Here is a 71942-nt window from a genome sequence, read left to right as displayed (position 1 = left end):
AACTGTGCCCCCACACCTTGACACAGTATCGGTACCCCCCTGTATATAGTCTCGCTATTGTTATTTTACTGCTGCTCTTTAATTACTTGTTACTTTTATCTCTTCTTATCCATATTTTTTTTAAACTGCGTTGTCGGTTAGGGGCTTGTAAGCAAGCATTTCACTGTAAGGTCTAAACCTGTTTTATTCGGCGCATGTGACTAATACAATTTGATTTGATTTAGTGCCTTGTTGCAAACATGATGCATATTTTGGAATCTTTTTTATTCTGTACAGGCTTCATTTTCACTCTGTTAATTAGATTAGTATTGTGGAGTAATTACAATGTTGATCCATCCACAGTTTTCTCCTATCACAGGCTTTAAACTCTGTAACCGGTTTAAAATCACTGTTGGCCTCATGGTGAAATCCCTGAGAGGTTTCCCTCCTCTCTGGCAACTGAGTTAGGAAGAGCACCTGTATCTTTGTATTGACTGGATGTATCCAAAGTGTAATTAATAACTTCACTATGCTCAAAGGGATATTCAATGTCTGCAAATGTTTACTCCTGAAATGATTGTCTCGCCATAACAAAGGGGGTGAATTCTTATTGACTGAAGACATTTCAGCTTTTCATTTTGAATTAATTTGTTTAAAATAATCTAAAAACACAATTCCACTTTGCCATTATAGGGTATTGTGTGTAGGCCAGTGTCACAAAATCAAATTTTAAATTCAGGCTGTAGCACAACAAAACGTGGGAAAAGTCAAGGGGTGTGAATGCTTTATGAAGGCATTGTACACAATAGTCAACCTCTCATACAGATGAAAGTTGTCTCCCACCCATAAGCAAGCCCCCTCTAAAATAGGCATTATTTTATGCCTGGCTTCTACTGTAAAGGCTTCTCAAAATAGGACTATGGATGCAGGATTTAATGGCTTCTAAGCAAGTTGTGGTCCAGGCAGTACTGAAACTGGAGACAATGTTCAAGCTGCTCTTCACCTGTTGTCTGTTTGACTGACAGTATGAGAAGGGCAGTGGTTCCGGTCTGGAGGGTGAAGGCCCAACCACGCTCACGTCATCAGCCCAGACCTCACACAGCCAACCAGCACCGCTGTTCTTCACCACTGAACCCGGCCTGAGGACCAATGAATTGCAGGCCCAGCTGAGCCACAACACTCCCCTAAATGGTGTGCTGCCCATTATTGTACCAGGTGAGTTAGTGTTGTTATTTGTCTGTTTGGGTGAGAGTTGTAGATAATATGCTATATCAATGAATTTAGCATAACATGTATTATATCATAACTATACAGAACAAAAATATAAACATAACATGTAAAGTGTTGGTCCCATGTTTCATGAGATGAAATAAAAGACCCCAGTATTTTTCCATATGCACAAAAATGTTTTTATATCCCTGTTAGTGAGCATTTCTACTTTGCCAAGGTATGCCACACCTGTCAGGTTGATGGATTATCAAGAAGCTGATTAAACAGCATGATCATTACACAGGTGTATCTTGTGCTGAGGAAAGTAAAAGACCACTCTAAAAAGTGCAGTTTTGTCACACAACACTATGCCACCGATGTCTCCTTTTTGAGGGAGCGTGCAATTGGCATGCTGACTGCAGGAATGTCCACCAGGCCTCCCGAGTGGCGCAGTGGTCTACGGCACTGCATCGCAGTGCTAGCTGTGCCACTAGAGGTCCTGGTTTGAGTCCAAGCTCTGTCGCAGCCCCATGGGGCGGCGCACAATTGGCCCAGCGTCGTCCGGGTTAGGGGAGGGTTTGGCCGGCAGGGATGTCCTTGTCCCATCGCGCTCTAGAGACTCCTGTGGTGGGCCTGGGTGCATGCACGCTGACACTGTCGCCTGGTGTACGGTGTTTCCTCTGACACATTGGTGTGGCTGGCTTCCGGGTTAAGCTGGCATTGTGTGAAGAAGCAGTGCGGCTTGGTTGGGTCGTGTTTTGGCGGACGCATGGCTCTCGACCTTTGCCTCTCCCGAGTCCGTACAGGAGTTGCAGCGATGAGACAAGACTGTAACTACCAAATTTGGATACCACGAAGAGAAAAAAAGAGCAATTAAGGAATATCCACCAGAGCTGATTCCAGATAATTGAATGTTAATTTCCCTACCATAAGCTGCCTCTATCATTTTTCAGAATTTGGCAGTATGTCCAACTGCAGACCACGTATATAGTGGTGTGTGGGCAAGCGGTTTGCTGATGTCACCGTTGTGAACCATTGTGCCCCATGGTGACGGTGGGGTTATATGATATGGGCAGGCATAGACTACGGATAACAAACACAATTGCATTTAATCGATGGCAATTGTAATGCACAGAGATACCGTGACGAGGTCCTGAGGTTCATTGTCGTGCCATTCAATTCATCTTCCGCCATCACCATGTTTCAGCATGATAATGCACGGCCCTATGTCGCAAGGATCTATACACAATTCCTGGAAGCTGAAAATGTTCCTGCATACTCACCAGACATGTTACTAATTGAGCATGTTTGGGATGCTCTGTATTTACGTGTACTGCAGTCTGTTCCAGTTCTTACCAATTTTAGCAACTTCGCACAGCCATTGAAGCGGAGTGGGACATCAAATCAAAGTTTATTTGTCACATGCACTGAATACAACCGTGAAATGCTTACTTACAGGCCTTAACTAACAGTGCAGTTTTTAACTAAAAAATAGGTATTAGGGGAACAATGGATAAGTAAAGAAATAAAAAAACAACAGTAAAATAACAGTAGTGAGGCTATATACAGTATTCCACAGACCACAATCAACAGCCTGATCAACTCTATGCGAAGCAAATGGTAGTCACACCAGATACTGCCTCGTTTTCTGATCCACACCTCTACCTTAAAAAAAAAAGTTTTCTGTGACCAACAGATGCATATCTGTATTCCCAGTCATGTGAAATCCATAGATTAAGGCTTTATTTATTTATTTCAATTGAATGATTTACTTATGAACTATAAATATTTGAAATTGGTGTTTGTTGTGTTCCTATTTTTGTTCAGTATTGTAAAATATGAAATTATGTATGCACAGCATTACATGTACAGTGTGTGGTAGTGAGTTGTCGAAACTAATGAAAAATACCCTGTCAGTGTCTTTGGCAGTGGCATCCTCGCTATCCGAGAGAATAGTGGAGGCTGTTGGAACAGAGGGTGGAGGGGCTCCCCTCACATCTCTGCAGATACAGTTCATCCGCAACATGATCCATGAGACCCTGGAAGACTTCCGGTGGGTGCACCTTCTCACAGCATATCACTTACAGTTGCCGAACAATCTTGTGTACCGTTTCTCTGTTCAATAGTGTCATTGGAATTTCAATTTCAATTCCTATAATTAAATTCACTCGGTCTATTTCATAAGAATTTGTAAGATTCCTATTTGCATAAAATAGACAGAGACCAGTTTTATCAAAATTAGATAATAGTATTTATTCTCAGAGCTCGCTGCCATGTAACCATGAACAACAGTTTATATACAAAATATGACGTCATAGGTTATAAACTGTCCTTCCTGCTATCGACCAGGACAAAGCAGGTTCAGAAGTTTATTCCAAACCCCTAGCTCGCTCACTCCAGACACACACTTATCAAGATTAACTTCTGGAATCTTCACCTTCATCCATCACTATTTAGACAGTTCCAGATAATGGAAAACCCAGGAAAACACTCGCTGCCTTATCTAAACATCCCAGAGCTAAGTTGAGTTGGTTCAACCATAGGTTAATAACCCTTTTTGCTTACTTAAAAACCCACAATCCATTCCTCCCCAACCTAGCTGAAATTGTATTTATTATGTTTAATTACCCCCTGTTTCATGCTACATAATCCCTTCCTTATGAATTAACATTATTAATCAGATATAATAAAACAGAGAAGAGTTTAATTAGTTATAGTTCTATTTAAAATGTAGATATTGTTTAGTCATTACTCATAAAATTCCTAACACATAGTTTTGTAGATTTTTGGCTAACCCCGTTTCCTCCACAGGGACGCCTGTCACCGAGACATAGTGAACCTCCAGGTGGAGATGGTCAAACAGTTCTACATTCAGCTGGTATGTGACATGTCCCTCTGGTCTAACTCCACATGGGTCCACTGTGACACATAGGCCACTACACACCACACTTGAGTCCCCGATAAAAGCACACGCTAAACCAGTCTGCATTGTGGTTCCATTTCCCAAACCGACCTCTTGCAGGGTTCGTACTGTCATGAAAATCCTGGAAAAGTCATTGCATTTTAAAATGGGGTTTTTCAGGCCTGGAAACGTCATAGAAAATGATTGTATCATTTCTGTTAATGTAATTTTTAAGGTTATCAATCAAATAAAAATCAACATATCAACCAGGATCCGAATGACACTTTAGGGCATCTGTGTTTGCGTGAATCACCTGCATATGTGCGAGGCAGCAATTTCAAAACATACAGTTGAAGTCGGAAGTTTGCATACACTTGAATGGCGCTCACCCACTCTGTAAATGTTAATATTATCAATAAAAGTATCCCTTACAATTATACACATCAGTTATGTAAGCTAACAACCAGCATACAGTTTAAGTTGTAAGTTTACATACACTTAGGTTGGAGTCATTAAAACTCGTTTTTCAACCACTCCACAAATTTCTTGTTAACAAACTATAGTTTTGGCAAGTCTTTTAGGACATTTACTTTGTGCATGACACAAGCAATTTTTCATACAATTGTTTAGACAGATTATTTCACTTATTCACTGTATCACAATTCCAGTGGGTCAGAAGTTTACATACACTAAGTTGACTGCCTTTAAACAGCTTTAAAAATTCCATAAAATGATGTCATGGCATTAGAAGCTTCCAAATGGACAATGACCTCAAGCATTCTTCCACAGTTGTGGCAAAATGTCAACAAAGTCACGGTATTGGAGTGGCCATCACAAAGCCCTGACCTCAATCCTATAGAAAATGTGTGGGCAGAACTGAAAAACTGTGTGTGAGCAAGGAGGCCTACAAACCTGACTAAGTTGCACCTGCTCTGTCAGGAGGAATGGGCCAAAATTCATCCAACTTATTGTGGGAAGCTTGTGGAAGGCTACCCAAAACGTTTGACCCAAGTTAAACAATTTTAAAGGCAATGCTACCAAATACTAATTGAGTGTATGTAAGCTTCTGACCCACTGGGAATATGATGAGAGATAAGAGCTGAAATATATGATTCTCTCTACTATTATTCTGACATTTCACATTCTTAAAATAGTGCTGATCTTAACTGACCTAAGACAGGGAGTTTTTACTCTGATTAAATGTCAGGAATAGTGAAACTGAGTTTAAATGTATTTGGCTAAGGTGTATGTAAACTTCTGACTTCAACTGTATATTGTACCCTATAGTTATCTGTTTAGCCATTATTAGCATGTATTAATGTTTTCGTCAAGTCACACACAAATCATCACAACACTGGCGAATAAGGCCATAAAGTTAATTAAATTTTAAACAATATTTCGTTTTATTCCTTCTGTCAAAATGTGTATAAACCCTGCTCTTGGTTCCTTGCTGCCTTTCAGAACGAGATCCATGGTCTGATCGAGAAGTACTCTGTCAATGACTCGCTGGTGGAGGAGATCGAGAAGCTGAGGGAGGAGAACAAGCGACTCCGAGACAGTTACTGAGAGGTTGACTTGATGGAGTTAATCACCCCTGGATACAGTTGTTGTCCCTTCTCAACTCGGACAAAAGTCTTCCGCAGAGCTCAAGGTCTATGTGGAATAATCGTGCCAGGGACAGAACTCTGAAGGCCAAATGTGCCTTTTTTTTGTATCCTGGTTTAATTCCCTCCGTCTCTTTACATGGCATGCAGGGACCCTTTTTGTATTCTCACGAGTTTATTTTGTACATGTCAAACTTGCCAAGGGCCTTGGAATGGATTAATTAAGAAGTGCCTTACTAGTTGTAACCCAAGGGCTGGACCAGTATGTTATCAGTCACAAGGTATGCTGGACTGGCCCGTGATGGCATGGCACTATTTTATCCCAATTCAAAACCGGTCTCTCCTTTTGCAGGTCCTTGTTGACTCCACCAGTGGATCTAATATAATGGACAAGTGTAAGTAATCATGCAAACTCTGTTACAATATTGCTGATACCTTTTAGATCTGTAAAGGAGAGATCAGCAAGGACCAAGGGATTGGAAGATGCATTAGCTTGGGATTGCCCTTAAATACTTCAGTATGGTTGAAGTTGATAGTATCTTTTGGCTTTTACTGGAATACTGAAGATAAATTTGGGCATGCCTTTGTTGGAAGACATAATCATGATAGTGTTTAGTTGTGGACTAAGTAAGAAAAGGCCATATCGGTCATCGATTTCTCTTATTGTAAGCAAAGTGGTGCCAAGCTCCCCTCTATGAAGGGTGCTTGCATCGCCAAGTTTCTGTTCCTCATAGTTGAGTTTCTCTTGTTATAGATTTTTTTTAGAAGAGGAAAATAAATACTCTATGCATACAATCTCTTAATGTAATTCATTCTGATTTCAGAGTGACGCAGGAGACCGTTGAACGTTTTCAGTTACAATGCACCATGAATGGTTCCATAAAGAGACAGCATGTTAATTATTTAATTTAACAATGAAATACAGGTGCAACAACACTTACAAAATAATACTTAAACATATGTAATAGTATTGATTAAAACAAATCTGATGCTTAGAGCCCAAATACTTCCTAATGGAGGAATTGAAAAACTAGATCAGACTGCATGGCCACATCATCAAAATGGAATAAAAGCAATCTTAGGATCAGTGCTATCTGGAATCCTTGGGACGTCCTTAACCATTACCCATTTAAAATGTCAACTTCCATAGGGTAGGGACGTCCCAAAGATCTAGCACGGACCATAGGACGAAAACTGATAGAGGAGCTCTATGCCAGCAGCTCGGAGGATGGAACACTCCGCCTGTGGCAGACCGCAGTGGAAGGGCATGCTGCCAGGTGAGCACTGGCAGACAACTAACCTGTCCCTGTGGTCCATTTCAAATGGATGCTATTCTAGAAATTTGAAGTAGCTAAGTTGAGACTTTTTTTCTCTAAAAAAAATGAACAGTTCAAAAATACTGATTTGAATGATGGACTGGCCCAAAGTGGCACTTGTATGACTACACAAAAGAAAGATGGAAGATTCTATTGAGGTTTTACGCATCATTGATTAATATGATAATTTCAGCTAGACACCAATATGGGGATATATATAAATATGTATACACTAAAAAAAACATGGGAAAATAGATTGAAGGAATCTTAGAAAACCTTGTAGGTCTTTGGGGTTGGTTTTACTGAGTTCCCCAGTGCTGTAGTCATATTTGTAGATCTTATAATCATCTCCACCTGCAACAAAGTCCTTGTCAAATCAAAGTTTATTTGTCACGTGCGCCGAATACCACCTTATTGAACTGCTTACTTACAGGCTCTAACCAATAGTGCAAGAAAGATATTGGGTGAACAATAGGCAGGTAAAAAAAAGTGAAAAATAACAGTAGTGAGGCTATTAAAATAGATACGCTACATAGACATCGGTTAGTCAGGCTGATTGAGGTAGCATGTAGATATGGTTAAAGTGACTGCATATCTAATGAACAGAGAGTAGCAGTAGCATGAAAGAGGGGTTGGTGGATGGCGGGACACAATTCAGATAGCCCGGTTAGCCAATGTGCGGGAGCACTGGTTGGTTGGGCCAATTGAGGTAGTATTTACATGAATGTATAGTTAAAGTGACTATGCATATATGATAAACAGAGTAGCAGCAGAGTAAAAGAGGGGTTGGGGGGGCAAATAGTCCGGGTAGCCATTTGATTACCTGTTCAGTAGTCTTATGGCTTGGAGGTAAAAAACTGTTGAGAAGCCTTTTTGTCCTAGACTTGGCACCGCTTGCCATTCGGTAGTAGAGAGAACAGTCTATGCGGTGGCTGGGGTCTTTGACCATTTTTAGGGCCTTCCTCTGACCCCGCCTGGTGTAGAGGTCCTGGATGGCAGGCAGCTTATCCCCAGTGATGTACTGGGCCATACACACTACCCTCTGTAGTGCCTTGCGGTCGGAGGCCGAACAATTGCCGTACCAGGCAGTGATGCAACCAGTCAGGTTGCTCTCGATGTTGCAGCTGTAGAACCTTTTGCGGATCTCAGGACCCATGCCAAATCTTTTTAGTTTCCTGAGGGGGAATAGGCTTTGTTGCGCCCTCGTCACGACTGTCTTGGTGTGTTTGGACCATTCTAGTTTGTTGGTGATGTGGACACCAAAGTTCTCAACCTGCCCCACGACAGCCCCGTCGATGAGAATGGGGGCGTGCTCGGTCCTCTTCCTGTAGTCCACAATCCTCTCCTTAGTCTTGGTTATGTTGAGGGATAGGTTGTTATTCTGGCACCACCCGGCCAGGGCTCTGACCTCCTCCCTCGTCGTTATCGGTGATAATGATGGTGTTGGAGTCGTGCCTGGCCATGCAGTCGTGGGTGAACAGGGAGTACAGGAGGGGACTGAGCATGCACCCCTGGGGGGCTCCATTGTTGAGGATCAGAGTGGCAGATGTGTTGCTACTTACCCTCACCACCTTGGGACGGCCCATCAGGAAATCCAGGATCCAGTTGCAGAGGGAGGTGTTTAGTCCCAGGATCCTTAGCTTAGTGATGAGCATTGAGGGTACTATGGTGTTGAACGCTGAGCTGTAGTCAATGAATAGCATTCTCACATAGGTGTTCCTTTTGTCCAGGTGGGAAAGGGCAGTGTGGAGTGCAATAGAGATTGCATCATCTGTTTGGGCGGTATGCAAATTGGAGTCAGTCTAGGGTTTCTGGGATAATGGTGTTGATGTGAGCCGTTACCAGCCTTTCAAAGCACTTCATGGCTACGGACATGAGTGCTACGGGTCAGTAGTCATTTAGGCAAGTTGCCCTTGTGTTCTTGGGCACAGGGACTATGGTTGTCTGCTTGAAACATGTTGGTATTACAGACTCAATCAGGGACATGTTGAGAATACAGTGAAGACACTTACTAGTTGATCAGCACATGCCCGGAGCACACGTCCTGGTAATCCGTCTGGCCCCGCAGCCTTGTGAATGTTGACCTGTTTAAAGGTCTTACGTCGGCTACGGAGATCGTGATCACACAGTCGTCCGGAACAGCTGATGCTCTCATGCATGCCTCAGTGTTGCTTGCCTCAAAGCGAGCATAGAAGTGATTTAGCTCGTCTGGTAGGCTCGTGTCACTGGGCAGCTCGCGGCTGTGTTTCCCTTTGTAGTCTGTAATGGTTTGCAAGCCCTGCCACATAAGACGAGCGTCGGAGCCGGTGTAGTATGATTCAATCTTAGCCCTGTATGCTTTGTCTGTTTGATGGTTAGTCGCAGGGCATAGCAGGATTTCTTATAACGTTCCGGGTTAGTGTCCCGTACCTTGAATGTGACAGCTCTACCCTTTTAGTTCAGTGTGAATGTTGCCTATAATCCATGGCTTCTGGTTGGGGTATGTACGTACAGTCATTGTGGGGACGACGTCCTCGATGCACTTATTGATAAAGCCAAAGACTGATGTGGTGTAATCCTCAATGACATCGGAAGAATCCCGGAACATGTTCCAGTCTGTGACAGCAAATCAGTCCTGTAGTTTAGCATCTGCTTCCTCTGACCACCCTGTCTGGATGAATTGGTAGAGGAGTGTCAATGGTTTTAATCAGGTCATGGCTGGTGATAAACGTAGAATTTTAGTCGTGAGCTCGGACAAGTTGTAGACAGTCTGACTCTCCATCTGCTGTACATTTTTAACACAGCAGACTTATACTTTAATATGACAGCTCACAAAACTGTTTTACTGTCTGTCCCTTAGCCCTTCATAATAGCCCATTGAACAATACTGAACAAAAATAAACATGCAACAATCTTTCAAAGATTTGACCGTTAGATGTATACTGGTCAGCCCTCCAACGTGCCAGTGGCCATCGAAAGGTGAGCATTTGCCCACTGAATTCGGTGAGGAATAGGCTTTGGGGTGACCAGTGAACTATACCTGCTAGAGCACTGCCAAGGGAGGGTGCTGCTATGGTAACCAGTGAGCTGAGAGAAGGCGGTGCTTTACCTAGCAAAGACTTATAGATGGCCTGCAGCCAGTGGGTTTGGCGACGAATATGTAGTGAGGGCCAGCCGACGAGAGCATACAGGTCACAGTGGTGGGTAGTATATGGGGCTTTGGTGACGAAACAGATGGCACTGTGATAGACTGCATCCAATTATCTGAGTAGAGTGTTGGAGGCTATTTTGTAAATGACGTCGCCAAAGTCAAGGATCGGTAGGATAGTCAGTTTTACGAGGGTATGTTTGGCAGCATAAAGAGCTGAACATTAGAGAAATTAAAATTAAATTTTCTGGCAACAGCTCTATTGGACATTCCTACATGCCATTTGCACGCTCCTGCAACTTGAGACATTGTGTTGTTACAAAACTGCACATTTTAAATCATCAAATTTTATTGGTCACATACACATTTACCAGATGTTATTGCAGGTGTAGCGAAATGCTTGTGTTCCTAGCTCCAATAGTGCGGTCATATCCAACAATTCACCACAATACACACATCTAAAAGTAAAATAATGGAATTAAGAAATCTATAAATATTAGGACGAGCAATGTCGGAGTGGCATTGACTAAAATACAGTACATATGAAATCAAATCAAATTTTGTCACATACACATGGTTAGCAGATGTTAATGCGAGTGTAGCGAAATGCTTGTGCTTCTAGTTCCGACAATGCAGTAATAACCAACAAGTAATCTAACTAACAATTCCAAAACTAATTTCTTATACACAGTGTAAGGGGATAAATAATATGTACATAAAGATATGAATGAGTGATGGTGCAGAGCAGCATAGGCAAGATACAGTAGATGGTATCGAGTACAGTATATACATATGAGATGAGTATGAAAACAATGTGGCATAGTTAAAGTGGCTAGTGATACATGTATTACATAAGGATGCAGTAGATGATAGAGTACAGTATATACGTATACATATGAGATGAATAATGTAGGGTATGTAAACATTATATTAGGTAGCATTGTTTAAAGTGGCTGGTGATATATTTTACATTTCCTATCAATTCCCATTATTAAAGTGGCTGGAGTTGAGTCAGTGTGTTGGCAGCAGCCACTCAATGTTAGTGGTTGCTGTTTAACAGTCTGATGGCCTTGAGATAGAAGCTGTTTTTCAGTCTCTCGGACCCAGCTTTGATGCACCTGTACTGACCTCGCCTTCTGGATGATAGCGGGGTGAACATGCAGTGGTTCGGGTGGGTGTTGTCCTTGATGATCTTTATGGCCTTCCTGTAACATCGGGTGGTGTAGGTGTCCTGGAGGGCATGTAGTTTGCCCCCGGTGATGCGTTGTTCAGACCTCACTACCCTCTGGAGATCCTTACGGTTGTGGGCGGAGCAGTTGCCGTACCAGGCGGTGATACAGCCCGCCAGGATGCTCTCGATTGTGCATCTGTAGAAGTTTGTGAGTGCTTTTGGTGACAAGCCGAATTTCTTCAGCCTCCTAAGGTTGAAGAGGCGCTGCTGCGCCTTCTTCACGATGCTGTCTGTGTGAGTGGACCAATTCAGTTTGTATGTGATGTGTATGCCGAGGAACTTAAAACTTCTTGTCCAGGTGGGTTAGGGCAGTGTGGTTGAGATTGCGTCGTCTGTGGACCTATTTGGGCGGTAAGCAAATTGGAGTGGGTCTAGGGTGTCAGGTAGGGTGGAGGTGATATGGTCCTTGACTCGTCTCTCAAAGCACTTCATGATGACGGAAGTGAGTGCTACGGGGCGGTAGTCGTTTAGCTCAGTTACCTTAGCTTTCTTGGGAACAGGAACAATGGTGGCCCTCTTGAAGCATGTGGGAACAGCAGACTGGTATAGGGATTGATTGAATATGTCCGTAAAAACACCAGCCAGCTGGTCTGCGCATGCTCTGAGGGCGCGGCTGGGGATGCCGTCTGGGCCTGCAGCCTTGCGAGGGTTAACACGTTTAAATGTTTTACTCACCTCAGCTGCAGTGAAGGAGAGACCGCATGTTTTCGTTGCAGGCCGTGTCAGTGGCACTATATTGTCCTCAAAGCGGGCAAAAAAGTTATTTAGTCTGCCTGGGAGCAAGACATCCTGGTCCGTGACTGGGCTGGTTTTCTTCTTGTAGTCCGTGATTGACTGTAGACCCTGCCACATACCTCGTGTCAGAGCCGTTGAATTGAGATTCTACTTTGTCTCTCTCTGTACTGACGCTTAGCTTGTTTGATAGCCTTGGAGGGAATAGCTGCACTGTTTGTATTCAGTCATGTTACCAGTCACCTTGCCCTGATTAAAAGCAGTGGTTCACGCTTTCAGTTTCACGCGAATGCTGCCATCAATCCACGGTTTCTGGTTAGGGAGTGTTTTAATCGTTGCTATGGGAACGACATCTTCAACACACGTTCTTATGAACTCGCACACCGAATCAGCGTATTTGTCAATGTAGTTGTCTGACGCAATACGAAACATGTCCCAGTCCACGTGATGGAAGCAGTCTTGGAGTGTGGAATCAGCTTGGTCGGACCAGCGTTGGACAGACCTCAGCGTGGGAGCTTCTTGTTTTAGTTTCTGTCTGTAGGCAGGGATCAGCAAAATGGAGTCGTGGTCAGCTTTTCCGAAAGGAGGGCGGGGCAGGGCCTTATATGCGTTGCGGAAGTTAGAATAACAATGATCCAAGGTTTTGCCAGCCCTGGTAGCGCAATCGATCTGCTGATACAATTTAGGGAGTCTTGTTTTCAGATTAGCCTTGTTAAAATCCCCAGCAACAATGAATGCAGCCTCAGGATGTATGGATTCCAGTTTGCAAAGAGTCAAATAAAGTTCGTTCAGAGCCTTCGATGTGTCTGCTTGGGGGGGAATATATACGGCTGTGATTATAATCAAAAAGAATTCTCTTGGTAGATAATGCGGTCTACATTTGATTGTGAGGAATTCTAAATCAGGTGAACAGAAGGATTTGAGTTCCTGTATGTTTCTGTGATCACACCATGTCTCCTTAGCCATAAGGCATTTCCCCCCCCGCCCCTTTTCTTACCAGAAAGGTGTTTGTTTCTGTCGGCGCGATGTGTGGAGAAACCCGCTGGCTGCACCGCCTCCGATAGCGTCTCTCCAGTGAGCCATGTTTCCATGAAGCAAAGAACGTTACAGTCTCTGATGTCCCTCTGGAATGCTACCCTTGCTCGGATTTCATCAACCTTGTTGTCAAGAGACTGGACATTGGCGAGAAGAATGCTAGGGAGTGGTGCACGATGTGCCCGTCTCTGGAGTCTGACCAGAAGACCGCCTCGTTTCCCTCTTTTACGAAGTCGTTTTTTTGGGTCGCCGGCTGGGATCCATTCCGTTGTCCTGGTTGAAAGGCAGAACACAGGATCCGCTTCGCGAAAGTCATATTCTTGGTCGTACTGATGGTGAGTTGACGCTGATCTTATATTCAGTAGTTCTTCTCGACTGTATGTAATGAAACCTAAGACGACCTGGGGTACTAATGTAAGAATTAACACGTAAAAAAACAAACTGCATAGTTTCCTAGGAACGCGAAGCGAGGCGGCCATCTCTGTCGGCGCCGGAAGTAAAGCTGTATGTAAACATCATTAAAATGACTAGTGTTCCATTATTTAAAGTGGCCAGTGATTCCATGTCTTTGTATATAGGACATCAGCCTCTAAAGTTTGAGTAACCGGGTGGTACCCGGCTAGTGATGGCTATTTAACTGTCTGATGGTCTTGAGATAGAAGCTGTTTTTCAGTCTCTCAGTCCCAGCTTTGATGCACCTGTACTGACATATGGTATAGAGTACAGTATATACATATGAGATGAGTAATGTAGGGTATGTAAACATTATATAAAGTGGCATTGTTTAAAGTGACTAGTGACACATTTATTACATCCAATTTGTAATTCTTAAAGTGGCTAGAGATTTGAGTCAGTATGTTGGCAGCAGCCACTCAATGTTAGTGATGGCTGTTTAAGTCTGATAGCCTTGAGATAGAAGCTGTTTTTCAGTCTCTCGGTCCCACCTTTGATGCACCTGTACTGACTTCGCCTTCTGGATGATAGCGGGGTGAACAGGCCATGGCTCGGGTGGTTAATGTCCTTGATGATCTTTTTGGTCTTCCTGTGACATCGGGTGCTGTAGGTGTCCTGGAGGGCAGGCAGTGTGCCCCTGGTTATGCGTTGGGCAGACCGCCCCACCCTCTGGAGATCCCTGCGGTTGCGGGCTATGCAGTTGCCGTATCAGGCTGTGATACAGCCCGACAGGATGCTCTCAACTGTGCATCTGTAAAAGTTTGAGGGTCTTAGGGGCCAAGCTAAATTTCTTCAGCCTCTTGAGGTTGAAGAGGCGCTGTTGCGCGTTCTTCACCACACTGCGTGGGTGGACCATTTCAAATCAAATCTTATGTCACATGCGCCGCATACAACTGGTGGTAGACCTTACAGTGAAATGCTTACTTACAAGCCTTTATCCAACAATGCTTTAAGATGTTAAGGAAAAAAAGTGTTAAGTAAAAAATAGAAAATAAAAGTAACAAATAGTTAAACAGCAGCAGTAGTATTTCAGATCGTTGGTGATGTGTATGCCGAGGAACTTTCCACCTTCTCCACTGCGTTCCCGTAAATGTGGATAGGGGCAACGAGCACATTTGGATTTTATCAATGGCAGCTTGAATGCACAGATATACCGTGATGAGATCTTGAGGCCCATTGTCATGCCATTCCTCTGCCTCCATCACCTCATGTTTCAGCATGATACACAATCTCATGTCGCTAGGATCTGTACACAATTCCTGGAACTCGATAATGTCAGTTCTTCCATGGCCTGCATACTTACCAGACATGTCACCCATTGAGCATGTTTGGGATGCTCTGGATCGATGTGTATGGCACTGTGTTCCAGGCAAATGGTCACACCAGATACTGAATGGTTTTCTGATCCACGCCACTACCTTTTAAGGTATATGTATTCCCAGTCATGAAATCCATAGATTAGGGCCGAATGAATTTATTTCAATTGACTGATTTCCTTATATCTAATCAAAGTTCATTTGTCACGTGCGCCGAATACAACCTTAGAGTGCAATGCTTACTTACAGGCTCTAACCAATAGTCCAAAAAAGGTATTAGGTGAACAATAGGTAGGTAAAGAAATAAAAAGACAGGCTATATACAGTAGCGAGGCTATAAAAGTAGCAAGGCTACATATAGACACCGGTAAGTCAGGCTGATTTGAGGTAGTGTATACATGTAGATATGGTTAAAGTGACTGCATATATGATGAGCAGAGAGGAGCAGAACAGTAAAAGAGGGGTTGGCGGCGGTGGGTATGAATGGTAACTCAGTCAAATCTTTTCAATTGTTTCATGTTTATTTTTGTTCAATTGGCTATTAAGGACTAAGCCAACAGACCGTAAAACAGTATTGTGAGCTGTCATATTATATGTCTACAGCAAATCAAAACTATTGTTAAAATTTTACAGCGGTTGGAGAGTATGAGACTATCTACAACTTGTCTGAGCTAAAATTCAATGTGTATCACCAGCCCTGACCTGATCAAAACCGTTGACGCTCCTGCCTCCATTTACTCTGCCTCAATTCACCCAGACAAAAACTTCTTTGTTGCAGATGGAGAGGATTATAATATCTTCAAATATAACTACAGCCCTGAAGAACTAGGTAAATCCAACTCCAAAGACTTTGAAATTGTTGCATTTCATATTTTTGTTCAGTTATATACAGTTGAAGTCGAAAGTTTACATACACTTTAGCCAAATACATTAACTCAAGTTTTTCACAATTCTTGACATTTAATCCTGGTAAAAATTCCCTGTCTTAGGTCAGATAGGATCACCACTTTATTTTAATGTGAATGGTCAAAATAATATTATTTATAGTATTTATTTCAGCTTTTATTTCTTTCATCACATTCCCAGTGGGTCAGAAGTTTACATACACTCAATTAGTATTTGATAGCATTGCCTTTAAATTGTTTACCTTGGGTCAAACATTGCAAGTGGCCATCCACAAGCTTACCACAATAAGTTGGGTGAATTTTGGCCCATTCCTCCTGACAGAGCTGTTGTAACTGAGTCATGTTGGTAGGCCTCCTTGCTCGCACACGCTTTTTCAGTTCTGCACACAAATGTTCTATAGGATTGAGGTCAGGGCTTTGTGATGGCCACTCCAATACCTTGACTTTGTTGTCCTTAAGCCATTTTACAACAACTTTGGAAGTATGCTTGGGGTCATTGTCCATGTGGAAGACCCATTTGCGACTAAGCTTTAACTTCCTGACTGATGTCTTGAAATGTTGCTTCAATATATCCACATAATTGTCCCTCCTCATGATGCTATCTATTTTTGTAGTGCAGCCGTCCCTAATGCAGCAAAGCACCCCCACAACATGATGCTGCCACCCCGGTGCTTCACGGTTAGGATGGTGTTTTTCGGCTTGCAAGCCTCCCCCTTTCTCCTCCAAACATAACGATGGTCCTTATGGCCAAACAGTTCTATTTTTGTTTCATCAGACCGGAGGACATTTCTACAAAAAGTACGATCTTTGTCCCCCTGTGCAGTTACAAATTGCAATCTGGCTTTTTTTATGGCAGTTTCAGAGCAGTGGCTTCTTCCTTGCTGAGCAGCCTTTCAGGTTCTGCTGATATAGATACTTTTGTACCCGTTTCCTCCAGCACCTTCACAAGGTCCTTTGCTGTTGTTCTGGGATTGATTTGCACTTTTCGCACAAAGGTACGTTCATCTCTAGGAGACAGAACGCGTCTCCTTCCTGAGCGGTATGACTGCTGCTTGATCCCATGGTGTTTATACTTGCGTACTATTGTTTGTACCGATGAACGTGGTACCTTCAGGCATTTGGAAATTGCTCCCAAGGATAAACCAGACTTGTGGAGGTCTACAATTTTTTTTTCTGAGGTCTTGGCTGATTTCTTTTGATTTTCCCATGATGTCAAAAAAAGAGGCACTGAGTTTGAAGGTAGGTCTTGAAATACATCCACAGGTACACCTCCAATTGACTCAAATTATGTCAATTAGCTATTCAGAAGCTTCTGAAGCCATAACATAATTTTCTGGAATTTTCCAAGCTGTTTAAAGGCACAGTCAACTTAGTGTATGTAAACTTCTGACCCATTAGAATTGTGATATAGTGACATCTGTCTAAACAATTGCTGGAAAAATTACTCGTGTCATGTACAAAGTAGATGTCCTAACCGACTTGCCAAAACTATAGTTTGTTAACAAGAAATCTGTGGAGTGGTAGAAAAACAAGTTAATGACTCCAACATAAGTCTATGTAAACTTCCAACTTCAAGTATATGTGTATATATAGATATACACACACAGCAAAAAAAAAGAAAGAAACATCCTCTCACTGTCAACTGCGTTGATTTTCAGCAAACTTAACATGTGGAAATATTTGTATGAACATAAGATTCAACAACTGAGACAAACCGAACAAGTTCCACAGACATGTGACCAACCGAAATGGAATAATGTGTCCCTGAACAAAGGGGAGGTCAAAATCAAAAGTAACAGTCCGTATCTGGTGTGGCCACCAACTGCATTAAGTACTGCGATGCATCTCCTTCATGGACTGCACCAGATTTGCTGTGAGATGTTACCCCACCCCACCAAGGCCATTGCAATTGCAATTTCCCGGACATTTCTGGGGGGAATGGCCCGAGCGCTCACCCTCCGATCCAACAGGTCCCAGACGTGCTCAATGGGATTGAGATCCGAGCTTTTCATTCAACAAGCACAGCACTTACACAAATTGATGATTGTTTTGTTAGACTTCAGTGCAGATTTTTACATTATCGATCATAGTCTGGTGCTGGCAAACTTGTGTGTTATGGCTTTACACCCCCTGCTATATTGTGGATAAAGAGTTCCCTATCTAACAGAAGGTAGAGGGTGTTCTTTAATGGAAGCCTCTCCAACAAAATCCTGGTAGAATCAGGAATTCCCCAAGGCAGCTGTCTAGGCCCATTACTTTATTCAATCTTTACTAATGAATTGCCACTGGCTTTGAGTAAAGCCAGAGTGTCTATGTATGCGGATGACTCAACACTACATGTCAGCTACTACAGCGACTGAAATGATTGCAACACTTAGAGTTGCAGTTAGTTTGAGTGGGTGGCAAGGAATAAGTTAGTCCTAAATATTACTAAATGTATTGTATTTGGAACAAATCCTTCGATAAATAATGTGGAAATTGAGCAAGTTGAGGTGACTAAACTGCTTGGAGTTACCCTGGATTGTGAACTGTCATGGTCAAAACATATTGATACAACAGTAGCTAAGATGGGGAGAAGTATGTCCATAGTAAGGCGCTGCTCCACCTTCTTGATAGCACTTTCAACAAAGCAGGTCCTAGTTTTGTCGCACCTGTACTACTGTTCAGTCAGATGCCACAAAGGACTCAGGAAAATTGCAATTGGTTCAAAACAGGGCAGCACGGCTGGCCCTTGGATGTACACAGGCTGTCAAGATACTTAACAATACTTGTTCCACCACATTTTCATCACTTCAAACTTTCCAAATGCCAGTTGTTTTTCGGTTACAGCTTATGAAGTATGCTTCACCTTCTCACTCCTGTCTCCATGGTCATGCTTCTCACCTACCTCTTATCATTCAGGGAACGCACTGTTGTAACTGGCAAACTGCATTTCCACTCTGTCTTTCCAGAGTGCGCACTGATGCTGTAACTAGCCAATTGGTTGTCTCTTCTCCAGTTATGTGCTGCATTCTGTTATGTGAATGATTGGCTGAGCCTTGGATACAGCCAGTATTGCTCCAAATGAGCATCACTCGTTCGCTTACAGCAGTGGGGGAGAGCAGACCATTGTCTGCACACAGGCTGGATGACAGAGGAGACACGCAACGATGCAGACCTCCAAATGGTCAAGGGCTACATCCGAAAAGGTTGGTTTCAGAGAATGGCGCAGCAACCCTACTTACTACAGGGTTACCACACAGCGAGAGCATATCTATCGGAGCTGGTTGGACTTGTGCTATATCAAGACAGGATTGTCGTTCTAGCTTCACAGAGAGAAGTTCTACTAGACACACAAGGTCACATGGGGCTGACAAAGTGCAGAGCTGTGGTGGCCGGGCATCAGCACCCACAGAATTAAAGGGAGCATACTTAAAGTAACGTAAAAGACAACAGATAAACAGACTGACCCTAGCCCCCCCCCTGGCATAGATACTGGAGGCTGAGACAAGGGGGGGGGCCTCCGACGATACACCCAGGCAGGGCCAACCAGGCCAGATATAACCCCACCCACTTTGCCAAAGCACAGCCCCCACACCACTGAGGTATATCCACAGACCACCAACTTACTACCCTGAGACAAGGCTGAGAGTAGCCCACGAAGATCTCCACCGCACGAGCCGGAGGTAGCGCAAAACCAGACAGGAAGATCATCTGACTCAACCCACTCAAGTGACATACCCCTCCTAGGGATGGCATGGAAGAGCACAAGTAAGGTCAGAGCCAGAGAATCCCAGTGGAGAGAGGGGAGCTGGCCAGGCAGAGAGAGAAAGGGCGGTTTGTCACTCCAGTGCCTTGCATTTCACCTTTGCACCCATGGGCCAGACTACACTCAATCATAAGACCTTCTGAAGAGATGAGTCTTCAATAAAGACAAAGGTTGAGACCGAGTCTGCATCTCTCATATGGATAGGCAAACCATTCCATAAAAATTGAGCTCTATAGGAGAAAGCCCTGCCTCCAGCTGTTTGCTTAGAAATTCTAGGGACAATAAGGGGGCCTGCGTCTTGTGACCGTAGCGTACGTGTAGGTATGTACAGCAGGACCAAATTGGAGAGATAGGTAGGAGCAAGCCCATGTAATGCTTTGTAGGTTGGCAGTAAAACATTGAAATCAGCCCTAGACTTAACAGAATGCCAGTGGAGAGAGGCTAGCACTGGAGTAATATGACACTTATCACACTTTTTGGTTTTAGTCAAGATTCTAGCAGCCGCGTTTAGCACTAACTGAAGTTTATTTAGTGCTTTAGCTGGAGACTAGTGGAATGCAGTAGTCTAATCTAGAAGTGACAAAAGCATGGATTAGCTTTTCTGCATAATTTAACAGAAAGTTTCTGATTTCTGAAATGTTACTTAGATGGAAAAAAGCTGTCCATTTTTTTTTTTGTTCGTCTTGATATGTTCGTCGAGAGATCAGGGTCCAGAGTAACGCAGAGGTCATTGTTTTTTTGATGACTACAACCATCAAGATTGTCAGATCCAACAGCAGATCTGTTTCTTGGGATCTAGAACTAGCATCTCTGTTTTGTCCGAGTTTAAAAGTAAAACATTTGCTGCCATCCACTTTGTCTGAAACAGGCTTCTAGGGTAGGCAATTTTAGGGCTTCACCATGTTTCATTGAAATGTACAGCTGTGTCGTCCGCATAGCAGTGAAAGTTTACATTGTGTTTTTGAATGACATCACCAAGAGGTAGAATATATTGTGAAAACTAGCCAGCAGGTCATCACCCGCCTCAAAGGTATGTTTGTATGATGCGGGATACCTACCGAGACCGTTTGCGACAACTCTACTCAGTTTGTCTGCACTGAATTCGAGTTCAGAAGGAAGTATAGTTTCTCTCATACCACCTCTCGTCCCCATTACCCCGCGCTACAGGAGCAAGCCCAGCACAACTCATGACAGGACATCTGATCAGAAAAGGGGAGATGTCTCCATCATGACATGCTCATCCTTGAAAAATGCCATAAGGACTGAAATAGACATACTGTACAGACAATTACCTGGGCTAAGTAAAATAAAATAAAAATTGATCTACTGCTCTGCTGACCAGCTAGCTAAAGTGTAGTCAGTGGCTAAGACAGAAAGGGGAAGGAAGAAGTTCAACACTTCAAGTCATTTCAATACAGCACATGGGTTCATCATGGATTGGGCACAGAAGGTCTCTGATCGCGCTGGTGAACGGTAGCGAAGTGTCACGAGAGATGACATGCAGGAGCTTCCTGCAAGAATTTGTAGTCATGCTGATGTCTTCTCTTGCTAATTAGCATTTCATTTTTGTAAATTGAGGCTACTATATTGATAATTACATGGTTATCAAAACCTCACGCCAAGGTAAGCCTACTAATGTACACAGTGAATTTTACCAGCACTTCAAATTAAGTATGTGAAAAATGTATGGTGGAAAAACGAATGGAACCATTTCCGTGTTTGACCGCTAGGTTTTATAGGTATTAGGAAGCATCCACTGTGGCAGACAAAATGGCACAGATATAAAGATGAGTCCTCCATCTCTTTGCTGCTCATTGGTAAGGTTGAGAAAATCGGACGTTGAGTGATGAGGAGCAACAGGACACTGGTCAGGTTTCCACTAGATAGCACAGCCACAAAGTCAAAATGGGCTATATCGTAAATATTAATGGGAACAAAAATGTGCTTTTTGGTCTTAATTTAAAACTGCAATATGTAACTTTTTGGGCTACCTGACCAAATTCACATATAAATGTGAGTTATTGAGCTGTCATTCTCATTGAAAGCAACAACTTACATTTATATGTGAATTTGGTCAGGTAGCCCAGAAAGTTACCTACTGTCCATGTGCATTATTTCTGCTTCCCGCTAAACAAAACTTATCTTTTACTTTTCGTTATGTACAATCTCTTTGCAGGTGCATGGCAACAGTTGAACAAGATGAAGGAAACCGCACACTGCTCTTGGTAGTATCACTGATATTTAATAAGCTTACGTAAACAACACTAACCACACGCCTAAACTTAAATTAAGACCGAACACCAAATATTTGTTTCCATTCATTTGTACTATATATCCCATTTAGGCTGTGGTAACTAGCGGAAACCCTGACCCGGGTACAAATTAACGTAAAGGCTGCGTAAACGTTGTATTGCGCGTACGTTTACAACAGTCAGGCGATGCAACGATGATCCAATGACACCGTTTGTAAGGTAACTGTAATATTCATGTGCTAAACATACTGAATTGTAATTGGATACATTTTACCGCCGTATCATACTGCGCTATGATTGGGTAAAACCACCCAGGTGTTGAGGTCATCTTCGGTTGATCATGGTATGAGACATGCCAGTTATAGCTAGCTAATAAAGAGCTATGTTTAAAAATATCCGGTCGTACTGCATTTCATTATTTTGTACAAAGCGTGCAAGACAGTAACTATACTCTGCTAATGTATGTTAAAAGCTAATTTATGTATTGCAGTTTGTTTGAACTTTATTGTAGGTCATTGTTTAGTTGTCTGTTGTGATCTACATAATATATTAAGAGTAGAGAGAAACGCATTGGCTAACTGTTGGCCACAACACCAACAGCTGTGTCTGGCCAAAAAAGTAAACTAAAAGCTAAGTTAGCCAACTAGCTAGCGTTTTATAAGTATGTGCACGTAAGGACAACCACAGCATAGGATGGCAACCGTGTGACTAGGCTAATTAATGCAGTGATAAAGCACCTTCTGTTTACACTTTGTTTTGAGTTCACCTTCTAGGCAACTATGTTAACGTAGTTGTGTTTCAGCACTGGACCATGGCTTATCCATTAAGGAGTGAAGTGGTCAGGCTGTATAAAAATGTAAGCATAACTTTGTCCCTTTCAATTTCTTCTTCGCGTGACCTTTTGTCTAAAGTATAACAGGACCTCCAGAAATCAAATGACCACTACTTTAAGATTAAGATAACTTTATTGGTAAATTGCTCACAAGGTCCAATCATAATTTAACATCACCTTTTAACTGAACCCCTCCGAAAGACAAGCACACATACAGACTGGGCGCCAGCAGTGTTGTGGGAGGTGGGGGGCAAGTGCCTTGCTCAAGGGTACATTGTCAGTCATTTTTGGTTGCTAGCTCACTTCCTGACAGATCTTCAGTCGGACCTCGGATTTGAACTGGCAACCTTCCGGTCGCTGGCTCACCTCTCACCGCTAGGCTACCTGCCCTAACGCACATTTTTTTTATTTTTAAATATACGTTTCTACCCCCTTCAATGGGTCACTGTTCTACTCCTCCAACAGCTCCTATACCTTGGATGGGAGTATCCCAAAGGTGCTGGCTACTTTAGGGATAGACTGAAGTCTGCATTTTTGAATAACAAAGATGTGAAAGACCCAGAGATGATCAAACAAATGATAGCCTGAGGGTAGTTTGTCATCAAGGAGTTGGAAGCACTTTACTACCTGAGGAAGTACAGAGCCATGAAAAAGCAGTACAATGAACCTGAGGAATGACTGGCCACACTTGACACCACTGCCTTGAAATGTGACAATAACCAAGTTATTGTGCCCTCTATGAAGATGTTTTATTAAGAAAGGTCTAAGAAGCCACCTGACGAGTCCATCAAACACCAGAACGATTGAAAGCCATATTAAAGTTCAATAGAAGCCATGACAGTGCATTCAGTGTACAACAGTATATGCGGTTTAATATGCTTTCCTAGTTCCAAGCATACTTGAAACAGTATACTGGCTTTTGTATTTTCCTTTTTATACAATATTTTACACAGCTCAACTTTGCCAAAACCACTATAAAACCACCTCAAATATTTATTTGAAACTGCTGGGAAAATATTTTGGGGATCTGAAAAAAACATTCAATGTGGAATGAGAATACTAAAACATAGCAGCGATCCTGAATTGCTTCATTCAAGTAGAGTAACTTAATGTTGGTGGAAAATTGAGGTTTTAATAAAAAATAAAAACATTTAAACTCTTATATGGTGATTGAACGTTATTGTAGGATGTCGATCTTCAGAGTATAAAATTAAACTTAAGTCTTAAAGTCTTGTAAACACCTTAACACATGAGAGGTTGTCGCGTTGTACGTCCGGTGAGGTCCAGGTCATGTTCCGTGGTCACTCGGGCTCAGTCACCACTGCACTCGGATATGTCAATTCGGCAGATAGGGCACGTGGAGTTTTCCTGCCAACAGCAAACAACCAGGTATTTTTTTCTAATAGATTTCATGTTGTTATCTTATAGTTTACCATTTACCTTGTACAAACTCAAGGTTCAATAGTTAATTTAATGACATTTTAAATGGCGAGAACACAAACTGTTGAGTAACTGCATTGTAACACAGTGCTGTCTAAATAGGTTGTGTTGGGGCCTGCTTATATTGCACCACAGAAAAAGTGTGTACCTTTAACCAGCGGTCGATGCATTGCATATGGTAGTTATGGAGGCATGGGAGCATCCTCAGCAGTTCCCCCTCTGTATAGTCCGAGAAACAGATCTGACACCTGTACACAGAGAAACATTATCACTGGAGAACACTAAGAGAATACACTCGTAGTAGTGTTGTCACTAAACCAGAATTTTGACTTCGATACTGTCTCATAAAACCCATGAATGACATTTATGACAGCACAAGCTCACAGTCAGTTGAGTTAGGTGAGGAAGAGATGTGACAGACGAAGGGGGACAGTATCTATAGACGTGACGGAGAGACGATTAAAGGTGCACTATGCATATATCGTTCTGCCATTTCCTAATTGCTAAAATTCAAATCATTCACCAAATTACAGTTTACCGTAATTGCTGGACTATTAAGCGCACCTGAATATAAACCGCACCCACTGAATTATAAAAAAAAATTATGTATTTTGTACATAAGCCGCACATGTCTATAAGCCACAGGTGCCTACCGGTACATTGAAACAAATGAACTTGGTCACTATCTTCCTCCTCCTGTGCACTGAAGTCATCTCCTTCGGTGTGTGAGTTGAATAGCTTCAGAATTGCTTCATCCAATGTTGGATCGTTTTCATCGTCGCTCTCGTCACTTTCATCCGGAGGCAAATACCCCGCTGAGCTCATGCTGCCCCTTCAACACGCAGCAGTCCAGCCTTTCGAAACCCGTTGATGATGGTGGATTTTTTGACAATGCTCCATGCTGTCAGGACCCACTGGCAGACTTGACCATAAGTTGCTCTTCGCATGCAGCCCGTTTTAGTGAAGGATTTCTCCCCACTTGTCATCCAAGCCTCCCACTGAACAAGGAGCACCACCTTAAAATGCACGATTTACACTGATGTCGAGTGGCTGCAAATACTTTGGGCCATCTGCTTTTCTTCCCTCTAAAAGCTTTTGTTGTCTTTTTGCACTGAGTCAGTTCCTCACGCTGCTGTTTCCAACGTTTTATCATCGACTCATTAAGGCCAAGCTCCCGTGCAGCAGCTCTATTTCCTTTTCCAACAGCCAGATCGATCGCCTTCAACTTGAAATCTGCATCATATGCATTTCTCTGTGTCTTTGCCATGATGAGGGTGACAAAATTACTACCGTAATCAGAATGATGGGAAGTTTGAGCGTGCTCGATTTACGTCACATGTGACGGTGCTCAGTTTGGCGGCATGAATCTTGTGAAAGCGGGAAAAATCCATAAATTAGCCGTGTCATTGTATAAACCGCGAGGTTCAAAGCGTGGGAATAAAGTAGCGGCATATAGTCCGGAAATTACGGTATATGACAAAGCAAGCATAGTGTAGACAGTACCATCTAAACCGCTGTGAAATATACTGTATGTAATATATAGTGCCTTCGGAAAATATTCAGACCCCTTCACTTTTTGTTACGTTACAGCTTTATTCTAAAATGTATTAAATTGTTTTATTTCCTCATCAATCTACACACAAGGCCACAGGAAGGACAAAAAGATCAAGGACATCAACCACCCGAGCCACATCCTGTTCACCCCGCTATCATACAGAAGGTGAGGTCAGTGCATCAAAGCTGGGACTGAGAGACTGAAACAGCTTCTATCTCAAGGCCATCAGACTGTTAAATGGCCATCACTAGCCGGCTACCACCCGCGTTACTCAATCCTGCACCATATATAAAACATTGAATCGCTGGCCACTTTAAAAATGGAACACGAGTCACTTTAATAAATGTTTACACACTGCTTTACTCATCTTATACTTATACTGTATTTTATTCCACTGTATTTTAGTCAATGCCACACCAACATCATCCTAATATTATATCTGCACAGCTATTTTCAGGTCTCTACAGAGATGTTCAAACAGGTTCAAGTCCAGCTCTGGCTAGGCCACTCAAGGACATTCAGAGACTTGTCCCGAAGCCACTCCTGCGTTGTCTTGGCTGTGTGCTTGGGATCGTTGTCCTGTTGGAAGGTGAACCATTTTACCCCAGGCTGAGGTCCTGAGCAGGTTTTCATCAAGGATCTCTGTACTTTGCTCGGTTCATCTTTCCCTCAATCCTGACTAGTCTTCTAGTCCATGCCGCTGAAATACATCCCCACAGCATGATGCTGCCACCATGCTTCACCGTAGTGATGCCAGGTTTCTTCCAGATGTGATGCTTGGCATTCAGGCGTTCCAAGTGGGATGACGCTCCAAGCAGGCTGTCATGTACCTTTTACTGAGGAGTGGCTTCTTTCTGGGAACTCTACCATAAAGGCCTGATTGGTGGAGTGCTGCAGAGATGGTTTTCCTTTTGAAAGGTTCTCCCATCTTCACAGAGGAACTCTGGAGCTCTGTCAGAGTGACCATCGGGTTCTTGGTCACCTCCTTGACCAAGGCCTTTCTCCCCTGATTGGCCAGGCAGCCAGCTCTTGGAAGAGTCTTGATGGTTCCAGACTTCTTCCATTTAAGAATGATGGAGGCCACTGTGTTCTTGGACCTTCAACACTGCAGAAATGTTTTGGTACCCTTCCCCAGATCTGTGCCTCGACACAATCCTGCCTCTGAGCTCAACGGATAATTCCTTCGACCTCATGGCTTGGTTTTTGCTCTGACATACCCTGTCAACTGTGGGACCTTATATAGACAGGTGTGCGTCTTTCCAAATCATGTCCAATCAATTGTTTTTCGCACAGGTGGACTCCAAGTTGTAGAAAAATCAAGGATGATCAATGGAAACAAGATGCACCTGAGCTCAATTTCAAGTCTCATGGCAAAGGGTCTGAATACCTAGGTAAATAAGGTATGTTTATTTTTAATACATTTGCAAACATTTCTAAAAATAAATATGTTTTTGCTTTGTCATTATGGGGTATTGTGTGTAGATGAGGATTTATTTAATACATTTTAGAATTAGGCTGTAAAGTAACAGTGGAAAAAGTATAGGGGTCTGAATACTTTCCAAATGCACTGTATACACACACATTTTGCATGTGTTATTGCAGTGGCAGAGAAATGCTTGTTTCTAGCGCCACGCGACCAATAAAATGTCATTTGTATTCCTATTAACTTCCAGGTTAGTGAGAGTGGCTTTATCGCAATGCTAAGTCATACCGGCCAACTTACTGCCTGCTTGAACGGCAATAACTCAGATAAACATGAAATTACCCTGGGAATCGATGGAGAGCTCAGATGCACAAAAGAAATATAACATTCAAAATGGGTGAATCTTTCATTTCTGTGCAGCATGAGTGGGGAGCTAACATGTTGCAGCCCAGACTTCCAGTGCTCTAGCAAAAAGTGGAGGGGGCAAAAGGCATGAACTTTGCACTCGTTGTTTATGTAGTAATGAAAAAGTTCCGAAGTATATAGTACTACACTAATCTGAAGCGTGCTGATATTCTGAGCAAGTAAATTGATGTATTTTAATTAGAACTGGTGAACTGCACTGCATCATCTTTATTGGAAACTATGATGAGTTTAATCAATGTGTCACTACTTTGGCTGGAACAATATCCTGTGCTCAGACAGCCCCATCTTACATTATGGAAAAGGTACTCGTTTGTGACTTACTGTGTCTTTCCTGCACTATGTGCTGGGTCGTAGGTTTTCGTAGGCAGCCTCTCAATCTCTCTTTCACTCAGGGTTTTCTTGGCCACAACAGCACCCTGGCCCTCCTCAAAGGCCAGTAGAGCCTGAGAGATCAAAACAGAGCATTTTTTTACCTTTATTTAACTAGGCAAGTCAGTTAAGAACAAATTCTTATTTTCAATGACGGCCTAGGAACAGTGGGTTAACTGCCTGTTCAGGGGCAGAACGATAGATTTGTACCTTGTCAGCTCGGGGTTTGAACTTGTAACCTTCCGGTTACTAGCCCAACGCTCTAACCACTAGGCTACCCTGCCGCCCCATACACACATGAACCGAAACTCACATTATTAAGACAATGGGGTTACTAGGGATGCAAGACATAAATCAATGCAAGAAAAATGCTGGAAAACCTATGTAAGAGTTTGACTGCAAAACAGAAGGTGTGATGCCTACATGGAGAGGACAGAAGCTTAGTTTGTTTCACAAATGGACCCAGGCAAGTTGTACCTCATAGTTGTCTCCCTGACTGTCATCAAAGAGGGACGAGACCACATGACGGGGGTTTCTGCGACGAGGAGTGCGAGATCGGCCTCTTCCTCTGCGCCTTCCCATCAACTCTGAATGATTCAACACACACTTAACACACACACACCACAGCAACAAAACCATTTTCTAACTAAGTAGTGCATCAAGCATACCAGTAAATTTCACACTACTGTGGTTGTTGTTCAGTAACATACCTTCCTCTAATCCCGCGACGAGAGGCGAAAACGCTGCATAGTTCACTGCTGAGGGCCAGGGCGACATCCAGTTCATCCCTAAATGAGGATCATACTGGAGGGGGACAGAACAATAATCCGACCAGTTCACACAGCAGAGCAATTCAAAATAATAACAGTGGAATCCCCATTCAGTGCCACATTGAGTGTGGACATAATACTCACCGGGTAGTTGTGGTGGGGTCTGTTGGGCGCCATGGCTTCCTGCTGTCTCCTTTGTTCCTGCTGCAGTTGCTCCTCTCGGTCAAACTGTTCCTACAGAGAGAGAAAAAAATCCATCACACATGCTAATCAGGAGACTGACAGTTTTATGTGAAAGTCATTCATTCAGTTTCAATCCTGAATGTACTGATTAAGATTGAATTAGCCTGAAGTAGAGAACCCAACAGTGTGTTGTCGACCAGTGTTGACTTAAAGCAAGCTTGTTTTAAAAAGATAAGTGGTACCCTTTGAGTTATCCCTACCTGAAGACTGCGCGCAAATGCCTCATCTTCCTTCAACTGCACTGCGCGAACCACAGCCTCTACAATGACATCATCATCGTTGTCACTGATGACCACCTCGTCATATTTGGGCGACATTGCTTCGGCTGTTGAGATAAGAGTAGTCAGAGGGTCCAGAGACACACCAAGGATAAGCTTATGGTTCTGCTGTTGTCTGTGAATTCTGTTCGAGTCAGGTTGGTCAATGTGTAGTGAGTCACTTAAAAGTGACCGAGAATCTACTCTGCAGTTAACTTTTAGGTAGGTCTACATAGTGTATATCGGGCCCGTAACATTTCGAAGTAGCGTTCTGTCAAAGAGCTAAACTTCTTTTCGCCTTAGTATGTGTGTCATCTTCTTACCCGTAGAGAAAGGAACCTCCCAGACAGCAACATGACTCTCTTTCTCTGTGCCTGGCAGGAATGACACGGAGTCTGTGGTGAGGTTTGTTGGGGCTCGGGCAAATGTGGAGGCGGACTTGGTAGAGGCTGCTCTTTTACAGGTTCTCTTCCTGCCTCTGTTGTAACTAAGGAGCCCAGGTTCCACTGTGGATTCTGCCACAGGAGTCTGAGACGATGTGTTTCTGCAAAATCCTTCCCCGGCTGTCACTTCCTGCGAGGCAGGGGGCGCACCAAGGGAGGATGAGGGTGGTGATGATGAATAAGAACATGGCATAGAGGAAGGGAGAGGAGGTTCCAGCCAGGTCACCAGAGAAGAGTCTGTTGTCATGAGAGATGAAGCAGCAACAAAACCACTGGTTGCCCACGAGGTGCCCGGTTTGGCTTCACCTCTCATGCTGGTGGCTGGCATGGACAGCTTTTTGCGTTTTGACATCTGATGAGAGGTGGGGGTCATGATGAGCGATTTGTCCTCTCGACTGGGAGGTGGGCTGAGAGAAACCTACAAAAAAAAGGGCAAGGTCAGGCTGTGGCGACATTCAGCGACTCAACTTTACATTTCTGTTGCAAGACTTGAGATGTCACACTTGGATTTTATAGTAAATTGTTGCCTTCAGAATGTATTCAACTTACCGATCCAAAGTTTTCAAACCTATTGTACCGCCGCCTCCGTCTGAGGTACTGAGGGCTGCACAAGCAGAATGAGAACATTTTGAGGAATATAGCTCTACACATTAGTCTTGCTTCATAAGGTACACTGACAGAAACAGGATCTTTATTGCACCGATGGTAGTAAGTGTTCCTAGTAAATACAGGACCATAATATGCAAAGCAGCAGTGTACCTGGGCGTCTCAAGGATGATGACAGGGGGCTCGTTGAGGGTGCCAAATTCACTGAGATCACCAAAGAGCAGGTCTTGCTCATCCCGTAGGCATGCCTGATTCAGGGGTCCCGTGGTGTCTAGTTCCTCCAAGTCCTGAAGTGGACTGCTGGGCTCCAAGTTCTCCAGTGTTCTGTCCATGTCTACGAAGATGGAGCTACTAGCTTGTGTATGGTCCATACACTGTCAAAGCTGCAATGTGCAAACCAACACACATTCACACCATTTTATGTGGTGAATGACAAAGTTAGTGCAGTCTACGTTTTCATAATCAAGCAGTCTTAATGAGGTTTGCTACTGTATATTATTAATCCTAAATTACATAAGGTGTCCCTGGAGAAGTTACTAGCTGGGTAGTCCAGTTAATCACTTAATTGGTATATACAGCCTGAAACTAATGGCTGCAAAATTGTGTAATTGTTCCTTACAAGCCAGAATATTGAAGATTTTTTTAAACATTTAAACGTACTCTACCGATTGTCTGTGCAGTTTGTACTTCAGCTGCTCAGATTTGAGACAAAATATTCACAGGAAAGTATTGTTAGGTATATGGTTTGGTTCTGCACCTAGGTTAAAAAAAATGTATACTGGATATTTGGTTCCATCATCAATCGCTATTGAACCAAGTATGCCATGACAATTGAATATTCTGAATTAGGGGAAGGAGGAGAACAATCCACACCTTTTTGTTAGAATTGTTTTGGGAAGACAGAAAATTAAATTAAAATGAAATAAAATTCACACAAAAAGGTGTTGATTGTTCTCCATCCGCCTGGTTTAGAATATACCATTTTCATGACCATTGCATGCTTGGTTCAATAGCTATCGAAGAGAAAAAAAAATACTGCCAAATGACTTAAATGTAAATGTATAATGGTTCTCTAAAAAGTTGGGTAAACAATATTTTCCTTTGGATATCTTGTCTCAAATTTTAAGCAGCTGAAGGACAAACCACATAGACAACAGGTATAGTACATTTAAATGTAATTTGAGTCAACATTCTGGCTTGTAAGGAACATTTACACAATTTTGCAGGCATTAGTTTCAAGCTACATTTCCTTTAGAAAGTATTTACACCCTCTACTTTTTCCACATTTAATTTTTTTAGATTTTATTTTTTAGATTTTATAAACAATACAAAACACACACACGATTACATCCTAGAAAACATCACACCTGCCCAGACCCACTAGCCCCCATCCCTATCACTTTCTACCACATGGCCTGAAACCGCACAGTTGTTTGTCTCCATCGCCAAGATAATAAAGCTTTTGATCTTTCCATTGCGTGAACGACGGAGGGTTGGCTGATTTCCAGTTTGAGAATACTTTTAAGTTTTATAATTGATGAGAAGAGTATAGTTCAACCCGTCGGGTAACTCACTGCAACCTTATGTCATGCCTTAAAATATACAAACAGACACATTAAAAACAAACTTATATTGTAATACCCCCCCCCCCTTTTGTTTTACATTCCCAGAAGGCATGAATTACTAAATCAATAGTAGTTATACACTTCAGACGACTGCCATTGTGCTGTAGAACTTGCGAATTGTCTCTTGTATAATAAATTCTATACAAACTAATCTTTTTAGTTTTGTTCCAAAGTTCCCTCTATTTGGTGCCAATACCAGTTATTTTTTTAATCTCGATTCCAATAGTTTATTTTATTTTTAAGAGATTATCAGTATTATAGGATCTCTGCAAGGTTTTATAGCTTACCTTTAATATGAATATCCTTTTCTGACTCAAATAGGATTCCCTCAAGATTGCTCGGATGTCAAAAAGATTTCAAATAAACATTTTGAGTTAAAACTTAACTTACTTAAAGGCTGAATTTTAAGTAGATTAAATTGAGATTATGTCACTGGCCTAGACACACAATAACCCATAATGTCAAAGTGGAATTATGTTTTTAGAAACTGTACTAAAATTATTTTTTAAATGAAAAGCTGAAATGTCTTGAGTCAAAGTATTCAACACCTTTGTTATGGCAAGCCTAAATAAGTTTGAGTAAACATTTGCTTAACAAGTCACATAATAAGATGCAATGATAGTGTTTAAAACCTCTACAGGATTGGTGTCCTCCCCCGCGGGACGGTTGAGCTAACGTGCACTAATGTGATTAGCATGACTTAAGTGACAAGAACATTTCCCAGGACATAGACATGTCTTATATGGGCAGAAAGCTTAAATTCTTGTTAATCTAACTGCACTGTACAATTTAGAGTAGCTATTGCAGTGAAATATTAGAATGCTATTGTTTGAGGAGAGTGCACAGTTATGTCCTTATATGTATCTATAAAACAATTAGGCACATTTGGGCAGACTTGATAAAACATTTTGAACAGTAATGCAATGGTTCATTGGAGCAGTGTAAAAACGTTGCACATACACTGCTGCCAAAATCTAAATTGTGCCAAGATTCCAAAGTCATACCATGGCCTTTCTCTTGCATTTCAAAGATGAAAAAAATAAAACGCATGTTTTTTCTTTGTATTATCTTTTACCAGATATGTGTTATTCTCCTACATTAATTTCACAGTTCCAAACACTTCAAAGTGTTTCCTTTCAAATGGTATCAAGAATATGCATATCCTTGCTAGCTTTGGGTATTTCATTTTAGGCGAAAATTGAAAAAGGGTCCGGTCCTTAAGAGGTTTTTAACATGATAGAGAGAGATAGAGAGATATATATACACACAGTTGAAGTCGTAAGTTTACATACACTTAGGTTGGAGTCATTAAAACTCTCAACCACTTCACACATTTTTTGTTGACAAACTATAGTTTTGGCAAGTCGGTTGTTTACAGACAGATTATTTAAATTATTATTCACGGTATCACAATTCCAGTGGGTCAGAAGTTTGCATACACCAAGTTGACTGTGCCTTTAAACAGCTTGGAAAATTCCAGAAAATGGTGTCATGGATTTAGAAGCTTCTGATAGGCTAATTGACATTTGAGTCAATTGGAGGTGTACCTGTGGATGTATTTCAAGGCATACCTTCAAACTTAGTGCCTCTTTGCTTGACATCATGGGAAAAGCAAAATAAATCAGCCAAGACCTGAGAAAAACATTGTAGACCTCCACAAGTCTGGTTCATCCCTGGGAGAAATTTCCAAACACCTGAAGGTACCACGTTCACCTGTACAAATAATAGTATGCAAGTACAAACACCATGGGACCACGCAGTTGTCAGACCGCTCAGGAAAAATGTGTTCTGTCTCCTAGAGATGAACGTACTTTGGTGCGAAAAGTGCAAATCAATCCCAGAACAGCAACAAAGGACCTTGTGAAGATGCTGGAGGAAACAGGTACAAAAGTATCTATATCCACAGTAAAACAAGTCCAATATCGACATAACCTGAAAGGCCGCTCAGCAAGGAAGAAGCCACTGCTCCAAAACCACCATAAAAAAGCCAGACTACGGTTTGCAACTGCATGGGGACAAAGATCGTACTTTTTGGAGAAATGTCCTCTGGTCTGATGAAACAAAAATAGAACTGTTTGGCCATAATGACCATCGTTATGTTTGGAGGAATAAGGGGGAGGCTTGCAAGCCGAAGAACACAAACCCAACCGTGAAGCACAGGGGTGGCAGAATCATGTTGTGGGGGTGCTTTGCTGCAGGAGGGACTGGTGCACTTCACAAAATAGATTACATCATGAGGTCGGAAAAGTATATGGATATATTGAAGCAACATCTCAAGACATTAGTCAGGAAGTTAAAGCTTGGTCGCAAATGGGTCTTCCAAATGGACAATGACACCAAGCATTCTTCCAAAGTTGTGGCAAAATGGCTTAAGGACAACAAAGTCAAGGTATTGGAGTGGCCATCACAAAGCCCTGACCTCAATCCTATAGAACATTTGTGGGCAGAACTCAAAAAGCGTGTACGAGCAAGGAGGCCTACAAACCTTACTCGGTTACACTAGCTCTGTAAGGAGGCATGGGCCAAAATTCACCCAACTTATTGGGGGAAGCTTGTGGAAGGCTACCCGAAACAATTGACCCAAGTTAAAACATTTAAAGACAATGCTACCAAATACTAATTGAGTGTATGTCATCTTCTGACCTGGGAATGTGATGAAAGAAATAAAAGCTGAAATAAATACCTCTAATATTATACTGCCATTTCACATTCTTAAAATAAAGTGGTGATCGTAACGACCTAAGACAGGGAATTTTTACTAGGATTAAATGTCAGGAATTGTGAAAAACTGAGTTAATATGTATTTGGCTAAGGTGTATGTAAATTTCCGATTTCAACTGTGTGTGTGGTGTATGTATACACATATATAGTATGGGAAAACTTTGATTCCTCATGAAACCCAGACAACAACAAAAAATACCATGATTTTTGGAGGAAGGATTGTTGACATTTGAATCTTTAATTGAGAAATAATTTATCTAAGTTGACATACTTATGACATTTTGGCCTTCCCACAGCCACCTTTAAGACTCCATAATGTTTCATCTGCAGATGCTTTACCATTTGCTCTTTTTATTTCAATAAAAATTTCAATAAATTAATATTGAAAAATAAACAATTTTTTTGGATTTGTCTATTTTTGTTTTATACATTTTTGAATATGATATACTCTACAAGCATATTCAAGTTCTAGAGTGGATCTATGCTAGATTTAAAGTCATGGCACAATTTGTGGAGAGAAAATGGAATCTAGGCAATGTAACCAATCACAGCCTTCCTTTTACTTGTATCACTGCACATCCTGCAAATGGGTTACCACATTCATTGTTGGTAATGCTGACAAATTGGATCATAACTCTAAAAGTAGCAGACAGCCAACTCTGGAACATTGATATGTCCATTTAATATATTATGTTCAACAATACATTGAAACATTTGCCAAATCAAAGTGTGTGTTTTCAATATTCATGTTTTATATTCTTCAATATTCATAAATTAACGTAAAAAAGTTACTGAAATCTAAATACTACGCATTACAGAGCAAGTGGTAAAGCTTCATATGACACCAATGTTTGCTGTGTAGCACCTACAGATTAAACAATATGATGTCTTAAAGGAGGCCTGGGTAAGGCCAAAATTTAATAAATATGCCAACTTTGAGAAATTATGCTTTCAAATAAAAAATTTAAATATACAGTTCCTTCAGAAAGTATTCACACCCCTTGACTTTTTCCACATTGTTGTTGTTTACAGCCCAAATTTAAAAAAAATATTAAATCAAGATTTTTGGTTGTCACTGGCCTACTCCAGAATGTCAAAGTGGATTATGATTTTCTCTCAGTTTTTTACAAATTAATTAAAAATTAAAAGCTGAAATGTCTTCAGTCAATAAGTATTTAACCCCTTTCTTAGGGCAAGCCTAAATAAGTTAATGAGTAAAAATGTGCTTAACAAATGACATAAGTTGCATGGACACACTGCACAGATCATTGTATGTGTGGGGTAAAGAGATGAGGAAGTCATTCAAAAATCATATTAATTTAATGACTACCTCATCTCTGTACCCCACACATGTAATTATCTGTAAGATCCCTCAATCGAGCAGTGAATTTCAAACACAAAGACCAGGGATGGTTTTGAAATGCCTCGCAAAGGGCACCTATTGGTAGATGGGTAAAAAAAAAGCACACATTGAATATCCCTTTGAGCATGGTGAAGTTAATTATAGATCAATATTGTAGTTATTCCACAATACTAACCTAAATGACAATGTTAAAAGGAAGCCTGTATAGAAAAACATGTATCCTGTTTGCAATAAGGCACTAAAGTAAAACTGAAAAAAATGTGGCAAAGAAATTAACTTTATGTCCTGAATACAAAGCGTTAAGTTTTGGGCAAATCCACCACAACACATCACTGAGTACCACCCTTCATATTTTCCAGCATGGTGGTGGCTTCATCATGTTATGTGTGTGCTTGTCATCGGCAAGGACTAGGGAGTTTTTTTAGAATAAAAAAATAAACAGAATAGAACAAAGCACAGGCAAAATCCTAGAGGAAAACCGGGTTCAGTCTGCGTTCCAACAGACACTGGGAGACAAATCCACCTTTCAGCAGGACAATAACCTAAAAACACAAGGCCAAATATACACTGGAGTTGCTTAGAAAAGGTGTGCAAAGCTCTTAGACTTACCCAGAAAAACTCACAGCTGTAAACACTGCCAAACACTGCCAAAGGTGTTGACTAAGGGGGTCGAATACTTAAAGAATTAAGCTATATTAGTGTTATTTTTTTATTTCTTTTTTAATACAAATGTTAGAATTTTTCTTCCTCTTTGACATTGCAGAGTACTTCGTGTTGAACATTGGACAAAAACATGACAATTAAATATATTTTAATCCCACCTTGTAACACATTGAGAAACTCTAGGGGTGTGAATACTCTGTACTGTATATACCAATTAATTGTGTATTACAGCCTGATTAAATAAGACTACTAGCTAGGCAGCTTACTTAAAAGATAACTAGGTTAGATAACTACCTGTATTTGACCAAGGAATTAGAATAGTTCTATAGGATACCCATTTATTTGACTCTGAAATGACTAGTTTGACGGCATAAGGATATGACTCATTCGCTTCATGATTGAAATATTGTGGGAACGTAACGTCTTAACGTTACATAAACATATCAATGAGTGTACCTAGCTAAATATTCCCTATGAGGTGTGAACCTGTAAACATTAGCTAATTTACTGGCAAGTATGTACTGCACTCTGTTGGTATGCGTTGGCTAGCTAACTGTGCCTGTGGCTACCCGGTTGTATGCTAGCTAACGACTGTTGACTGATCTAATATAAATACAACAAAACTAATACTTTCACATAGATCACACCTTACTTCGTGATTACGATTCAATTGGTCCTTGTTCTCGAGAGCCCTCTTGTTAATCCATCTCACAAAATACAACGACTAAACATTCCAGCTAGCTAACCAGCTGCTAGTTTCCTTTCTCTTCCAGCGCCAAAACCACAACATTCTGTTTTATTTCCGTTTGTGACGTGTAATGACCTGTGTTCACTTCCGACATCACTTCATAAAAAAATAACTATCAGAAGTGGTTTTGAAGAGACCATAATATCAAAGATAATGACAACTCTGTGGTAATATGAAAACTGTGGTTAAATTCTCCCGTACTTAATATGTCAATTCAAATACCAGTAACCGCCATCACTTGCAAATACGATGTTGATTTATTTAATTAATAATTTTGTATATACATTATCACTAACGCCATTATCAAGGTACATACATAAATATTAAAATTCAATTAACCCAACTTATCAGGACCAATAATGAGTATTGGAATAATGAGCACACAAGAAAAAAAGAGACAACCACATATCCATAACTTCAAAAAAATAATATATATATATATCAATACACACACACAATACACTCAAAAACGAGTCCACCTAGCTAGATATACTAGGAATAGAAAAGGGAAATTGATAGGAACTAAATGGAAGCTAATGTAAAACATCAGACTCAGGGACAGCAATAAAAAAGTCCATCTTTAGGATGTCCCCTGCAACAAGGCAAACCACTCAGTTTAGGGCCCGGTTTCCTGATAGCCATGGAACTTGGTTTAGGAGTGTTTTAATGATGCCTCATTCTTACAACGGCCAAAGATGTAACGTCCGTTTCTCAAAACAACATGCAGAATGAACGTTCACTAAAAGCGTTGTTAGACCATGTGTTGACACTGATAGGATCGAAACAAAAGCAGCGCTGCTCTCAAATCAACTTTCTCCTTTCAAATCATATTCCAAAATCCTGATGATGCATCAGCTCCTAGAAAGATATTACCACCTATGGTTGGCTGCAAATATTGAGGCAACTTATAATGCTTACCCAATAATGCACAAAATCACATTGAGCACATCATTGTGCACATGTTGTTACACATCTAAATATATTGAGGCAAAAATTACAGATACAGACAATAATTGGCAAAATAGAATTCAATTGATTGAACATGACATTGATTTCAATTAGGTTGAAATATAGACCCATGTAGCCTATTTATCTTTTAATGCAGTTATCTCGGTTTTAATTTGAAGCATATTTTTATCCTTCACTTACTTGCTTGTAACAATTGCAAAGACTTTAGCAACTTTGTATTTGTAGTCAACTTTGTTCTGAAGTTATCGGCAGTCATAATCAGAGAGATGAACATCTTGATTCTATGTTTAGCAGAGATCTTCTGTAAATAAAGTGACACAGAAGGTCAAAAACATAACGATGCACTTAACTGTTCTACGAGTGGTGAGGCAATCGGTAAATAATGAGCGTGTTCAAGTGCAACTTTAGTAACGATGATTTTGGGAAACAGCTCAGAGATTTAACAATGCTCATACGAAGATTCTAACAATGAATTTAGCATAAATATGCGGCGGGAAGTCTTATTTATTTGCATGGTGTTAGGCTGAGGTTACTGTCCGCTCTTGAGAGACTCCACCAGCCTAAGGAGTAAGCAGAAACAGAAAAATTATTCAGTTTTGTTGTTGTATATTGAATGACTCCTCAGCTTGTCACTCATATTCTTTGTTCCTAATGCAAACCATGTTATTAATTTAATGATAATTTAAAACTGTCATCATCTTAACAGCTGAAAGACACACACACACACACACACACAAACTGCCTTATTCTTAACTAAACAGCCTCATCCATTTGGTTCCAATTCCATTACCATTCCATGGCATCGTCCAACCCTGTTCCCTTGGTGGCGGAGGTCTTGAAGATCTGCCACTTTCTGTCTTTGAGTGCTGGCAGGCCCAGGGAATTGGCGACCTCAGTGGGAGTCATGGCCTGCTCCATGTCTTGCTTGTTGGCAAACACCACCAGTATAGCCTTCTTCAGCTCCTCCTCCTGCAGAGAGAATACAGACAGAGCCCTCTATATCTGGAAACCTAGTATGTGACTGCACATGCTGTTTAGCTCACAATTCCATCAAAATATAGCAAGTACATGGATAAAAAGAGCTAGTGAGAGCCATGGGACCAGGAAACATATTCAACTATGGAAGGCTTTTATACAAGCTACTAAAGCCACATTAATCATACCTCAAGCATAGCCACCAGTTCAGACTTGGAGATTCCCATCCTGTCCCTGTCACTGCTGTCCACTACATAGATAACAGCATCAGTGTTGGAGTAGTAGCAGCGCCAGTAAGGCCTGAAACAGAGAGAGATGCAAGAAGAAACATTTGGGTAACCAATACATTTGTTGGTTGACTCTTGACAAACTGACTGCCTATTGTTGCAATATTCAGATATGTGTGAGACATATGCTACAATAAATAAGTTGAAGTCAGGAATGTCTCAATACCTAATACTGGTCTGCCCTCCAAGATCCCACACCTGGAACTTCAGATTCTTGTATGTCACCGTTTCCACGTTGAAACCAATGGCTGAAAAAGAAGAGAATGGTAAGTCAACAAATTTCTAGTATTGTAGGTTTAATCGTAACTGTTTGCATGTCATTCTCTGCATGAGCCATTTCAGTGACCAATTTATCTGTTGCAAGACATACCATCGTATGGGCATGCAGGAGTTAGGCCATCAGTGTGAGTGTTCCTCAGCACTGAGAAGAAGTTATTTTCACTCACTGGGAATAGTGGTGACGACCTCCCCAACTTGAAGTCTGTAAAGGATTGTGGTTTTCCCAGCTCCATCCAACCCCAGGATCAGTATCCTCATTTCCCTGGTGCCAAACAGGCCAGAAAAAAGACTGGAGAAGAACCCACCTAGATTTAACAAGGCAGGAGGGATAAAGAAGATTAAAGTGGTAATACTTCACTCATAACATTTGTCAAACTATACAGATAACTTCAAAGGACAAACACTAATGTCAACTGTCAGGTCTGCTAAATGCATCACATCGTGAAAGGAATTCTACTAAAGACATAAAAGCACGGTCTGGTACGCATTCACGTGTCAGAAAGTTATTATTTTCTTGAATATGTAAGGGTGTTTCCCTTTGATATTTTAAGTGGAAATTGTCATCTTAAATCACACATAAACCCCCTCCTGACAGGAGGAATATACGCGTGTTGTGTGCAACAGGGAGGGGCAATTGAATGCAAGCTTCAGCAGATTGAAATTGTTAAAACATTTCTATTCAATCTATCTATGGGCAAGAGGGTTAACGTGCTGCTCGACTGCTCAGTTTTTCACCCAAAAAAACAACAGAATATGGCAACAAAATAACTAGGGCTTTGCAATGATGGTTAAAATGCTAGGAAAGGTTGGGGTTAAGTGGGTTCAAATATCCCTATAAATCTGAAAAACATGAAAACATTTTTCCCATCTTAAAACCCCTTGAGATGGGAAAACATGTTTTTTTATGAAGTTGAAAATGTGCTCTTTATGACAGAATGTTAGGTGAAATTAATAGTTTTCTATTAACACTACCCAAAATGTACTCTACTAGTGGAACGACCCAGCTAGTAGAGCAATATATCGACATCTGTATTTAAGACATTGACTGGATAGCAAACGTTCGTCTGGCATACCTCAAAGAATAACCAAATAATCATAATTTATTCATAGGAAATCGTACGTTTACCATAACAGCCTACCTAGCTAGCTAATGCTAACACTAAGGCATACAACCAAATATTAAGATAAAACGTTGGCAGATGATGGTCAGACATTAATCAGTGGCTAAACATTGATTTTATGTAAAAATTTTGTCGATAACTCTAAAAGCAAACTGTAAAGTAGCAACGAATCTTACCCATTTTTGACTAATAACAGTCCCTGCTATCAATCAGTATGCAAAGCTTTTTGTAGGAAAATATTTATTGTACATTGAGTGGCGTCTCTTCTTCTTTCTTTTGGGTTTGTTTACATTGACAGCGCAGTTATCAGGACATTATCGCCACCTATTTTCAGGGATGTACTGGTGATTTGATGGTCTACTCTTACATTACAATCATACATTATACGGTACAGTCCCAACATTGAAAATATTAAAAAGTACACATTAATGTTCGGAGAAAATAACTTGCAGCACAAATCGAAGACCACACCGGCAGAGTGGATCAATGTTTTGATATGGCTGCCTGCATTGACACATCGTGAAATACTCCTGTCTATATTAAAAATAACTTCTACTCATAATAGTTTCAATAAAAAACATGACATTTTATTATTTAGTGCAAATTGTTTTATAGTCACATAGAATATTGAGTACAATCACACTTCAAAAAGCAGATAAATATACAGGTTAATCTACAATAGCAGATAAATTGGCTAACAAATATACCAATAAGCAACATGTTAATGAATAAATGCAGCATACAATATACAAACAAAAGCTTTAAAAACCTATCTCTGGCTTTCATTTCCAGTGTCTAACTGTCAGTGGAGTAAAGTACTTAAGAACAAATACTAAAGAACTACTTAAGTAGTTTGAAGTATCTGTACTTTACTTTACTATTTATATTTTTGACAACTTTTACTTTACAAAAATCCTAAAGAAAATAATGTAATTTTAACTCCATACATTTTCCCTGACACCCAAAAACACTTGTTACATTTTGAATGCTTAGCAGGACAGTAAAATTGTCTAATTTACACTTATCAAGAGAACATCCCTGGTCATCTCTACTGCCTCTGATCTAGCGGACTCACTAAAATACATGCTTTGTTTGTAAATTATGTCTGTGTTGGAGTGGCTATCCGTAAATAAATCAAAAGAAAAGGGTGCTGTCTGTTTTGCTTAATATAAGGAATGTGAAATGATTTATAGTTTTACTTTTGATACTTAAGTATATTTAGCATTTTAATTTACTTTTGATAATAAGTATATCTAACACCAAATACTTTTAGACTTTCACTCAAGTAGGATTTCACTGGGTGACTCACTTTTACTGGAGTCATTTTCTATTTAGGTTTCTTTACTTTTACTCAAGTATGACAATTGGGTACTTTTTTCACTACTGACCACATGCTAGAAGTTGCACTGGACTACCTACAGCGCCTTGAAAAAGTATTCATCACCTTGGCATTTTTCCTATTTTGTTTCATTACAACCTGTAATTAAAAAATATATATATTTGGATTTCATGTCATAGACATACACATAATAGTCCAAAACGAAATGAAAAGAATAACTTGTTTCAAAAACTAAAACTAAACTAAAAATGGGAAAGTGGTGCACGCATATATGTGTATTCACCCCCTTTGAAGCCCCTAATTAGATCTTGTGCAACCAATGACATTCAGAAGTCACGTAATTAGTTAAATAAAGTCCACCTGTGTGCAATCTAAGTGTCACATGATCTATCACATGATCTCAGTATACATACACCTGTTCTGAAAGGCTCCAGAGTCTGCAACACCACGAAGCAAGGGGCAGCACCATGAAGACCAAGGAGCTCTCCAAACAGGTCAGGGACAAAGTTATAGAGAAGTACAGATCAGGGTTGGGATATAAAAATATACTAGAAACTTTGAACATCCCACAGAGCACCATTAAATCCATTATTATAAATTGGAAAGAATATGGCACCACAACAAACCTGCCAAGAGAGGGCCACCCACCAAAACTCACAGACCAGGCAAGGAGGGCATTAATCAGAGGCAACAAAGAGACCAAAGATAGCCCTGAAGGAACTGCAAAGCTCCACAGCAGAGATTGGAGTATCTGTCCATAGGACCACTTTAAACCATATACTCCACAGAGTTGGGCTTCACAGAAGAGTAGCCAGAAAAAAAGTAATTGCAAAAAACAACAAAAAAAACGCTATGTCTGACACAAACCCAACACCTCTTTCACCCCGAGAATTCCATCCCCACAGTGAAGCATGGTGGTGGCAGCATCATGCTATGGGGATGTTTTTCATCGGCAGGGACTGGGAAACTGGTCAGAATTGAAGGAGTAATTGATGGCGCTAAATACAGGGAAATTCTTGAGGGAAACCTGTTTCAGTCTTCCAGAGATTTGAGACTGGGAGGTTCACCTTCCAGCAGGACAATGATCCTAAGCATACTGCTAAAGCAATACTCAAGTGGTTTTAAAGGGAAACATTTAAATTGGAATGGCCAAGTCCAAACTTAAATCCAATTGAGAATCTGTCGTATGACTTGAAGATTGCTGTACACCAGTGCAACCCATCCAACTTAAAGGAGATGGAGCAGTTTTTTTCTTGAAGAATGGGCAAAAGTCCCAGGGACTAGATGTGCTAAGCTTATATAGGCATACCCTAAGAGACTTGCAGCTGTAATTGCTGCAAAAGGTGGCTCTACAAAGTATTAACTTTGGCGGGGTGAATAGTTATGCACACTCAAATTCTGGGGTGAATACTTTTGCAAGCCACTGCATAATGGGATTTGGTTTGTTTGGTTGATGTACTAATGATTCTTATGTGCCGCTTGAAACAAAATTCTGGAGAAATTGGTTTACAAACAATTTTAAGTGCAAACTGTATTTAAAAAAAATCCAATCTGGTTGTTGGGTCCTCCACAGCATAGAGACACACTTAAAGTGGTAAATTATCTTAGAGCCAACACAGAAGCCAAACAGCTCTCTGTCCTACTCTTGTATTTAAGTGCTGCATTTGACACTGTTGGTCCTAAATTGGTTTAGGACCTATTGAACCTTTCGAGAGTTTGTCACCCTTGGTGAACATAACTCAAAGAAAATACGTATCACATGTGGCGTTCCACATGGTTCAATTTTGGGTCCTGTACTGTTCAGTTTTATATGTTACCTCTTGGCAGAGTTATCAGAAAGCACAGCATTGATTTTCACTGCTACGCAGACGATACACAACTTGTGTCACCAGAGGATTTTAGTTCCACTGATAAATTATTAGACTGTATTAGTGATTGAAAAACTTGGATGGCTCAAAATTTCCTCCAGCTAAAGACCGATGTACTTATTGTTGGAGCCAAAGCACAATGAGAGAATCTGAGAATATGGCCCCACATTTTAATTCATGAGCAATAAAGATTGCCAAGGTGCAGCCGTTTCTCTCTCAGGCTGGTGCAGAAAGACTCATCCATGCTTCTATTACATGTAGGCTTGACTACTGTAATGTTCACCAGGTCTGGTCTACCCAAGAAAGCCATTGGTCAACTGAAAAAAAATGCAAAATGCTGCAGCACAGGTACTGACCAAGACCAGTTGGAGAGCACACATTACACCCGTTTTAAGGTCACTGCACTGGCTGCTTGTGAGTTGTAGAATTCATTTTAAGATATGTTTTTTAAATCAATTCCCAATTGTGCACAATACGTCAGACATGCTTTTAAGTTATGCGCCCAGTCGGTCCCTCAGGTCCACTGGCCTTCAAAGCCTAGGACCAAGAGGCATGGAGAGGCAGCCTTTAGTTATTATGCCCCCAGCCTCTGGAATACCCTGCCAGAGAACCTGAGGGGGGCTGAAACTGTGGACAAATTTAAAAGAGATCTTAAAACATACATTTTTAGCTTTGCCTTTCCTCAGGGTGCTTTTTAGTCATTCCGTTTTTGTTAATTTTTGTTTTTTCCTCTTATGTTTGTTGTGTAGTAAATATGTTTTTATTTTGATTGTTTTTATTTTTTTCCTGTGAAGCACATTGTGTTGCATTCGATGTCTTAAATGTGCTGTATAAATAAAAGCTTGATTTGACTGGGTAATGTCATAATTTCATCCACGCTGTTATGAGGTGAAGTCTCCCCTGTCCCCCTCTCTGTCTGTCATGGTCCATTATGCTGCTACTCGCCCGTGGGCAGGAGCCCATTTCACAATTGAGGATTTGTGGGACTTTTACAGATTATGAACTGATGTTCTCATTAATTACATTTTTCTGCTGCATATTGTATATGAATAGTTATTCTTGGAAGAAGTTAAAATACTGTTACTTTGATGTTCTGACGCTGTAAAATGAATAGTGAATTTCTCTCTGAACTATGGAAGAAACATTTATCTTTTCAAATGGAAGGGTCATATTCCTGCCCTATAGCCCAGGGTTGGATTTCTACTAAGCTAACATATTGAATTTTTTATTTTTTTACCTTTATTTTACTAGGCAAGTCAGTTAAGAACAAATTCTTATTTTCAATGACGGCCTAGGAACAGTGGGTTAACTGCCTGTTCAGGGGCAGAACGACAGATTTTGTACCTTGTCAGCTCGGGGATTTGAACTTGCAACCTTCCGGTAACTAGTCCAATGCTCTAATCACTAGGCTACCCTGCCGCCCCAATTGTTTTAAGGTCATACCAAGGATCATTTACCCCTTTACCCCTGTAGGTACGGCTTGTAAATGTGATATTTCAATTGAATTTTTAACACATTTTCTAACAGTTCTTAAAACCTGTTTTTGCTTTGTCACTGTGTGTCAATTAATGAGGAAAAAAAATACTATTTAATCAGTTTTAGAATAAGAATAACCTAAAACACAAGGCCAAATATACACTGCAGTTGCTTACCAAGACTACATTGAATGTACCAGAGTGGCGTAGTTACAGTTTTGACTCAAATTGGCTGGGAAATCTATGGCAAGACTTAAATGGCTGTCTACCAATGATCAACAACCAACTTGAAGAATAAAAAAATAAAAAATTATGCGCAAATATTGTACAATCCATATGTGCAAAGGTCTTACAGACTTACTCAGAAAGACTCACAGCTGTAATCGGTCAGAGGTGATTAACATGTATTGACTCAGGGGTCTGAATACCTATGTAAATTAGATTTTTTTATTTATTTAATACATTTGCAAAAATGTTGAAAAACATGTTTTCATTCTGTCATTATTGGGTATAGTGCATAAATGGGTGAGAAATATTTAATCCATTTGAATTCAGGCTGTAACACAACAAAATGTGGAATAAGTCAAGGGGTATGAATACTTTCTTAAGGCACTGTACATGGAAAAAGTGGCAGGATCATGCTGTGGGGATGTTTTTCAGCGGCAGGGACTGGGAGACTAGTCAGGATCGAGGGAAAGATGAACGGGGCAAAGTACAGAGAAACCCTTGATGAAAAGCTGCTCCAGAGCGCTCAGGACCTCAGACTGGGGCGAAGGTTCAACAGGACAACGACCCTAAGCACACAGCCAAGACAACAGGAGTGGCTTCGGGACATGACTCTAAAAGTCCTTGGGTGGCCCAGCCAGAGCCCGGACTTGAAACATCTCCGGAGACCTGAAAATAGCTGTGTAATAACGCTCCCCATCCAACCTGACAGAGCTTGAGAGGATCTGAGAAGAATGGTAGAAACTCCCCAAATACTGGTGTGCCAAGCTTGTAATGTCATACCCACGAAAACTTGAGGCTGTAATCGCTGCCAAAGGTTCTTCAACAAAGTACTGTGCAAAGGGTCTAAATATTTATGTAAATGTGATCATTTTTTTTTTATAAATTGGCAAAAAATTGTAAAACCTATTTTTGCTTTGTCATTATGGGGTATTGTGTGTAGATTTTATTAAATTGTTTGTCATTTTAGAATAAGGCTGTAACGTAAAATGTGGAATGTCAAGGGGTCTGAATACTTCCCGAATGCACCGTACATTTCCCTTGACCGAGTGATGCCAAATGTTTTTTTTTTAAATGCCTCAACTTAACCCTCTCCCCTACCGTGATTAGATTTTTCAAACAATAATTCACTTCCATACTTTTTTAGCAGTACTTTACAGCGTTTTAATTGTTTGAAAGTGAAAACAGCTTTCACAGAGACATTTTAAAAGTTAGAACTGTTTTAAGCATTCAGTTCTCACTTTATGGTGCCTTTTATTATTACAATATACTGTAATTGCAACCAAGAATGAAAAGACAATGTGAGGTCATTGGAATAACTTAGTCAAATCACAGAAACTTTAACTGTCAAAAGAAATACAACACAGACAAATTTCCAAATATCATTCAAAACAAGTGAGCAGTGTCACAGATTGAAATCTCTCACTGGTTTAGTTGAACAAACCATTAAGTTTAGAGATAGTGTAAAAAGAGATTAATCTCGAGCCAAAAAGGTGAAAACATGCTGAAAAGTCTGTTCTCCAAGTAACTTGAAAGCTCTTGATCAGTCCTTGGCTTCCAATCCGTCTATAACATCAGTCTACATCCCCATCCCACAGTGGTTGATATGTCCAGTGTGCACCACTGTAGCGCTGTTCATCACCACTGCTGCCCTCTGGCTCTCAAAGGCCTCTCTCTCTCTCCCCAGGGCCATCCTGTCCTGTTCCAACAGCATCCTCTCTCTTGCCAAGTTGGCTCTCTCGCTCTCCAGCCACTGCCGCTCTCTGTCCACTGCCGCTCTATCCCCCTCTATCGCTGCCCTCTCCCTCTCCACCATCTCCCACTCTCTCTCTAGTGTCACTCCCTTGTGAGCAGCAGTGGCCCCAGCTGGCCCCCTACCCAACCTCTCCTCTCTTAGGGCCCTCTCACACTCCGCTGTGGCCCGGTGGCACTCCTCTGTGGCGGGGTCCGCATACATCTCTTGGTCGTACTCCAGTGTGGTGTCGCCTCTGTCCAGCAACGGGCGTCCTCTACTTCGAATGGGCTGCAAAGGGGAAGGCTTTGGGTCGTCGCCATCCGTTATAGGGGTCAGGACAGGTCCGCTGGCAGCGAGGCGGCCCTCCATGGCCTCGTTCATGAGGTAGAACCATGGCCAGGAAGCAGCATTGTCTGCCATGCTCTCCATGCCCACAGGAGGGTACTTCAGGTCCTGTTCAGAGAACAACAGGGGACAAACTATAGAACACAAACACAGAGCAGACTACAGTGTTTGAGCAATGCATGTGCATTAGGAAGGATTGGTCCTTCACTAAAGACATTCAGATTTTGATCCACTTGCAGTTTGGTTTATTTCATGTTGCACACATTAGCAGCAAACAAACACTTGATCGTTTACCTTATATCTCCTCTTTAAGTTGTCCCACTTCTTGGCCACCTGGTAAGTTGACACCTTTCCCAGGAGACCCAACTCTTTTAAAATGGCCCTGCACACAAACATGATCAATGAGTTTTGATAATGCATATCTGATATCATTGTCATCGACATTTATTTTCATACTAAATCCTACTAACTTCCATGCAGTCTTGGCAGCATTTCGCCTCCCAGTGAAGAGAACCTCATTGGCAGCCCGCAACTTGATCAGCCTCCTCGTATCCTGCTCTGTCACTGTCATCAAAACAAAAATAAAGTGGATATTTGTTTACCTCATATCTTGTCAACAGTCATACATTTTAAACTCCTGAAGTTTTACATTTTAAAAATATTTTATCCTCCTTAAAAAGTACATTCTGAGACATGAAGAATGGTACTGACTTTTATAGGAGAATTCCAAAGGTGTGGGGCACTCCTCTCCACTGGCATCGATGAACGTAACAGTTCCATCCACATCTGTGTCCCCTGGTCCCATTGCCTCTACCAGCTCAGAAATCCCACTACTCTCTGGCATGGGACACGGGTCTCTCTCTGTAGGCATCGGCGAGGATACAAACAAGTAGTCTTCCTCGCTCACCCATACAGGGGTTATTTTGGGGGCTCTCCCGGCCAGTCGGCCCTCGAAGGCATCGTTCATAAGTTGGAACCAAGGCCAGGAGGCAGGGCTGCTCTGATTCTCCATGCCACGTGGCGGGTACTTCAAGTCCTAAAGGACAAAAGAAGATCTAAATTTATTGGGAGATAAAACTTAGAGACTTACCCATCCTCCGGTGCTCATCCTCCGGTACCACAAATAAGCATGGATGTTTACATACATGCGCAAGTAAACCCACAGGCTCTGACAAATAGGGTGAGATTGTACATAGACACACACTAGTTACGTTACCTTGAATTTTGTCTTCAGGTTGTCCCACTTTTTAGAGACCTGATCAGCAGACAACTTGCCTGCGAGGCCCATCTCTTTCACTATTGCCCTGCAGAGAAATAAGGGATTTACAAAATAAACTACATAGACTGGAAATAGCAGATTTTTATTTAGCCAAATACTTTCTTCCAACACAAGCCAACTCACCTCCAAGCAGGCTTGGCAGTATTTCTCTTTCCTGTGAAAAGAGCCTCATTAGAAGCACGCAGCTCTATCAATCTCTTGGTGTCCTCCTCAGTCACTGTAATGCAAGCAAATATATAACTAGTGTTATTCTTCAAAGACGTGTTATCGAAGTAACTTGTTCAAATCAAAGTTAAATCAGTCGGGTACATAGTTTAGCAGATGTTATAGTGGGTACAGCGAAATGCTTATGATAATAGCTTCTAACAATGGAGTAAAATGTAAATCAAGTACACAAATAATAATACATATAAAAAGAAACAAGAAAGAAAATGTCCAAATGAATCCAATTAACAACCCAACACAACAACCCACTGTAACCCAAATGCAATCACACACACACACACACACACACACACACACTAGATATATTAGTGAGCCCTGTCAAGAATCCAGTATACGCATAAATACAGTGTTTGCTGACTAAAATGGATGCTGACTGTAACTAAAATGCAACAGAATGAGCTTTTGAGAATACAGTATTTAAATACACAGAACAAAACCCCCATGGCAAAATGGATAGTATTACAGGAAATTAGCATCAGGGCCAGAATATACACTGAGAATATCAAACATAAGTAAAACTTTACTAATTTTGAGTTGCAGCCCCCCCGCCTTCAGAACAGACTAAATTTGTCAGGCATGGACTCTACAAGGTGTCAAGAATTCCACAGGGATGCTGGCCCATGTTGACTCCAATGCTTCCCACAGTTGTGTCAAGACAGCTGGATGTCCTTTGGGTGGTGGACCATTCTTGATACAGATGGTAAACTGCGGAGCGTGAAAAATCCAGCAGTGTTGCAGTTCTTCACAGTAATTTTGTCTTGCCCATTCACACTGAATGGCACACACATACAATCCATGTCTCAATTGTCTCAAGGCTTAAACATCCTCCATTAACCTGTCTCCTCCCTTCATCTACACTGACTGAAGTGGATTTAACAAGTGACATCAATAATGGATCATAGCTTTCACCTGGTCAGTCTATGTCATGGAAAGAGCAGGTGTGCTTAATGTTTTGTATACTCAGTGTAAATGTATAAAGTACCAGTTTTCTAAAAAAAAAAATAATAAAAAAAAAAAATAAAAAAAAATAATAATAATAAATATATATATCTATTTATATAATATATAATATATATTTTAATATATAAATATATATATATAAATATATTAATATATATATAAATATATATATTAATATATATAAAAAAAACTATTTTCTACATTGTAGAATAATAGTGAAGGCATCAAAACTATGAAGTAACACATATGGAATCATGTAGTAACCAAAAGAAAGTGCTATATTTGAGATTCTTCAAAGTAGCCACCCTTTGCCTTGACAGCTTTTCAGTCTTGGCATTCTCTCAAACAACTTAACCTGGAATGCTTTTCCAACAGTCTAGAAGCAGTTCACCAATAATCTGGGCACTTTTTGCCTGCTTTTCCTTCACTCTGCGGTCCAACTCATCCCAAACCATCTCAATTGGATTGAGGTCGGGTGATTGTGGAAGTCAGGTCAACTGATGCAGCACTCCATCACTCTCCTTCTTGGTCAAATAGCCATTTACACAGCCTGGAGGTGTGTTGGGTCATTGTCCTGTTGAAAAACAAATGATAGTCCCACTAAGTGCAAACCAGATGGGATGGCGTAATGCTGCAGAATGCTGAGTGTCACTAGCAAAGCACCCCCACACCTTCTCCTCCATGCTTAACGGTGGGAACCCCACATGTGGAGATCATCCGTTCACCTACTCTGCATCTCACAAAGATGTGGTGTTTGGAACCAAAAATCTTAAATTTGGACTCATCAGATCAAAGGACAGACTTCCACCAGTCTAATGTCCATTGCTCATGTTTCTTGGCCCAAGCAAGTCTCTTCTTATTGGTGTCCTTTTTAGTAGTGGTTTCTTTGCAGCAACTTGAACATGAAGGCCTGATTCATGCAGTCTCTGAACAGTTGATGTTGAGATGTGTAAGTTACTTGAACTCTGAAGCATTTATTTGGGCTGCAATTTCTGAGGCTGGTAACTCTAATGAACTCATCCTCTGCAGCAGAGGTAACTCTGGGTCTTCCTTTCCTGTTGCAGTTCTCATGAGAGCCAGTTTCATCATAGCGCTTGATGGTTTTTGCAACTGCACTTGAAGAAACACTCAAAGTTCTTGACATTTTCCGCATTGACTGACCTTCATGTCTTAAAGTAACAGACTGTTGTTTCTCTTTGCTTATTTGAGCTGTTCTTTCCATAATATGGACCTGGTCTTTTACAAAATAGGGCTATTTTCTGTTTACCACCCCTACCTTGTCACAACTCAACTGATTGGCTCAAACACATTAAGGAAAGAAATTCCACAAATGAACTTTTAAAGGCACACCTGTCAATTGAAATGCATTCCAGGTGACTACCTCATGAAGCTGATTGAGAGAATGCCAAGCATATGCAAAGCTGTCATCACGGCAAAGGGTGGCTACTTTGAAGAATCTCAAATGTAAAAATTATTTTGATTTAACACTTTTTTGGTTACTACATGATTCCATATGTTTTCATAGCGTTGACGTCTTCATTATTGTTCTACAATGTAGAAAATAGTAGGAAAAAAAGAAAAACCCTGGAATGAGTAGGTGTGTCCAAACTTTTGACTGGTAGTATATGTATGTGAATGGTGTGTATAGACGGTATGGATTGTCTGTGAATAGAAAAAGTGTATATAGCAGTAGTTATATAGGATGAGCCATGACTAGAAAACAGTATATACATATAAAGTGGGTAAAACAGTATGTAAACATTATTAAAGTGACCAGTGTTCAATGACTATGTACATAGGGCAGCAGTCTCCAAAGTGCAAGGTAGAGTACTGGGTGGTAGCCGGGTAGTGGCATTGTCCAAGGTTCAGGGCAGGGTACTGGGCGGAGGTCAGCTAGTGGTAACTGTTTAACAGTGATGGCCTGGAGATAGAAGCTGTTAATCAGTTAGTTATTGTTGCTACTAGTTAAAATATTACCAATAACTCATAAGGCTTACACGGAACCCAAACCGGCTGTGCGCGTGCACCATCGTGTGCCATTGTGCATAAATGTATTTTGTCCCCCTACACCAAACGCGATCACAACACGCAGGTTAAAATATCAAAACTAACTGTGAACCAATGACATGAATTTGGGGACAGGTTGAAAAGCATTAAACATGTATGGCAATTTAGCTAGTTAGCCTGCACTTGCTAGCTAATTTGTCCTATTTAGCTAGCTTGCTGTTGCTAGCTAATTTGTCCTGGGATACAAACATTGAGTTGTTATTTTACCTGAAATGCACAAGGTCTTCTACTCCGACAATTAATCCACACATAAAATGGCCAACCGAATTGTTTCTAGTCATCTCTGCTCCTTCCAGGCCTTTTCATCTTTGAACTTATATGGTGATCGGCATCTAAACTTTCATAGTATTACCACGACAACTGGCAAAACAGTTAGTCTTTCAATCACCCACGTGGGTATAACCAATGAGGAGATGGTACGTGGGTACCTGCTGTGTGGATTAATTGTCGGAGTGAGGACCTTGTGCATTTCAGGTAAAATAACAACTCAATGTTTGTATCCCAGGACAAATTAGCTAGCAACAGCAAGCTAGCTAAATAGGACAAATTAGCTAGCAAGTGCAAGCTAACTAGCTAAAATTGCCATACATGTTGAATGCTTTTCAACCTGTCCCCAAATTAATGTCATTGGTTCAGAGTTTGTTTTGATATTTTAACCTGAGTGTCGTGATCGCGTTTGGTGTAGGGGGACAAAATACATTTATAAACAGTAGCACACGATGGTGCATGCGCGCAGCCGGTTTGGGTTCCGTGTTCGGGTCACAAGATGGTGAATGTAACTAAATAACTCAAACATGCACTTTAAAAACTGTCTGGGTCAACCAATACCAGCCTGGGAAATCATATTGATTTTGTAGTCATATTGTATTTTGAGTAAATCATCCCTTTAAAAAAGGCAAAACATCACTTACGCTTATATGAGAATTCCGTGGTCCTGTGATACTCCCCTATGGTGGACCCTGGGTACATGGCAGCACCGTTCCTATCCTCTGTTTCTACCAGCTCATCCATTTCTGACTCTGTCAAGAACTCCGACATCCCCCCCCTCCCTGGTGTCCGACGAGCCCTCTTCCTTGGTGGTGGAGAGGGCTCAAACTCCTCATCACCCTCCTCTACTACTGGCGTCAGGATGGGGGCGCAGCCAGCGAAACGCCCCTCGACAGCATCATTCATGCGGTAGAACCAGGGCCAGGAATTTGGGTTGCTCTCCATGCCGCGGGCTGGACATTTCAACTCCTGCGCCAAAAGAGGAACAACACAGTGGACAGAGCAGTGTGGAGTGGAATTGCGAGGAGATTTGTGCAGGAGGTGATGCGAGATACATTGTGAATCAATAATAACTTCAACAGACTAGGAGAATGTTTCTTATACACTACACTAAAAGTTCACTAATACAAGTTACATACACAAATGCACTAGTTGAGTACTGTCATCACCCTCTCACACTACCTTATATCGCCTCTTGAGATTATCCCACTTTTTGGCTAGCTGGTCAGTAGTCACCTTTCCCTGAAGACCCAACACATTCAAAATAGCTCTGCAGGAAAACATGGAGACAAACAACAATCGTTAACTTGAGACAATAATTTGCAAAACAATTGTTAGGACACTAAACGAAATCTGAAATGATCAAATAGGTGTAAGCAATAGGGTAATAGCTCCATTTTGCCTTCTGATAGATAAAAATGTCTTCCAAGCTAGCCTGTCCAGGCCTTTCAGACATATGTAAATGTGAAAGAGCTAGGGTTGGATTAGGGACAGACAATAACAGAATGTGCTTGGCAATAATATGGTCTGCATCTGTCCCTCCCAGACATATTCACCTCCAGGCTGGCTTAGCGGTATGTTTTCTGCCTGTGAAGAGGGCCTCATTCACGGCACGCAGCTTTATCATTCTCTCCGTCTCCTGCTCGGTCACTGTTGAGCAAGAAACAAAGTCAGTAATATGAATGATTACCTTGTATCAAATAACACTATTTTTGCAGCCAGCTTGCTAACAATCAATAACTACAATTACTAAAGACCTAGAATCTAGACAGACCTCCTGGACAAATAAAGGTTGAATAAATCATTAACTGTCAACACAATCACAGAGCATGCTCAGCTCACTTACTTACTTACTTTTATATGAGCATTCTGACATTCTTCGCCAGCCCATAGTAGTAGAGGCCCCAGTCTGAGTTGCATCAGTGTTAACTGTTGCATTGTTTTCCAAGTTCCCTGTCCCTGCACTGTCCTCCATCTCCGTTTTGATCAAGAACTCCAAAATGTCAGCACCCTCGGTCCCCTGTTCTCTCTCGTTGGTTAATGGCGAGGGAGCACTCGGATCCTCACCACCCGAAGATTCCACCGCCAAAACGTGGGCACTGTTGAAGAGGCGTCCTTCCATGGCCTCATCCATAAGTTGGAACCATGGCCAGGAGGCTATGCTAGTAGAAACAGTGTCCTTGCCAAGAAAAGGGTATTTTAAATCCTAAAGGAAAAAGACAAACACAGAAGTGGGACTATGACTGGGATGCAGAGGAGGCTGGTGGGGGGGTCCTATAGGAGGACAGGCTCATTGTAATGGCTGGAATGGAATGGTATCAAACATGGAAACCACACATTTGACTCTGTTCCATTAATTCCATTCCAGCCATTACAATCAGCATGTCCTCCTATAGCTCCCCCCACCAGCCTCCTCTGCTGGGATGAAGCTTTTTTGTTTTGACGATATGATCAGTAAATATTTACAATATCAGTAAACACCCAACTTCCTTCTTCCAAGTGCACACACACACTTTACCTTGTATCTAGTCTTCAGATTTTCCCACTTTTTGGCAATCTGGTCAGCTGTCAGTTTTCCCTCAAGACCTAATCCCTTTAGAATTGCACTGCATAGTTAAAGATAAAAAACAGTTACAATCCTGATTGTGGTATACTGGTGTATACAATTTCATACATATGACAACCCTCACATACTTCCAGGCAACCTTGGCAGCATTTCTTTTTCCTGTAAAAAGAGCCTCATTGGAGGAACGCAGTTCTATTAACCTCTTGACGTCCTCTTCAGTCACTGTAAACAAAACACATTGGATTGTAATCACCTAATAGTCCATAGCTTGCTGCAACGAGATACACTACATGGCCAAAGGTAAGTGGACACCTGAAAGTCAAACATCTCATTCCAAAATCATGGGCATTAATATGGAGCTGGTCCCCCTTTGCTGCAATAACAGCCTCCACTCTTCTGGGAAGGCGTTCCACTAGATGTTGGAACATTGGTACGGGGACATGCTTCCATTCAGCCACAAGAGCACTAGTAAAGTTGGGCACTGATGTTGGGCGATTAGGCCTGACTCACAGTCGGCGTTCCAATTCATCCCAAGGGTGTTCGATAGGGTTGAGGTCAGGACTCTTTGCAGGCCAGTCAAGTTCTTCTGTATGGACCTTGCTTGTGCATGGGGGCATTGTCATGCTGAAACAGGAAAGGACCTTCCCCAAACTGTTGCCACAAATTTCGAAGCACAAAATCATCAAGAATGTAATTTATGCTGTAGCATTAAGATTTCCCTTCACTGGAACTATGGGGCCTAGCCGGGACCATAAAAAAACAACCGCAGCCCATTTTTCCTCCGCCACCAAACTTAACAGTTGGCACTATGCATTTTGGCAGGTAGGTTCTATTGGCATCCGCAAACCCAGTTTTGTCCATTGGTCTGCCTGATGGTGAAGCGTGATTCATCAATCCAGAGAATGCATTTCCACTACTCCAAGCTAATGGCGGAAAGCTTTACACCACTCCAGCCGATGCTTGCCATTGCATATGTTGATCTTAGGCTTGTGTGCGGCTGCTTGGCCAAGGAAACCCATTTCATGAAGCACCCAATGAACAGCTCTAGTTCTTGTGTGAACGTTGCTTCCAGAGGCCGTTTGGAACTCGGTAGTGAGTGTTGCAATAGAGGGCAGACGATTTTTACGTGCTACGGCACTCGGCGGCCCAGTTGTGTGACCTACCACTTTGCGGCTGAGCCACTTCACAATAACAGCACTTAGTTGGCCAGGGCAGAAATTTGACAAACTGACTTGTTGGAGAGGTGGTATCCTATGACGGTGCCACGTTGAAAGTCACTGATCTCTTCAGTACGGGCCCTTCTACTGCCAATGTTTGTCTATGGAGATTGTATGGCTGTGTGCTCGATTTTAAACACCTGTCAGCAACGGGTGTGGATGAAACAGCCGAATCCACTAATTTAAAATGGGTGTCCACGTACTTTTGGCCATGTTGTGTATCGCTACAACGGAAGCAGAGGGGATAAAAACAACCCATTCAATAAATTACTTCACTAGCACAACAGCCTGCAGTTGTATGCATGTGACAATTTACCTTACGGAAGGGAACTAGATGAGACGAAAGAAAATAGCTAATAACATTTACTACTTACTTTTATACAAGTTATCTGTGACATTAGGCGTTGGGTCTATCGTTGACTCCATTTGCACCAGCTAGAGAACAGAACGTACAGGAAGGAAGCGTGCTCATGCACACAAGCTTTCCATCCAGGAGAATAAGAATAGCTTAGTAGGCAGTGGTAGTTAGCTATCCAGCATCCGCCAGCTCCTTAAGTTTGATAGTTGGTATTTTTGCTTTTCGGGAAATGGTTATTTCTCAAATGTATGGGGCTATTTGCCAACAAAGAATGTAGGATTTGCCAACCCTTGATTAGTTGTTTAGCTAGCTAGCAGTTAACGTTTGGTATCAAGTAGCTAGTTACGACAACCCAACCCCCTATAGCAGGATAAGTCAAAACAATGTCCTATTTTCAACACCCAGTAAATTCGTCTGTTATAAATATTTCGAGTTGGTACCAAAGTGAAAGGGTTACACAAAAAAAACTCACATTTTTAACAAAAGTTGTTATGCAGTTTCTGTATTCCTATCTAGTTAGGTTTGTGCACGATCCGAGAAGGGTGCACCCTATTACGATCCGGGGGAGGAGTGTCATGTATTTCAACGAATATGATTGTTTTTTCCTGTGGCGTAACCCTGTAGCATGGGGTACAACAACGGCATCAGGAACCAAACATTTGTTCCCACTTCCACAACCGTGAGGTCGACACGTCGTTTGAGAACAAGCTAGCTTTTTCAACAACAACAAATCTAGCATATTCCGAGGATAAGAAAATATTTAACAGTTTGTGTTAATGGAAACATTTTCTGTACTAATTGTCAATGCGGTTTACAATAATTATTTAAACTCAATCTTAAAATCTAGCTAACAGTAGCTAGCCATCTGAAAGACGCTAAGGACCGTCCTTCGCCCCCTGTTAAAATAGGGACACGAAACATTTAGCCCTTGCTATCGGGTGTCGGTGAAAAAGCCAATATGTAGCCTAGGCAGCCGGTCAGGAGTATCAGTATCGTCTGAACTTGGTGTGCATTCGAGGTAATCCACTTGTGGACCGGCTCGTCCATAAAGTATCCTCCATCCAGGCTGCAAAGACAATTTGCCTCCTTAACTTGCTTTATGGCGAGCAAACGGGGAAAATATCTACCGTTTAAAAAAAATACAACGGATTTCTTACAGTTGTTGATGTTTCACCGCGTTCGGCCAAGGGTGTGCAACTAACTACATCCCAGGGATGATGGCTTTGAGTGAGATTTCCCGCTCGGGGAAAGATGACATGCGAATTTCAAACCATTCAAATGTACTCTGTTTGGTATTTCAACAATTAAGAAAATATAGGTGGTTTTGGCTAAAGTGTTGACCTGTCAGGTAACCTTTCCTTTTAACTTCCACTTTAACTTCAACATCAAATTTGGACACCTGCAAAATAACTTGTACTCAAACCATTTTCAATCATTCCATGATACATGTTCTTACTTGGAATTAGACCGAATTTAAGTAAATCAAAGCATAAATAAATCTACTCAGTACACTACACACCTCAGGAAAAACCCTGTCCAGACTTTTTGGCAGTGTTGTGGATGACGTGACGGCCATGCATAGACATAGATGTTTGGATTGTCCTTTAACCTTCTTGAGTGATGGAATTCATAGCACCTTTTAACAGGTGCATTATCAATGGACACACCATTGTTCTGTGGTATGTTCTCCTGCAAGCCCCATCTATCTTTGGTAGATAATTTCAGCTGTGCTGCACTTTGGCCCACTGGTGGTAGTGCACATATCAAGGAACCTGTGCACGCTCTGTTAGTGTCATAAATGCACTGTGATTTGGTTAATATTTTCTCTTCCTGGAATGACAACATATAGGCTTATCAGTTTGAAGTCTCACTTCTTTTGAGTGCATGGCATACTATATAAATCAAGAAGGGAAAATAAACAAAATGCCAAGATACCAAACTTTGGAAACAATCTCTATATACATTACCGTTCAAACGTTTGGGGTCACTTAGAAATGTCCTTGTTTTTATAAAGAAAAGTACAAAAAAATTGTCCATTAAAATGACATCAAATTGATCAGAAATACAGTGCAGACATGGTTAATGTTGTAAATGACTATTGTAGCTGGAAACGGCTGATTTTTAATGGAATATCGACATGGGCGTACAGAGGACCATTATCAGCAACCATCACTCCGGTATTCCAATTGCACGTGTATTAGCTAATCCAAGTTTATAATTTTTAAAGGCTAATTGATCATTATGTGGTATCCCAGGAGGTCTACCCCGGGGAATGGTAATATAGAGGTGAGGTACGTGAGGCGACGTTGGCTCCCTCTGCTGGGAATACGGGAGCTGGGCACCCCGACACGGACAACTCCAAGTGGAGGTAATTAGGGGGAAGTGCCAACCAGCCGTGGAGGCCAAATAAAATGAGCACTGTGGCACATAGCGAAAATGAACGTGGGGGACCGAAACCGAGCCAAACTTAAGTGATTTTCTTTGTTGTGTTTATGTTCTGTTCTAGTAAAGTTGTTTTTGCGGACTAAAACCTCCCTATCTCTGTGTCCATCTCTGCACACTTAAGAAATTATAGCTAGCTAAATGATTTACTGCAGAGTCAGGCTAGCCATGATCTAACTAGTAATTTAGGCTGGTAGTTGATTTTAAGGTACAATTATGATTATGGAGATTTGCAACTAAGATTTGCCTAAAATGTGGGTAATTGGATGCTTAGATGTAACCATAGACTGTCTTATTTTTGCATAAGGTCAATTAAACATGACAAGAGCTATGAGACTAACTTTTAAAGAAGCACAAACGGGCAGATCAGGTGCAAACGGATCCCAGCCCTTGCATCCCTACCGACCCCAGAGCAGCTCCCAAACCTGAGGCTAGTCAGTGTGGTCAGAATTTGCACGGATCCAGTCTACAACCACCATCAACCAGGCAGTCAGTCACATGCCGAGTTCAGAATTTAAGTTTAGCTTCAGTTTGTAATAAATGATTGTCAGATTAAGTCTCACTTTAAAGTGTTGGTTGTTGATTAATGTGTGTTCTTCTTTTGATGGCTGTGGCATTTTTATTGTGATAATACAGTAATGGTTCTTGTGTTATTTTAATGTAATAGATGCATCAAGGGATGATACTGAGACCTCTGGACAAGACAGTGAGCCAGAGCTGCCAGGAGATGTCATCATACCCCTCCCACCTGCATCAAGCACCAGGTATACTGTTCCAAAAGGACCCAATGGTAGGACAGGCTTATACTTGACACTACACATTTTTATTTAGCAGCTGTTAGTATCTAATCTTGTGGATCCCTTAATTATACATTTCCATAGAGATATAACATATTATTTAACATGTATTTCAAGATCCAGAGAAGAGGGTCCTGTACTGTCATGATTGAAAACATTTCCCAGAACTCAGCATGGTACTAGGAAAAGGGCTTTCAACAGCTCCTGGTGTAAGGACAAATCATTCCTTGAATATTCTAAGTCAACATTCAACTTATTGTTTTGCCTGTAGGCATTTTTCTCTGTCCAATACACCTGCATCTACCTTCACATCTGTCAGGTTTTTGTAACTGGAAAAGGGTGCTGTTTAAAGATTCTGGGTTTAAGCTCCATTCGAAGGCAGAGCATCATATCAATGCTCTGTATGCTTGGAATCAGCATAAAAGGGCTTTTGACAGCAACTCGATGTTAGATGTCAGAAATGAGGACCGGAAAAAGAAAGTGTACTTACATTAAAACAATTGCAGATGTGCTCCTATTAACTGCCACTCAAAATATAGCTCAGAGAGGTCATCGAGAGTCTGACTCTCACAACGGTAATTTTTTTGACAATCTTAGAGGAAATAGCAAAGCAGGACCTTCTCAGAGAAAAGGATGAATGCATGTGGCAATGCTAAGTACACAAGTCACCAAAGTACCAAAGCCACAGGTAGCACGCCCAGTGAACAGGTCAGGGTTCCATAGCCGCAGGCAGAACAGTTGCAACTGGAGCAGCAGCACGGCCAGGTGGACTGGGGACAGCAAGGAGTCACCAGGCCAGGTATTCCTCAGGCATGGTCTTAGGGCTCAGGTCCTCCGAGAGAAAGAAAGAGGGAATTAGGGAGAGCATACTTAAATTCACACAGGACACCGAATAAGACAGGAGAAATGCTCTAGATATAACAGACCGATCCTAGACCCCCGACACATAAACTACTGTAGCATAAATACTGGAGGCTGAGACAGGAGACGTATCACACTTGAAAATAGTGGTGATAGATCAGTGGAGGCAAGGGGCCTTCTTTCTCAGACAGATTTACATTTCATTGGGCTCTTGGCTACCTTTTGTAAAGTGCTTGGTGATGCCAAATGTCTTTCTGACATGCTCCAATCAATCTCTCTTGACTTAACAAGGGCTGTGGATGTAGTAGGTGCCCTTACAGACACATTACAGGACTACAGAAGTGAGGGTTACTTTGAAGAACTATGGAAAGAGATTGCAGAGCATTGCAAAATAAGTGTACAAACAGTGTGTAAAAGACAGCCTAAAACAAGCTTAAGATTTCACGACTCGACAATGAGCACTGGAGGACAGAAAAATTGTGACCAAAGTGATGGTGAGAGCTTCCAAAGAGCTGTCTTTTATCAGGTGCTTGACAGTCTCACAGCTGAGCTGCAGAGGCGTTTTCCAAAGAAGAATTGCGAGATAATGCAAGGGGTTCAGTCTCTCAACCCAAAGAGTACAACATACATGAATGGGGAGCCTCTGTTTACCTTTGTTCCGACCTTTGAGTCAGATGTAGAGGACCTCAAATATGAGGTTCATCAAACCAAGTGGCTTCTTGATAGGGGAGAGAAAAGTGGAAGGGACAGACTGTCTACTCTCCTTGAATTTGTTGTGTTTCTCGAACCTTTTAAGAGGTCTTCCTTGAGCTATTTCGACGTAAGATTTCTGTTACACCAGTCAGCAGTGCTTCTTGCGAGAGAAGCTTCTCAGCTTTAAAACTGATTAAAACCCACCTTAGAACAACAATGGTTGATGACAAGGTTGTCACCTAGAAATTCTGTTGAGTCAAGGCGGGCACGCTCCCTCAACATGGATGAGTTTGTGAAACATTTTGCCAGTTCTCACCAGAACGTCAGAATTATGCAGTTTTAAATCTACCTATGATAATTTGGCACTTAGGTGGTCTCTGGTCATGATTAAAACCTACACTGTGTACTAGCTAGTATACTGACATTCTAAAATTATAAATCCAAAGGGTATCATGTCACACAGTTTTAATTTGGTCTTGATTTGGCCAATTCCAAAAGTTTTCTTTGCTATTAGTTAACATAATATATATGAGAATAAGTATGTTACTGTAAGTGTAATATTGATGGGCACCAAAATTATTGATATTTTTGAAGTCCATTTCTGTTTGGTACCTGGTATGTCAAATTGCAGTGTTTTTTTTGTAAATAAACTATGCAATTTATGTAACAAACATGCTATCTTATCTCCTTGGTGCTTGAGATTTATTTTCTGAAAATACTTTGGATGTTCAACACTTAAAGACCCAGATTATATATTCATGAAAACAGTGACCCAAGTCTCTTCAGTATGTGAGTACAGTGTGTGTGTGTGTGTTTGTGTGAGAAAGAGAAAGAAATTGAGCTGCAGTTCCGAGGTAGAGACACTGACTATTCATAGTATGTTAAAGAATTCTAGGGAAGTAACCCTTTTAGACCACACTATCTGCCACACTGAAGAACTTCAGGTTAAGTGAATTATCACTTCCACCTCTAATCAGCAATCATAGGATTCATTCATGCTCCTTAGATGTCAGGTTAGGGTTATACACACATTTTGCTGAATTGGTCTATTAACCCCCTGAAGTAACCTTGGCCACCTCATGTATAAAACTCTAGTTCTGTCACTGATGCCATTGCGAACAGAGAAGGTAACTTGAACTAGGTTGGGATGAGAGTGGAGAGAAGAAGAGAGGAAAGGAAAGGTGGAGAGGTGTCGTACCCAGTGTATTCCTGGGTGATATTAGTTTGGGATTGGGACAGAGCTTGGACAGCGTTTTTACTCATGTTTAAAAAATAAAAAAAATAAAGTAATCTCTGTATTTCTGTACATGCTGTTTTTTTCATCGTCATTATTCTTCCCCCTTGACAACGTATATAGAGGATTGATCCACTGATGTTACCTGTATGATCAGAGGACAGGCAGACAGGTCCTCATGCATGTTGACTGGCAGCAGATGTTTTTATATTATAAGTCTACTGCAGAACTATGTGTATATGGTTACCACCCATTGTGGAATAGTTTCTGTACAGCAGATACTGTAGCTAATACATCACGAGAGATAGACTTACATGCAAGGCAGGACTCAGTTACCCCACAGAGCAGTGGCGACCCGTAATTTCAACCACACTTTTCTAACAAAAATAAATACATGTTTTGCATGTTATTTTGGCATTGTCACATATACATGTCACATATCAGTTTGCAAACAATGTAAAAAAAAACAACAAGAAAATACAGAGCGTGGGGGTTGGTAATGTTCTCTAGTCACGCTGTGATTGGCTCATTGTTCAGTCACTCATGGAGACACTACGTCACCGCCAAATACTGTATAAGGGTAGAGATCAAAAATTCAATCCCCTTGGGTGCTGCCATAGAGTTACATTAGACGTGCCCATCCAAGAAGGCTCAATGTCATTGGCCACAGATAAAATGACGTCAAATCACGTTATATCTACAGCAGCTTTGATTGGACTGATCATGTCAACGCCATACTTTCAAAATCTTAGCTAGCAAGGTAGCAGTCATCATGAATCAAGTTGACAATCTACTGGCAAATCCTTTGTAATCCTTGTCTTATGAAGAGAAATTACAGAGGTGCTCATCGGCCATAAACATTATACAACAAGTTGGAAATCGCAAATTCAACAAAGAGTAGTTTGGAAGGAATCAGTGGCTATATTGCAAGCATTGTAAAGCAATCACTAGCCTGCTATTCAGTGTATTTGTATTTATTATGGATCCCCATTAGCTGCTGCCAAAGCAGCAGCTACTCTTCCTGGGGTCCAGCAAAATTAAGGCAGTTTATACAATGTTAAAACATTATGATACATTCACAGATTTCACAACACACTGTGTGCCTTCAGGCCCTTACTCCACCACTACCACATGTCTACAGTACTAAATCCATGTGTATGTATAGTGTGTGTGTGTGTGCAAGTGTCTGTGCCAATGTTTGTGTTGCTTCACAGTCCCCGCTGTTCCATAAGGTGTTTTTTTAATCTGTTGTTTTTAAATCAAATTTTACTGCTTGCGTCAGTAGTCATGGCTCTATGTAGTACTGTGTACCTCTCATAGTCTGTTCTGAACTTGGACTGTGACGAGACCTCTTGTGGCATGTCTTGCGGGGTATGTGTCCGAGCTGTGCGCCACTATTTAAAACAGACAGCTTGGTGCATTCAACATTCACCTGATAGGTGAGAATTGTCTGTTAATTGAATGATTCGAATATTCCGCCCTGAAACATATAATTGTATGGAATTGATTAGAATGTATACAATCATAATCAATAAATGTGTAGTCCTAGTCAGAAGTAGGGTAAACCAATATGTCTTTATGGTATTTTAAACACAGACTGTCTGAGCTCGGTGCTGACCTGACTAGAGATTTGGGAGAGAACGGGGAGTACGTCTCAAGGACAATGTCACTATCTCTGTTGGCTGGGTAGTGAGACAGACAGTGTGTGCGTAGCAGGACATGTGTGTGCGTCTGTTTGTGTGCATGTGTGTATGTGCGTCTGTTTGTGTATGTGTATGGTTATGTGAATGTGTGGGAGTGAGAAGTCAGTATAAAATGAATTGTTTTGTATTCTTGACTTTAGAACGTTCACGTGAATAAACCTTTTTGACTATTTAGCTGAGCCTCCGTCTGTATCATTCGACCAGGATCTTACAAATTCTGGTTTGCAGACTGAGAGTAATATAATTAAATTGGTTGATATACCCGGAGAACATAATTCTCTTATCAATACCTCTCATAAATACAAGCAGTGATGAAGTCAATCTCTCCTCCACTTTCAGCCAGGAGAGATTGACATGCATATTATTAATATTAGCTCTGTGTATATCCAAGGGCAAGCCGTGCTGCCCTGTTCTGAGCCAATTGCAATTTTCCTAAGTCCTTTTTTGTGGCACCAAACCACACGACTGAACAGTAGTCCAGGTGCGACAAAACTAGGACCTGTAGGACCTGCCTGGTTGATAGTTGTTGTGAAGAATGCGGAGCATCGCTTTATTATAGACAGATTTCTCCCCATCTTAGCTACTACAGCATCAATATGTTTTGACCATGACAGTTTACAATCTAATGTTACTCCAAGCAGTTTAGTCATCTCAACTTGCTCAATTTCCACATGAATTATTACAAGATTTAGTTGAGGTTTAGAATTGAGTGAGTGTTTTGTTCCAAATACAATGCTTTTAAGTTTTAGAATTATTTAGGGCTAACTTATTCCTTGCCACCCACTCTGAAACTAACTTTGTTGAGTTGCAGTCATTTCAGTCACTGTAGTAGCTGATGTGTTGAGTCATACGCATACATAGAAACGGGCTTTACTCAAAGTCAGTGGCATGTCGTTAGTAAAAATTGAAAAAGGGCTCTCAACAGCTACCCTGGGGAACTCCTGATTCTAACTGGATTATATTTGATAGGCTTCAATTAAAGAACACCCTCTGTGTTATCTTAGACAAGTAACTCTTTATCCACATTAGAGCAGAGGGTGTAAAGCCATAACACAAGTTTTTCCAGCAGCAGACTATGATCAATAATGTCAAAAGCTGCACAGAAGTCTAACAAGACAGCCCCCACAATCATTTGTTGTGGGTGTGAAGTCCCAATTCTCGGTTTAAGGGTCTCTTTTCCAAGCTTAAAATGTTAAGCATTCAACATTGGTCATGCTGTCAATCCAGCATGATTTCTGCCTCGCTCAAAACAACTTAACTCAGAACTGGGAAATCTGACTTCAATGAGTTCAAGGCAACTGGGACCTCACGAAAAAATGAGCTCCAACTGGAAAAATACGCTTTGAACGGTCATCCAACTCGGAATTGTAAGTTGGAAACTCGGACCTCTTTCTGGAGCTACAACCTCAATATCGCTGACGTCATCATGAATCGACCCTGTTTTTTTCAGAGTTCCCAGTTGTCTTAAACACCACATCCTGAGAATGCCAGAATTTGATGACAAAATTTGCCCATGAAGGACCCGCCACACCACCTTCCTGTTCAAGTGAGAGCAGCACAACAAGGCGAGTCTGCTGCTGCATAAATTATGTAATATGCCAGAGAGAAATGTTTACTCGAAGAAAATAATACTAAGTGTATGTTGTGTAGTAAACTGTTAGTAGCCCGTTAGTAGCCCATGTGCCTCACCCTAATAATTTGGTATATTTTCCCCTCTTAATTTTGCCTACTGTTCTGACTTGGTGGTGCAAATGTAGCCTATAGCCTGTTTTAGATAAATGTAATAATCAAATATTTTAAGAGCTTTCATTGTCTGCTTATATGCCCCCTTTATTTATCCGATGGTTCTGACATGGTGTACAGGGAGAATACTGTAAGAATGGCCCGTGTTCTGAATTCTGTCGCTATACATCTCAAAAGTGTTAAACAAATAGTTATATTGACTACATCCGTCGTATCTCGCTCATTAATGTCTTATTCGAAATTACGGTTTGCCTCTTATCCGCTCGTCGTCCCCTTAGGCCATAATTTGTACATCTCAATTGTCAGTAGAAACCACATTTGTTAAAGTCAGCCATATCAGCTATGTTTTTTTTAAGGCAGTAAATGAGGCTGAATAAACTGTTTCGATGCCAGACAAGGCTCCGCTGATATCCAGGAGTACCAATGGTAAGGTGTTGGGGCTGCTATTGGGACTCTGCTGTTGGGACAGCTTAATGTAGGCCCTAACAGTGTGTGGGCACCGTTTGTCACCGTTATAGTGCAATTAATGTATTTTTTTGTGTTTTATCGTGGGTTTGCTGGCATGTATCTAAAAATATATATTTTTTGTTTGCCCCACCACATGCTAAAATCACCACTAACACAGAGGTCTCATTAACCCACAGTTTTACTTCTTGATGTTTAAACCACATTCAAACCTGACAGGGCAATATGATCACGTTGATAGACTCTTTTGGGGGAGAGTTTCAGCCTGGTTTTGAACTGGTCGAAACTTGATCCATTTAAGTCATTAAGACCATGGAAGATGTAATGAGCTCAGGCCTCTTGCTTAAGAGCAGGGAATAATGTGTCTGAATACAAAGCCAAATAATCATATGTTTTTCACCGTGTAACTTAGATACAACCAAGTAACATTCCGTTTTGGATCACCATTCCGTGGATCTTTTCTTGATTCATATTTTTATTTCAGCACTTGAATGAAATGATGTAAATAATAATCCAATCGCCTTGTCTCAGGTCATCATTACATCTGAAACTCTCACTCTTACCATAAGGTCATGTTAAATAGCTACTTTTCGTAACCTATTGCACATACAAAAGTGGGATTTCATGTTATTCGCTCAAAACTACTCATACGTTTTTTAATTTGCACCACCCTATTGTTTTGTCCATTATTTGAATGTAAGTACGAGAAACGGCTGAGGTTTTCAGCGCTCTATCAAAATATTACAAGTCATATGAGCTTAAAATGGGTTAATTAACAACCTTAGGGATCTAATATGTTATGAAAAGTGGCATTGATGAGTCTGACACGGAATATCATGCCTAACCCGTGAAAAATGAATGTACTCCAACCTTCCCCCAATTCAGTAGTGGTCTTCAGGGAGGTGCCCAGCTGCATGTTTCTGTCCTCCATTACATCCATCTCATTAGATCAGAACAGGATGGACCAACAGTGATTGATATCTCTGGTTTGGTTTACATCCTAAAATATAGTGTTCATTTTTTTCACAGCCCTTTATGTAATGAGAATAAGGACAGGTGTCACATGATGGTTAAACATGTAATGAGATATGACATAGTGGTTCCCAACTTAACTTATGACACATACTATATACATCATGAGAGAAAGGCTGTTTAAAGCCATTCATCTTTGGATAAAAGTGTTCCAAGTCAGTCTAGAAGGTTTTCATTGTAATCCATTAGGGAGTCATGATGACTGTTACCCTATGAATAAACCTGCTATTCAACATATTTAGCTTGCAGTATGTTTGGCTTGGAGTCTTGCATCGGCAGTTATCTGGCTGCTGTGGTGATGACAGTAATACTGGAGGTCTTTGGTAAACCCCAGGATGTATACCACAGGATATATAGTTCGTATTTTGTCAGGCCTTAGCTATTCAGATTTGCCAATGTTCCTCTTTCTGAGAATATGGAGACACCAACAAAAGGTTGGTTCAACCTCACAAAGCAATCGGTCTATGAAGGAACAATATTTTTTTCTAATTTAGAATTTCAGGGATTCATCAGTCTTAGTCAAGGGTTTCAGAAAATAGTTTATTTAATCAGGCAGTTTTTCATACAGTATATGAACTATTTTCACACACACACCCTTGTTTATATGGTTTATGAGGTCAATCAGTTTTTGAGGAGGGCTGGATGGAGGGCAACTTCAACCTGAAAAACAAACACATATTGTCCACATACACGCTCATAAGTTGTTTGGCACAACATATTTACACAGCCGGTGTCAAATGTTTTAAATATCAGTTGTACACCCTGAGTGTGTACGGACAGGTCCATTAAGGGAAAAAAAGTATTTAATCTGTAATTTGAATAAACTTGACATTTGTTAAGTCATATACACAGAGTACATAACACATTATGAACTGCTCTTTCCCTGGCATATACTGCTGACCAGGTGAATCTAGGTGAAGCTATTATCCCTTATTGAGGTCACTGGTTAAATCCACTTCAATCAGTGTAGATGAAGGGGAGAAGACAGGTTAAAGGATGATTTTTAAGCCTGCAGACATGGATTGTGTATGTGTGGCATTCAGAGGGTGAATTGGCAAGACAAAAATATTTAAGTGCCTTTGAACGGGGTACGGTAGTAGGTGCCAGGCGCACCGGTTTGTGTCAAGAACTGCAACGCCGCTTGGTTTTTCCACACTCAAGTTTCCTGTGTTTATCAAGAATGATCCACCACCCAAAGGACATACAGCATCCCTGTGGAGAAATTTTGACACCTAGTAGAGTCCATGCTCCAACAAATTTGAGCTCCTAGTGGAGCATAGAGCCTCAACAGCATTGAGGGTTAAGCCTACAGGGTCATGGAGACGCGTGACGCATACTGCCCTACCATGACAGAAAACTGTCTCTATTATTACACCCTAAACCCTCATCCCAGCCATGATCATGCCTTCATTTGGAGTACTTGTAAAAATATGTGAATGCTATTCCTTTCTAACCAAAAACTGTAAAGATTTTACTTCAAAAGACTCTGTTTATCATGAAGAATGCCCAGATTAACAAAATAACATGAACAGATCAAACATTGCAGTATGAACAACTGCAAAGGAAGGTAATTTCAAATCACAATTTATTATAGTATTTATTTGGGTAGAAAGTGTATTATTTGGGCAAAATATTACTATGTTATGTTGACTTCACTTTCCATGTGAAATGTGTATCTAATGATTGTTAATAACATACCTACATGGCTCCATGTGGGTTCAATCCCTTTTGTAGGGAAGTGAACCCAAGTGGCATTCACAAGAGGTGAATGGCGACACCTCTCCTAACTCTCCCTACACCACCATGCAGTTCTGGTGGTAACATAAATCATTCAGTAAACCAAAAGATATGCTGTCTTTTTATCGATGTGATCTAAATACACTTAAAGTCACATATATAGCCTATATTCTATTTAAACATACTCTTAGATAAGGTCAAATGATTTGTTATCCTTAATTTATGATTCTTCTTTAAATACCTATATTGTCACTATTTCTGTCAAACAACAAAATAACATTGTACTGCTACTGTGGAATTGTAATGGTCATAATGCCATTTCCCTTTTTTTAAATGGACTGCCAGCGTGAGAATTGGAACATCCACTGTTTACAGCTCTCATTTCTTGGGCGCAACTTGGGCGTCTTGGAGACAGAACTAAATATAATTAAGAAACATCATGAACACAGACTGAATGGGTCTACAGCCATTACATCTGTAGAACACTGGAACAAGTCTGGAATACTAGAGCTAAGGTGGCCGACAGTTTTGCCATCGATTGGATAATGGAGGACATCGGCCACATCTTGACCCAAGACAGTTTGGATGCAAAAAGGGCAGGTCGACGACAATGTCTTGCTCAGCCTCCTATACATTATGTAAAATCCACTGATGCAAGTAAGACCATTATATATGCACTATAGTAACAGCAGATTTTGCTTAAGCCTTCAACAAAATGTATAATACAGTGGTAACAAAGTGTCTGATTCAGCTCGGAGTCAGAGCCCGTTCTCCCCTGGACTGTGGCTTCTTCTCCAAAAGGAAGCAGAGAGTGAGGTAATAAGGCACCCTTTCACCATGGCAACATCTGACCTGTGGAGTGACTCAAGGTCCACTTCTTGGACCACTTATCTTCCCGGCCCTCATCCACAGCGCACTTCAGAAGTTTGCTCATAGGTGGAAATATATTGATGACATGAACATTGCAGAGTGCATTAGAGTGGGGAAGCTTTCCAGCCTTCAACATGGTCTAGAAAAGTTGCGCTCCTAGGTAGATGAGCACTCCACGCAACTCAACCCAAACAAGTGCAAAGCAATGCATGTTTGCTTTACAAACAACCCACCCCCTTTGGAACCCTAGTAACTAAATGGGACACTCTGCAAACATCTGATATTAAACTTCTGGGATCCAGGGTGACGTGAGATGGACCAACAAATGGAAAAGGGTAACCAGAAACTCTTTGTGGTTCTCTGTGGCTCAGTTGGTAGAACATGCCCATGGGGATCATGGGTTCCATTCCCAAACCCAGCCTAGTCACCATTTACACCACCAACTTTGTGCCTGTACTAGAACACAGTTCCCCTGCATGGCACTACTATCTCACCTCAAACATGACTGGACAATTGGAGTGAATAAAGACACGAGCGTGCTGGAATATCCTTGGACCATGATACACAGCAGGTACACATCGGCACACTCGACCCTCAATCTCTGCCCAGTCTACCCATCATCTCCTCCAGTCTGGCAACAGGAACTTCCTTGTTGGAGCTAATGTGAGCCTTTGCAGGGATCAAATCAAATCAAATTTTATTTGTCACATACACATGGTTAGCAGATGTTAATGCGAGTGTAGCGAAATGCTTGTGCTTCTAGTTCCGACAATGCAGTAATAACCAACAAGTAATCTAACTAACAATTCCTAAACTACTGTCTTATACACAGTGTAAGGGGATAAAGAATATGTACATAAGGATATATGAATGAGTGATGGTACAGAGCAGCATAGGCAAGATACAGTAGATGGTATCGAGTACAGTATATACATATGAGATGAGTATGTAAACAAAGTGGCATAGTTAAAGTGGCTAGTGATACATGTATTACATAAGGATGCAGTCGATGATATAGAGTACAGTATATACGTATGCATATGAGATGAATAATGTAGGGTAAGTAACATTATATAAGGTAGCATTGTTTAAAGTGGCTAGTGATATACTTACATCATTTCTCATCAATTCCCATTATTAAAGTGGCTGGAGTTGAGTCAGTGTCAGTGTGTTGGCAGCAGCCACTCAATGTTAGTGGTGGCTGTTTAACAGTCTGATGGCCTTGAGATAGAAGCTGTTTTTCAGTCTCTCGGTCCCAGCTTTGATGCACCTGTACTGACCTCGCCTTCTGGATGATAGCGGGGTGAACAGGCAGTGGCTCGGGTGGTTGATGCCCTTGATGATCTTTATGGCCTTCCTGTAACATCGGGTGGTGTAGGTGTCCTGGAGGGCAGGTAGTTTGCCCCCGGTGATGCGTTGTGCAGACCTCACTACCCTCTGGAGAGCCTTACGGTTGAGGGCGGAGCAGTTGCCGTACCAGGCGGTGATACAGCCCGCCAGGATGCTCTCGATTGT

General features: G+C 41.2%; 4 protein-coding genes across 11 annotated transcripts in view; 1 reads left to right on the top strand and 3 right to left on the bottom strand.

Annotated features, from left to right (window-relative positions):
* LOC135524259 (protein NEDD1-like) overlaps positions 1 to 6491 on the top strand; it is a 15989-nt gene extending 9498 nt beyond the window's left edge. For 2 of the 3 annotated variants that reach the window (XM_064951641.1, XM_064951640.1), the window contains exons 13-16: positions 1005 to 1194; positions 3106 to 3241; positions 4000 to 4066; positions 5552 to 6491. In XM_064951641.1, the coding sequence (XP_064807713.1) occupies positions 1005 to 1194; positions 3106 to 3241; positions 4000 to 4066; positions 5552 to 5656 (498 nt within the window). In that variant the 3' untranslated portion in view covers positions 5657 to 6491. The remainder of the gene's footprint in view (positions 1 to 1004; positions 1195 to 3105; positions 3242 to 3999; positions 4067 to 5551) is intronic. The other variant, XM_064951642.1, reaches the window with a different exon arrangement.
* Positions 6492 to 22755: 16264 nt separating this feature from the next.
* Positions 22756 to 37366, bottom strand: si:ch211-59o9.10 (uncharacterized protein LOC561841 homolog). 2 transcript variants are annotated; one of them, XM_064951638.1, is made up of 11 exons: positions 37193 to 37366; positions 30327 to 30556; positions 30117 to 30171; positions 29448 to 29985; positions 29068 to 29192; positions 28769 to 28858; positions 28565 to 28658; positions 28332 to 28441; positions 27807 to 27928; positions 24230 to 24329; positions 22756 to 24009 (listed from the first exon to the last, which is right to left on the bottom strand). In XM_064951638.1, the coding sequence occupies exons 2-11, from the start codon at positions 30542 to 30544 to the stop codon at positions 23953 to 23955; spliced, it is 1509 nt and encodes a 502-aa protein (XP_064807710.1). In that variant the 5' UTR covers positions 30545 to 30556; positions 37193 to 37366; the 3' UTR covers positions 22756 to 23952. The 2 variants fall into 2 exon arrangements, with proteins under 2 accessions (XP_064807710.1, XP_064807709.1); XM_064951637.1 differs by having other exon boundaries at positions 37198 to 37366.
* A 339-nt stretch (positions 37367 to 37705) lies between these two features.
* Positions 37706 to 41209, bottom strand: LOC135524257 (ADP-ribosylation factor-like protein 1). The gene is made up of 6 exons (XM_064951639.1): positions 41101 to 41209; positions 39971 to 40108; positions 39691 to 39772; positions 39426 to 39537; positions 39053 to 39231; positions 37706 to 38822 (listed from the first exon to the last, which is right to left on the bottom strand). Exons 1-6 carry the CDS (start codon positions 41102 to 41104, stop codon positions 38792 to 38794), a joined length of 546 nt encoding a protein of 181 aa, XP_064807711.1. The 5' UTR covers positions 41105 to 41209; the 3' UTR covers positions 37706 to 38791.
* A 5761-nt stretch (positions 41210 to 46970) lies between these two features.
* LOC135524255 (uncharacterized) lies at positions 46971 to 57422 on the bottom strand. Of its 5 annotated transcripts, none has more exons than XM_064951632.1 (14): positions 57323 to 57422; positions 56867 to 56973; positions 55404 to 55497; positions 55228 to 55315; positions 54564 to 54915; positions 54266 to 54359; positions 53892 to 53979; positions 53354 to 53678; positions 49314 to 49407; positions 49128 to 49215; positions 48623 to 48947; positions 48382 to 48475; positions 48206 to 48293; positions 46971 to 48019 (listed from the first exon to the last, which is right to left on the bottom strand). In XM_064951632.1, exons 2-14 carry the CDS (start codon positions 56916 to 56918, stop codon positions 47411 to 47413), a joined length of 2391 nt encoding a protein of 796 aa, XP_064807704.1. In that variant the 5' UTR covers positions 56919 to 56973; positions 57323 to 57422; the 3' UTR covers positions 46971 to 47410. The 5 variants fall into 5 exon arrangements, with proteins under 5 accessions (XP_064807704.1, XP_064807705.1, XP_064807706.1 ...); XM_064951633.1 differs by having other exon boundaries at positions 56867 to 56927; positions 57323 to 57417; XM_064951636.1 differs by having other exon boundaries at positions 47957 to 48045; positions 56867 to 57422.
* Positions 57423 to 71942: the final 14520 nt, after the last annotated feature.

This window comes from Oncorhynchus masou, chromosome 31 (assembly GCF_036934945.1).
Source record: "Oncorhynchus masou masou isolate Uvic2021 chromosome 31, UVic_Omas_1.1, whole genome shotgun sequence".
Taxonomy (NCBI): domain Eukaryota; kingdom Metazoa; phylum Chordata; class Actinopteri; order Salmoniformes; family Salmonidae; genus Oncorhynchus; species Oncorhynchus masou.
This window is presented reverse-complemented; position numbering and strand designations above follow the sequence as displayed.

Bases quoted from the DNA above. Each gene is read 5' to 3' on its own strand.
- si:ch211-59o9.10 (XM_064951638.1), bottom strand. From the start codon at position 30,544: ATGGACCATACACAAGCTAGTAGCTCCATCTTCGTAGACATGGACAGA. The intron at 28,442-28,564 runs GTATGTTACTGA...TGAATCATTCAG, and splicing joins CGTCGCGGGATTAGAGGAAG to AGTTGATGGGAAGGCGCAGA. The intron at 24,010-24,229 runs GTACACACTTTT...TGCTGTTGGCAG, and splicing joins GCATCGACCGCTGGTTAAAG to GAAAACTCCACGTGCCCTAT.
- LOC135524257 (XM_064951639.1), bottom strand. The intron at 39,773-39,970 runs GTGAGTGAAAAT...CTTCTTTTTCAG, and splicing joins GGTCGTCACCACTATTCCCA to CCATTGGTTTCAACGTGGAA. The intron at 39,538-39,690 runs GTATTGAGACAT...TCTCTGTTTCAG, and splicing joins GGAGGGCAGACCAGTATTAG to GCCTTACTGGCGCTGCTACT.
- LOC135524255 (XM_064951632.1), bottom strand. From the start codon at position 56,918: ATGGAGTCAACGATAGACCCAACGCCTAATGTCACAGATAACTTGTAT. The intron at 55,316-55,403 runs GTATGTGAGGGT...TTAACTATGCAG, and splicing joins GCTGCCAAGGTTGCCTGGAA to TGCAATTCTAAAGGGATTAG. The intron at 48,948-49,127 runs GTAACGTAACTA...TTTGTCCTTTAG, and splicing joins ACCTGAAGACAAAATTCAAG to GACTTGAAGTACCCGCCACG.